Genomic DNA, 72,089 nt, shown 5'->3' with positions numbered 1-72,089 from the left:
GAAGAAGATGTGAGATTATATATAGTTACATAGATATATACATATATTTATATGTATATAAAGTGATATATCATATATACATACATCCACACATGCAATGGAATGTTACTCAGCCATTAAAAGAACAAATTCTTGCCGTTTGCAACAACATGGATGGATCAAGAGAGTATAATGCTAAGTAAAGTAAGCCCTCCAGAGAAAGACAAATACCATATGATTTCACTCATATGTGAATTTAAGAAACAAAACAAACAAAAAAGAAAAAAAAGAGAGAAACAACAAAACAGACTCTTAACTATAGAGAACAAACTGATGATTACCAGAGGGGAAGTGGGTGGGGGGAATGGATGTGAGAGGTGAAGGCCATTAAGAGTACACTAATCATGATGGGCACTGAGTAATCACTCAGTTGAATCACTGTATTGTACACCTGAGGCTAATATAACATTATGTTGACTACTCTGAATTTAAATTTTTTAAATGTTAATGGAGATAAAATATATAAAACAAAATAATCAGATGTCATTGGATCTATCAATTGTACATCTTACATTGCTTTTTGCCATGTTTGATATTGATTCTTATTTTGCAAGAACTCAACTTACAACCTAAATTCTAAAACTGAACCACCCTTCTAAGTCTCAATAAATGTAATAAGAAAATAATAACAAGGTTTAATTAAGCATTTACCGTGTGACAGAAATTTGCTGTGTTCCACATCCTTCTTTCATCAGAGTCAATAAATCTTTTTGAGATAGACATTATCACTAGTTCTTTTAGATCAGAAGACTCAGAGGAAGGTTAAAGAAATTTCGCAGTTCATATTGGAAAAAAATTGTTGGGCAAGATTTCATGCCAAGGAAGACCAGCAGAAGACCAACTTTCTTTCCTACTAATTTGCTTAAATATTATAATATGCTGCTTCTCAGCAAGGATTTTTAAAAAGAGAATCCCAAGTTTTATGTTTTTAGAAAATTCAAAAATTCAACATACTAATACTATCAAGAATATAATAATATTAATTCAGAACTTTTTTATTTTTTCCTCATCTACAGAATAGGTCAAGAAAAAAAACCCCACTGATAGCCATTAGATTATGTAAGGACAAATACTCCTTAGTTTAAAAAAATGGATTTTACTTTTTTATTTTCCTTTTTACCACTGATATTTACAATAAGAATAAAATTGATACAAACACTATGAAATCTAGGGAATAAACAATATATGACTCATTTTACATAATTTTGTATATGGAATTAAAGTAATGTACAAATAGCAGTATTTATTGTTAAAGAGTAGAAAGTGATGATTAAACTTTATCTGGATAAGCACAATGAGCCATACCACAGCAGAGCCGATGTGGTTATTTCTGCTTTCTCAACAGCTGAATCACTTTCAAGAAATGACCATTTTGATCAATTGCTAGACAATGGTATATAATGCAATCACAAATTTCCAATCAACTATAACAAAGTCAATCAATATGTCTTCCTTTTGGCAGCTTTCATTCCTCAGCGTTTTGACTGATTACATATGCACACTAAACTGAGATGTGAATTCTCATGTATTCACATAACAATTCCATCGTGTTGTTTATGGAGTTTTAAACTCTAATGCTTATACTTAAGCAAAGTCATTACAGATTCTTGCTCTCCTCCAAATTCAACAAATACTCTAAGTCCACAATGTTTATTTTAATTTTGTCAACTACATTGATCTCTATATCTCCCTGGCTTTATTCTTCCAAGGAGATCATACTTCTGGCACTGGTGAGGATATATATGATTCTCTGTTTATGCTATTGCTTTACTATAAATGTAATAATTAAACTCTAGGTGTGAAAATACATTTCAGTAAAAACATATTGATTCCAAGTAAAAGAATGGAAAGAAAATAAGAAGTGTTAATTAAAAAGAAATGTCTTGTTAAACAAATGGATTTCAGATTCTGTGTAAGAGAACAATATGAAACATAAAATTCTCCCTACATTCTTTTTTTCAGAGATCAAAGTTCCTAAGGTTGTTTTTTTTTTTCCTCCTTTACTAAACCATCTCAGTTTTACTATAGGGTGAATCAGCCCACTAATTTTTCTCACCTAACTCCAAGACTGTTATTGAAATAGGAGGGTGCAAATGGGAACTTTTTAGATTCACACCAGAATTGAGAGAAAGTCACAGACTTACCATATACCTGATGTCCCAACATATGCACAGAATCCTCCATTATCAACATCTCCCATAAGAGTGGAACATCTGTTTGAATTGATCCTACACTGACACTTCGTAATCACCCAAACTCCATAGTTTACATTAGGTTCATTTTTAGTGTTGAACATCCTATGGATTTGGACAAAGGAATAATGACATGTATCCATCATTATAGTAATTATATAGAGTATTGTCAGCAGCCTAAAAATCCTCTGTGCTCCCCCCCACACATCTCCTGGTCACCACTGATCTTTTTACTGTCTCCATAGTTTGGGCTTTTCCAGAATGTCATATAATTGGATTCACCCTTTTTCAGATTAATTTCTTTCACTTAGTAATATGCATTTAGATTTTGTATCTTTTCATGGCTGATAGCTCATTTCCTTTTAGTGATGAATAATATTCCACTCTCTGGATTTACCACAGTTATTTACCTATTCACCTACTGAAGGGCATCTTACTTGCTTCCAAGTTTTGGCAATCATGAATGAAGCTACTTTAAACATCTGTGTGCAGATTTATGTATGCACATAAATTTTCAACTTTTGGCAGGGGGTGGGGGTGGTAAATGCCAAGGAATGCAATTGCTAGATCATATGGTATGAGTTTGTTTAGTAAGTAACTGCCAAACTTTCTTCCAAAGTGACCATAGTATTTTGCATTCCCACCAGCAATGAATGTGAATTCCTGTTGTTCCACATCCTCATGTGCATATTTCACTGCTGTTTTATTTTGCATTTCCTTGATGACATATGATGTGGAGCATCTTTTTATGTTTTTATTTTCTATTTGTATATCTTCTTTGGTGAACTATGATGTGTTAAAGTCTTTGGCCCATTTTTTAATAAGGTTGTTCATTTTCTTATTGTTAAGTTTTACTAGTCCTTTGTATATTTTAGAGAACAGACCTTTATCAGATGTGTCTTTCTAAATATTTTCTTCCAGTCTGTCACTTATCTTCTCATTCTCTTGACATTGTCCCTCACAGAGCAAAAGTTTTTAATTTTAATGAAGTCCATCTTATCATTATTTCTTTCATGGGATACTGCCACTGATGTATCTAAAAGAAGGCATCACCATATTCCTGGTCATTATGTTTTCGCTTATGTTGTCTTCCAGGAGTGTTATAATTTTGCATTCTTCATTTAGGTTTATGATCCATTTTGAGTTAATTTTTGTGAAGGATGGGAGGACTGTGTCTAGATTCATTTCTTTGCACGTGAAAGTACAGTTGTTCCAGCACCACTTGTTGAAAAGACACTCTTTGCTCCATTTTATTGTCTTTGTTCCTTTGTCAATGATCACTTGACTATATTTACATGGGTCTATTTCTGTGCTATTATGTTCCATTGATCTATTTGTCTATTCTTTCACCAATATCACACTGTCCTGATTTCTATAGCTTTAAAGAAAGTCTTGAAGTTGGTATTGTCAGTCTTACAACTTTGTTCTTTTCCTTCAATAATCTGTTGGCTATTATGAATCTTTTGCCTCTTTATATAAAGTTTAGATTCATTTTGTCTATACCCAAAAATAATTTTCTGGGATTTTTATTGGGATTGCATTGAATCTATAGGTCAAGGTGAGAAGAATAAACATAACAATAATGAGTGTTTCTATCTATGATCATAGAATATTTCTCTAGATTTTTTTTGCTTCTTTCATCAGAATTTTATAGTTTTCCTCATATCGGTCTTGTAATATTTTGTTAGATTTACACCTAAGTATTTCACTTGGAGGGTACTAATATAAATGGTATTGTGCTTTTAATTTCATTGCTGGTACTTAGGAAAATGATTAACTATTGTATGTTAACCTTTTACCCTGAAATATTGCTATAAGCACTTACTAGTTCCAGAATATTTTTCTTTTATTCTTTCTGGTTTCTACATAGATTAATCATATCATGTGTGAACAAAGATAGTTTTATTTCTTCCTTCTCTATCTGTAGACATTTTATTTCCTTATCTTGTCTTATTGCATTACCTAGGACTTCCAGTAGGATCTTGAAAAGGAGGGGTAAGATGGAATATTCTTGCCTTGTTCCTGATCTTAGTGAGAAAGTTTTGAGTTTCACACCATTAAGTATGATGTTAGCTGTAGCTTTTTTATAGGTCTTCTTTCTCAAGTTGAGGAAATTTCCCACTATTCCTAGTTTAATGAGAGTTTCATCATAAATGAGTATATTACACTGTGTCAAATTCTTTTTCTGCATCTGTTGATATAATCATGTGATTTAAGGTTTTAGTCTGTTGATTTGATGGGTTACCTTAATTGATTTTTTATTATGAGCCAGGCTTTCATACTTAGGATAAATCACTCTTGGTTGTGGTATACAATTCTCTTTATCCATTGTTGAATTCAATTTGCTAATATTTTCTTGCATTTTTTACATTTCTGTTCATAAGAGATATTAGTTGGTGGTTTTCTTTTCTTGTAATGTCTTTGTACAGTTTTGGTGTTAGGGTAATGCTTGCCTCATGGAATGAGTTAGGAAATAGTCCCTCTGCTTCTTTCCTCTGGAAGAGATTATAGAGAATTGGCATAATTTCGTCCTTAAATATTTGGTAGAATTCACCAGTGAATCTGTCTGGTCCTGGTGTTTTCAGTTTTGGGAGGTTATTAGTTATAGATTCAATTACTTTAGTAGATATAGGTATATTCAGATTGTCTTATTTCCTCTTATGTTACTTTTAACATGTTTGATCTTTCAAAGAATTGCTCCACTTCATCTAAGTTATCGAATCTGTGGGCACAGAGTTGTTCATAGTATTGCTTTACTATCCTTTTAATGTCCATAAGATATGTGGAGATGTCCCCTTTTTTATTTCTGACTAGTAATTGTATTCTCTTTCTCTTTTTTCTTGGTTAGCCTGGCTAGAGGCTTGCCAATTTTATTGATCCTTTCAAAGAAAAGCTTTGTTTTCATTGATTCTTCTCTATTGTTTTCCTGTTTTCAATTTAATGATTTCTATGGTAATTTTTATTATTTCTCTTCTATTGCTTCTGGACTTAATTTACTCTTGTAGTTTCCTAATGTAAAAATTTAGATTATTGATTTGAGGTCTTTCTTCACTTCTAATACATGCATTCAATGCTATAAATTTCCTTCTAAGCATTTGTTTCACTTTATACCAGAATTTCTAATAAGGTGTGTAACCATTTTCATTTATTTCATTCAAAATACTTTAACTTTTTTATTAAGATTTCTTCTTTTATTTATGTATTATGTAAAAGTGTGCTGTTTAATCTCCATGTAGTTGAGATTTTTCCAGTTTTTTTCCTGTTATCTATTTCTAATTTAATCCCATTGTGATGTGAGCATATATCATATGATTTCTATTCTTTTATATTTATTAAGGTTTATTTTATGGCCCAGAATGGGGTCTATCTTGGTGAATAAAATTGACTTTTTATAGTTCACCAATTTTTAAAAATATTGTATTAAGAGTCAACGGCCGGGGCGCCTGGGTGGCGCAGTTGGTTAAGCGTCCGACTTCAGCCAGGTCACGATCTCGCGGTCCGTGAGTTCGAACCCCGCATCAGGCTCTGGGCTGATGGCTCAGAGCCTGGAGCCTGTTTCCGATTCTGTGTCTTCCTCTCTCTCTGCCCCTCCCCCATTCATGCTCTGTCTCTCTCTGTCCCAAAAATAAAAATAAACGTTGAAAAAAAAAAAGTCAATGGTAATCTTCTAATATAAAAATTTTTAAAGAAATTAAGTTCCCACAAATACTTTCTATAATCATAAATAAATATTAAAATATTTAGTAGAGTTTTTCAAACATGATTTTCAATCATTTTGTATATTCACATGAGAATTGTCTGATGGTGACTCTAGAAAATTATACTTTTAAATGTTCTTTCATTGACAAATAGGCTTTCTTTATCCTGTGTTCTTCCAGTAAGACCTTGGAAACCAAACATTAATACTGTATCTCTTTCTCTTGGCTGACTCCTAGCCTCAATTTAAGTTACCACTGTAAATCAAATTTAAAAATGCAATTTTATAGAGCCAATAAGAAAAAATAGAGTATGATAAAGCCACATGGTTCCACACATTTATGGTACCATGTGGATTAATCATGTTAAGATTTTTACTGAGATGTATAATTATAATAGTTAATATTGAGTAATAACTATATTACAGGCACTGTCCCAAGTATTTTACATTGAATCTTTTTTAACCTGCAATGCATATTGTGATTCCCTTTTTATAAGATGAAGAAACTGAGACTCAATCTGGTAAACTTGTCTAATCCCTATGACTAGAAACTAGCAAGCTTTTGTTCTAATCAGACTGTATGGTTGCAGCACCCACACTCTAGACACTAGGGTATACTATTTAAAATGGATAAACCAAAGAAGATTCCAATATAAAAATAAAATATAGGTATACTATTATTTCTTTTTGAAATTTTTATGCCACAATTTTATAACTCTGGATAAATCAACTCTAACACCATCCTTTCAAAATTAGCATAAACAGCCGTCCCCAAAAATGTGATAAATAGGTGAAAGACAGTGTAATTTCTTGAAAATGTCTCCTCTTTCAATCTCTGCCAGACGATTCCTTTCTAATGTTCTGTATATCTGTCTCAGTAGAGTCTCTTATTACATGCTCTTATTTTTGTGTTTGTTCTTCATGTTATTACTGTATTGGATTCTGCCTCTATCTATCTTGTCTTCTCTGAATACATCTCTGAGAGGTTTTATGCACACCCATAACTTCAACGTTGCTACTTTCTGAATCTATAGCTACAACTTGATTTATTATTTTTTTCTAAGCTCCTGACTTATACCATGATAACAAATGCCTACTAACTGCACATTAGCCCATACTCCTCTCAACTATTCCTAAACTGAAATTACCCCTCACTAAGCTACAGCCTCAACCTGAAAAACCTGTTAACTTCCTGTTTCCCCTGTCTCGGTTACCATGTCATACACCTAGTTGCTTAAGCCATAAGATGGATTCTGAGACTTCTGCCTTTCTTTTACCCCACATGCAAGTAGTTGCTAGATTAATTTCTCCTACTGACCTTTGAAGTCAAGGTTTCTCTCTTTTCTCTCTTCTTTAATATCACTCCAGGAGGCCCTCTGATATTTCTTACTTAGAACTGTGACAACAGTCAGCTGGTCCCTTTACTTTCAGCTTATTTATTCATTTGCATCCCCACCTTGTCCATCCATTCCTTGTGTTACTCTCGGATACATCATTCTAAAACTCATATCTCATCTTGTTTATTCTCTGGTTAAAATCCTTCAGTGACTCTTAAAAATGAAATCCAAAGAGCCCCTTCATTATCTGGCCCTTGCCTACCTCAGACTATTTTACTATGGATACCTACTTGTCTAGAGTTGCCCAGAGCAGTCTTGTCTTCTGTGTTCTCTTCTCCCTATGTGAATCAGTACTAGCCTTATCAGCCTATGGAATGATTAAGCATCCTTTAAGGCCCAATTAAAATGTCATCTCTTTCAGAAAGCTTTTTTTGAAAAGACCAAACAGGTTAAGCGTTTTCTCATTTTTCTTCCTGTGGCCCTGTAGCACATGTTTGGTTTTGGGGGGTTGGTTTTTTTTTGTTTTTGTTTTTTTTGTTTTTGTATTTCCACCACTGTGCTATAAACCTGCTTTATTGTTTTTGTTTGCAAAATACCCAGGGAATTGCCTATAATGGCCTTTGATATTTGCCAAATATACCGGTGAATGGATATAGGAGTAGAAATGGAAGGGAAAAAAACATTTAAACCTTTGTCTGTGGACTGAATTGCATCTTGTACTGGAAGTACAGTTTAGTAGTAAACACAATAACCTCTAAATCCAGATGCATTTGTTATCTATTGCTGCATCACAAAGTGCCACAAACTTAGTGGCTTTAAATAGTATACATTTATTGTTATCCATTTACTGTAGGTCAGGACTTCATCATGACTCAATTGTATCCTCTGCTTCAGATACTCTCAATAGGCTATAGTTAATGTGTTGCCCCGAGACGGAGCTGAAGGTTTATCTGGGGAAGGATCCATTTCCAAATTTATGATTTGTTGGCAAGACTTAATTCCATGTAGGATTTTGGACTAAGTGCATCAATTCTTTGTTGGCTAAAGACCACAGGCCACCTTTAGTTCCTTGACACTTTGTCCTCTTAAACATGGCAGCTGGATTCATCAAAGCCAGCCAAAGGCTGTTAATAAGACGAAAGTCACAATCTTATGTAATATTATCATGGAAGTGGCATCCTATAACATTTGCTGTATTGGTCACATGAGTCACTAGGCCACCCATCCTTAAAGAGAGGAGATTATACAAGGATTTGTATAGTCAACAAAATTTTAAAAATCTCCCCGTTTGATTCTCATGCTCTAATCATTCAGTCAAACACTAATCTAGGGTACAATAATGCTGATTCAAACAGGCACATGCACCCCAATGTTTATAGAAGCACTATCAACAAAAGCCAAATTATGGAAAGGGCCCAAATGTCCATTGACTGACAAATGGATTAAGAAGATATATATACACAACCCCATCTTCTATATGTATGTATATGCATATATAATGGAATTTTACTCAGCAATCAAAAAGACAGAATCTTGCCATTTGCAACAAGGTGGTTGAAAGTAGAATGTATTATGCTAAGTGAAATAAGTCAGTCAGTGAAAAATAAATATCCTATGATTCCAATCATATGTGGAATTTAAAAAGCAAACAGATGAACATAGGAGAAGAGAAGGAAAAATAAGATAAAAAGAGAAAGGGAAGCAAATCATAAGAGACTCTTAAATACAGAAAGCAAACTGAGGGTTGCTGGAGGGGTATTGGGTGGGGGGACAGGCTAAATGTGTGAGGGGCATTAAGGAGGGTACTTGTTGAGATTAGCACTGGGTGTTAAATGTAAGTGATGAATCACTAAATTCTACTCTTGAATTCATGTTACACTATATGTTAACAAACTTGGATTTAAATAAAATTTTAAAAATTAAAAAGAAATTAAAAAGAAAAAGGAAATTAAAAAAAAGTAAATGGAATGATAGTTGCTAATTAACTGACTTAATTAGAAAGATTACACATTGATTATCTAGATGGGCCTGAGCTAATTACATGAGCCCTTAAAAGACAAGAATTTTTTTTCTGGCTTTTAGCAGAGACATGAGGTGGAAGAGGAAAGCAGAAAAGAAGTGAGGCAGAAGACTAGATATTTAGGACTCTGCCTGCTCTTGTTGACTTTGATGATTGAGAAAGTGAGCCACATGCCAAGGGATGGCAGATAATTCAAAATGATCCCTGACTTACAGCCAACAAGAAAATGAGAATCTCAGTACTATAACCATAGGAAATAACTTTGCCCACGAACTTCATAGTCTAGAAATGTTCTCTCCTGGGGCCTCCAAAAGAATACAACCCTACAGATAATGACTTCAACCTTGTAAGGCTCACTGTGTCCAGACTTTTAATCCAAAGAAATTATAACACAATAAATTTGTACTTTTAAGCTGCTAAAATTGTGGTAATTTGTTAAGGCATCAATATAAAACGAATATACCTGTATACCAGGAAGTGGGGACCATTAAGAACCATCTTAGAATCTGCTGCCAGACCAAATTCCTTGGGTTTGAGACTTACTAGCTATGTGCTCAAGCAAGCTACTACTTTGTACCTCAGTTTTCTTGTCTGTAACATGAAGACAATAACTCTATTGTCTAACTCTTAGAGTTGATGTAAAGCATATGTAAATTTATATATGGAGAGAAGAGTGATAGGCAGATTTTAAGTGTTTATCTGTTGGGTATCAGTATGATTTCTAGACCTTAATTATTTCCATTTTTATTAAAACCTCAAGGTATAGTTATTTTAGAAATAAAAGAATTAAAGGTATTATCATAGTCCAATATTTCATTTTCTTTGCCCAAAATAGTACGGAAGCCACAGAAAGTTACAATATAGAAAACTTTCCTTATGTGAATAAGTCAGGCAATAGGCATGCCATTCTTACTAACAGCGATCAGCTGGTGACATTCATTAGGGCAAATCAGCATAAATGCAACCGGATATTTCATTCATTTCTACTAGAGTTGATTCAGTTCAACCAACAGATTCTTTTAGATGAAAAGCTAAATATTGAACTAATTGTGTATACTTTGCATATATTTAACTTTCAAATGGTTTTGATAATTATTCTACAGGAAAAGTATAATATGTCTCACCATCTCCAAGCATTCTCTGATTATACTGAGTTCCCTTAACCTACACCTGGCATTTGGTCTTTTATATTAGAGTTTTGAAATTTTTTTCATTAATTTATGCTATCGGCGTTTCATAAATTAATCATTTTCCTCTTTTTCTTCCTGAATCTAATTCTTTTTTGGATATTATATTTCATTTTTAAGGTACTTAAAATTAGAAAGCAATTTGTGTGTAATTTAAATGTATTCTTCTAGGTGAACTTGTTTTACCTCATTTGAAACTGATTCCCAGGGTTGTAAATTTCTGTAAGTTGTAAATTGAGTAAGTTACATATTATTTTAAGTTGTCTTATTATTTCAAGTCAGTAGAGCATGCCCTGAAGTCTGCACCTTGGGAGAAATTTTCTGTTTTTGTAATTTTCAGGTATTGACCATCCTCCCTTGAAAACTTTTCATTCACTGATTTTTCTGATTACAGAAATTATTTTTACACAACTTATAATCAAAATAAAGTTTCTGCCATTTTTCCTTTTGAGATACTTAGATCTAGTTTTATGGAAATATGACACATTCCTATGATTTCTAAATTTAAAGAATCCTTTTGCATTATCATCATTACATTATTATTTTACTGCTCCTCTCTCGGGGATACAAATAGTCATGGCTGATGATTTGATCATTTCACTAATTCTACATTAATCCCACCTATATGTTTACCTTTCCCAAATTCTAACTTCATTAAAAATAATAAACAAATAAGTCTTTAAACCACCTAGGCAGTTTGATATGAGATGGAAATCTATGAACAAATATATTCTTATTTTCTGAATATCTGTACTAAAATTGCCATTTGTGTGTGTGAAATTCCTCTACTTTCAGATCAGGCAAATCTAAATGAACACCTCACTTCTATTGAAAAAAAGGAAGGGATTACAATGCCAATTGGTGACTGGGAACATAGCAATGGAGTGTAGGTGGTTACACAATTTGAATTTCTTTTGGTACCAAAACATCATTGGTGGTCTTTTCCTGTTTCACACTTGCTTCTAATTCACCTCTATAGTCAGGAGTCTAAAGAGAACTCATGAAGCCCTACTATCCTGGGGAGCATAATTTTGTCATCAAGGTATAAGTCAGTACGAGCACATGAAATAATACCTCTATGAATTCTGTGATTACATTGAATATCTCTATGAATTCAAGTGAATACTTGATGTATCCAGTAGTAATCTCAAAGCAAATTGTCTAAATATCATTAGAAGAGAATTTAAAATTTGGTTCAATTATTCTAATAAACAAGTAAAATCACCATAAAGGTCATGAACTTCTCTAATGATGGGGCCATCCATCTCTTTATCGTCCTGTAATTTATTATTGCTTTATAAATACAGTATTTTTATAAGAAATATTTATTACTAGTGTTGTGCTTCAAACTTAATTTTGCTATCATACTGAAATGAAGAATAGAATTCAACATTAATCTTGAAATTTAAACTAGGTCTCAGAGGGGTGAAAACTATTCATTCTAGTATGTTTTCATTTATACAAATGACTGGAAAAATATAAACACATTAAAGAAATAAATTAACGTAAAGCAAGCAGTCAGAATAATCCAAAAGGGTTCTGAGAGGTTTTGTAAATACAGTTCTATGCTAATAAAGTATGGTCTTGACAGATGTGTAATACACTATTTGGCCTACAAAAGAGATCCGTGGTCATTAAAAAAAAATAGTATCAGAGAGAATTACAGTAATAAAAAAAAAGGAATGAATCCTAAAGTTGCTAATAGCTTTGCAGACTTTAGAATGTATTATAACACGTTTTGTTTAATGTATAACACATATACTTTTGTTCTAAGTATTCTCCTTTATTTTTACTTGTAATAATCAGCAGTGATCTTACAGTTAATAATGAGTATAACCCAGGCAGACACATAGGAAGAGTTTTACAGGCCCTTTTATGCTGGTAAATCCTTTAGTTCTTGAATTATGAAGTCCAGCAGGGTGGAGGGGAGGTTCTATGGCAGCCGGGATAAAGAAGGATTCTCAGAGAGACAGAGTGGAGTTTTGGTATCCAGCATGGAAGTAGTTAGGATAACTGTCAGTGTATACCAGCTAAATAACAGCCTGAGTGATAATAGTTAAAGACTACTTTGGGTACACGTGCATTTCTTCTAAAACTTCCAAAACACGATCTATTTATTGACAATGGTCACTAAATAGAATTGATTTTTAAACATAATGTTTTTTAGCACTTTGTAACTAAAAGAAAAAAACAAGGAGTTGGCATTAATTTCATTTAAATCCTTAAATTTAGGGGGTGGGTTAATCAAAATAATTGTTGAATGAAATCTTTATGTGTATGGCTACTAGACACATATATGCATGTGCATATATAGGCGTGTGTGTCACACACACACACACACACACACACACACATATATAGCTGCTTTAAATCAAAATTATAATCCCCACATTGCTTTCTGTCACAGCTACCTAACTTTAAAAAGAAAATATTCATATTTTCCTATTTTCATTTCTTTTTTTTTTTTTTTTTTTTTTTTTTTTTAATATGAAATTTATTGACAAATTAGTTTCCATACAACACCCAGTGCTCATCCCAAAAGGTGCCCTCCTCAATACCCATCACCCACCCTCTCCTCCCTCCCACCCCCCATCAACCCTCAGTTTGTTCTCAGTTTTTAAGAGTCTCTTATACTTTGGCTCTCTCCCACTCTAACCTGTTTTTTTTTTTTTTCCTTCCCCTCCCCCATGGGTTCCTGTTAAATTCTCAGGGTCCACATAAGAGTGAAACCATATGGTATCTGTCTTTCTCTGTATGGCTTATTTCACTTAGCATCACACTCTCCAGTTCCATCCACGTTGCTACAAAAGGCCATATTTCATTTTTTCTCATTGCCACGTAATATTCCATTGTGTATATAAACCACAATTTCTTTATCCATTCATCAGTTGATGGACATTTAGGCTCTTTCCATAATTTGGCTATTGTTGAGAGTGCTGCTATGAACATTGGGGTACAAGTGGCCCTATGCATCAGTACTCCTGTATCCCTTGGATAAATTCCTAGCAGTGCTATTGCTGGGTCATAGGGTAGGTCTATTTTTAATTTTCTGAGGAACCTCCACACTGCTTTCCAGAGCGGCTGCACCAATTTGCATTCCCACCAACAGTGCAAGAGGGTTCCCGTTTCTCCACATCCTCTCCAGCATCTAGAGTCTCCTGATTTGTTCATTTTGGCCACTCTGACTGGCGTGAGGTGATACCTGAGTGTGGTTTTGATTTGTATTTCCCTGATAGAGAGCGACGCTGAACATCTTTTCATGTGCCTGTTGGCCATCCGGATGTCTTCTTTAGAGAAGTGTCTATTCATGTTTTCTGCCCATTTCTTCACTGGGTTATTTGTTTTTCGGGTGTGGAGTTTGGTGAGCTCTTTATAGATTTTGGATACTAGCCCTTTGTCCGATATGTCATTTGCGAATATCTTTTCCCATTCCGTTGGTTGCCTTTTAGTTTTGTTGGTTGTTTCCTTTGCTGTGCAGAAGCTTTTTATCTTCATAAGGTCCCAGTAATTCACTTTTGCTTTTAATTCCCTTGCCTTTGGGGATGTGTTGAGTAAGAGATTGCTACGGCTGAGGTCAGAGAGGTCTTTTCCTGCTTTCTCCTCTAAGGTTTTGATGGTTTCCTGTCTCACATTTAGGTCCTTTATCCATTTTGAGTTTATTTTTGTGAATGGTGTGAGAAAGTGGTCTAGTTTCAACCTTCTGCATGTTGCTGTCCAGTTCTCCCAGCACCATTTGTTAAAGAGGCTGTCTTTTTTCCATTGGATGTTCTTTCCTGCTTTGTCAAAGATGAGTTGGCCATACGTTTGTGGGTCTAGTTCTGGGGTTTCTATTCTATTCCATTGGTCTATGTGTCTGTTTCTGTGCCAGTACCATGCTGTCTTGATGATGACAGCTTTGTAGTAGAGGCTAAAGTCTGGGATTGTGATGCCTCCTGCTTTGGTCTTCTTCTTCAAAATTCCTTTGGCTATTCGGGGCCTTTTGTGGTTCCATATGAATTTTAGGATTGCTTGTTCTAGTTTCGAGAAGAATGCTGGTGCAATTTTGATTGGGATTGCATTGAATGTGTAGATAGCTTTGGGTAGTATTGACATTTTGACAATATTTATTTTTCCAATCCATGAGCAGGGAATGTCTTTCCATTTCTTTAAATCTTCTTCAATTTCCTTCATAAGCTTTCTATAGTTTTCAGCATACAGATCCTTTACATCTTTGGTTAGATTTATTCCTAGGTATTTTATGCTTCTTGGTGCAATTGTGAATGGGATCAGTTTCTTTATTTGTCTTTCTGTTGCTTCATTGTTAGTGTATAAGAATGCAACTGATTTCTGTACATTGATTTTGTATCCTGCAACTTTGCTGAATTCCTGTATCAGTTCTAGTAGACTTTTGGTGGAGTCTATCGGATTTTCCATGTATAATATCATGTCATCTGCAAAAAGCGAAAGCTTGACTTCGTCTTTGCCAATTTTGATGCCTTTGATTTCCTTTTGTTGTCTGATTGCTGATGCTAGAACTTCCAGCACTATGTTAAACAGCAGCGGTGAGAGTGGGCATCCTTGTCGTGTTCCTGATCTCAGGGAAAAAGCTCTCAGTTTTTCCCCGTTGAGGATGATGTTAGCTGTGGGCTTTTCATAGATGGCTTTTATGATCTTTAAGTATGTTCCTTCTATCCCGACTTTCTCAAGGGTTTTTATTAAGAAAGGGTGCTGGATTTTGTCAAAGGCCTTTTCTGCATCGATTGACAGGATCATATGGTTCTTCTCTTTTTTTTTGTTAATGTGATGTATCACGTTGATTGATTTGCGAATGTTGAACCAGCCCTGCATCCCAGGAATGAATCCCACTTGATCATGGTGAATAATTCTTTTTATATGCCGTTGAATTCGATTTGCTAGTATCTTATTGAGAATTTTTGCATCCATATTCATCAGGGATATTGGCCTGTAGTTCTCTTTTTTTACTGGGTCTCTGTCAGGTTTAGGAATCAAAGTAATACTGGCTTCATAGAATGAGTCTGGAAGTTTTCCTTCCCTTTCTATTTCTTGGAATAGCTTGAGAAGGATAGGTATTATCTCTGCTTTAAACGTCTGGTAGAACTCCCCTGGGAAGCCATCTGGTCCTGGACTCTTATTTGTTGGGAGATTTTTGATAACCGATTCAATTTCTTCACTGGTTATGGGTCTGTTCAAGCTTTCTATTTCCTCCTGATTGAGTTTTGGAAGAGTGTGAGTGTTCAGGAATTTGTCCATTTCTTCCAGGTTGTCCAATTTGTTGGCATATAATTTTTCATAGTATTCCCTGATAATTGTTTGTATCTCTGAGGGATTGGTTGTAATCATTCCATTTTCATTCATGATTTTATCTATTTGGGTCATCTCCCTTTTCTTTTTGAGAAGCCTGGCTAGAGGTTTGTCAATTTTGTTTATTTTTTCAAAAAACCAACTCTTGGTTTCGTTGATCTGCTCTACAGTTTTTTTAGATTCTATATTGTTTATTTCTGCTCTGATCTTTATTATTTCTCTTCTTCTGCTGGGTTTAGGCTGCCTTTGCTGTTCTGCTTCTAGTTCCTTTAGGTGTGCTGTTAGATTTTGTATTTGGGATTTTTCTTGTTTCTTGAGATAGGCCTGGATTGCAATGTATTTTCCTCTCAGGACTGCCTTCGCTGCGTCCCAAAGCGTTTGGATTGTTGTATTTTCATTTTCGTTTGTTTCCATATATTTTTTAATTTCTTCTCTAATTGCCTGGTTGACCCACTCATTCGTTAGTAGGGTGTTCTTTAACCTCCATGCCTTTGGAGGTTTTCCAGACTTTTTCCTGCGGTTGATTTCAAGCTTCATAGCATTGTGGTCTGAAAGTATGCATGGTATAATTTCAATTCTTGTAAACTTATGAAGGGCTGTTTTGTGACCCAGTATGTGATCTATCTTGGAGAATGTTCCATGTGCACTCGAGAAGAAAGTATATTCTGTTGCTTTGGGATGCAGCGTTCTAAATATATCTGTCAAGTCCATCTGATCCAATGTCTCATTCAGGGCCCTTGTTTCTTTATTGACCGTGTGTCTAGATGATCTGTCCATTTCTGTAAGTGGGGTGTTAAAGTCCCCTGCAATTACCACATTCTTATCAATAAGATTGCTTATGTTTGTGAGTAATTGTTTTATATATTTGGGGGCTCCGGTATTCGGCGCATAGACATTTATAATTGTTAGCTCTTCCTGATGGATAGACCCTGTAACTATTATATAATGTCCTTCTTCATCTCTTGTTACAGCCTTTAATTTAAAGTCTAGTTTGTCTGATATAAGTATGGCTACTCCAGCTTTCTTTTGGCTTCCAGTCGCATGATAAATAGTTCTCCATCCCCTCACTCTCAATCTAAAGGTGTCCTCAGGTCTAAAATGAGTCTCTTGTAGACAGCAAATAGATGGGTCTTGTTTTTTTATCCATTCTGATACCCTATGTCTTTTGGTTGGTGCATTTAATCCATTTACATTCAGTGTTATTATAGAAAGATACGGGTTGAGAGTCATTGTGATGTCTGTATGTTTTATGCTTGTAGTGATGTCTCTGGGACTTTGTCTCACAGGGTCCCCCTTAGGATCTCTTGTAGGGCTGGTTTAGTGGTGACAAATTCCTTCAGTTTTTGTTTGTTTGGGAAAACCTTTATCTCTCCTTCTATTCTAAATGACAGACTTGCTGGGTAAAGGATTCTCGGCTGCATATTTTTTCTGTCTAGCACCCTGAAAATCTCGTGCCAATTCTTTCTGGCCTGCCAAGTTTCAAAAGAGAGATCAGTCACGAGTCTTATAGGTCTCCCTTTATATGTGAGGGCACGTTTACCCCTTGCTGCTTTCAGAATTTTCTCTTTATCCTTGTATTTTGCCAGTTTCACTATGATATGTCGTGCTGAAGATCGATTCAAGTTACGTCTGAAGGGAGTTCTCTGTGCCTCTTGGATTTCAATGCCTTTTTCCTTCCCCAGTTCAGGGAAGTTCTCAGCTATGATTTCTTCAAGTACCCCTTCAGCACCTTTCCCTCTCTCTTCCTCCTCTGGGATACCAATTATGCGTATATTATTTCTTTTTAGTGTATCACTTAGTTCTCTAATTTTCCCCTCATACTCCTGGATTTTTTTATCTCTCTTTTTCTCAGCTTCCTCTTTTTCCATAACTTTATCCTCTAGTTCACCTATTCTCTCCTCTGCCTCTTCAAGCCGAGCTGTGGTGGTTTCCATTTTGTTATGCATTTCGTTTAAAGCGTTTTTCAGCTCCTCGTGACTGTTCCTTAGTCCCTTGATCTCTGTAGCAAGAGATTCTCTGCTGTCCTGTATACTGTTTTCAAGCCCAGCGATTAATTTTATGACTATTATTCTAAATTCACTTTCTGTTAAATTATTTAAATCCTTTTTGATCAGTTCATTAGCTGTTGTTATTTCCTGGAGATTCTTCTGAGGGGAATTCTTCCGCTTGGTCATTTTGGATGGTCCCTGGCGTGGTGAGGACCTGCAGGGCACTTCCCCTGTGTTGTGGTGTATAACTGGAGTTGGTGGGCGGGGCCGCAGTCAGACCTGATGTCTGCCCCCAGCCCACCGCTGGGGCCACAGTCAGACTGGTGTGTGCCTTCTCTTCCCCTCTCCTAGGGGCGGGATTCACTGTGGGGTGGTGTGGCCCGTCTGGGCTACTTGCACACTGCCAGGCTTGTGATGCTGGGGATCTGGCGTATTAGCTGGGGTGGGTAGGCAATGTGCACGGGGGTAGGAGGGGCAGGCTTAGATCGCTTCTCCTTAGGTGATCCTCTTCAGGAGGGGCCCTGTGGCAGCGGGAGGGAGTCAGATCCGCTGCCGGAGGTTTGGCTCCGCAGAAGCACAGAGTTGGGTGTTTGCGCGGAGCGAGCAAGTTCCCTGGCAGGAACTGGTTCTCTTTGGGATTTTGGCTGGGGGATGGGCGGGGGAGATGGTGCTGGCGAGCGCCTTTGTTCCCCACCAAGCTGAGCTCTGTGGTCAGGGGGCTCAGCAGCTCTCCCTCCCTTTGTCCTCCAGCCTTCCCGCTTTCCGAGCAGAGCTGTTAACTTATGACCTCCCAGACGCTAAGTCACGCTTGTTGTGGGAACACAGTCCGTCAGGCCCCTCCGCTTTTGCCAGCCAGACTCGGGGGCTCTGCTTGGCCGGCGAGCCGCCCCTCCGCCCCGGCTCCCTCCCGCCAGTCCGTGGAGCGCGCACCGCCTCGCAGCCCTTCCTACCCTCTTCCGTGGGCCTCTCGTCTGCGTTTGGCTCCGGCGACTCCGTTCTGCTAATCCTCTGGCGGTTTTCTGGGTTATTTAGGCAGGTGTAGGTGGAATCTAAGTGATCAGCAGGACGCGCGGTGAGCCCAGCGTCCTCCTAAGCCGCCATCTTGCCGCTTCCCACCCTATTTTCATTTCTAATAATTTCTCATTTAAAACTAGTCAGAACCTGTTGGGAGAAAAAAATAAATCAGAATGCATTTATTAGCATGTTTTATAACAAAGATGTGTAGTGAACATGACTTTAAAATTTCTCAAATATAAAACATGTTGATGGAATTTTATCGCTGATAGAATAATACTGTGAAAACTTAAGAGGGGAAAAAAAACAAGATTTTGTCTAAGCAAGAAAAGGCAAGACATAGCAAAAATGATATTTGCTTAACAACATTCTTAGTAATCTGAGTACCAAAACAAGTGAAACATTCATGAGGATAGAAGTTTTTTTTCTAGATAAACAAAGTTCTATTTTATATTTTTAAATGTATAACATTATTTTTAAAGAATTACAAATGACTAGAAAATTCTGTGTCCTGTTATACAGTAGTAACATAGATCTTGGGTCACATAATGTATTTTGTCCCTGTGTCTCAAAGCCCCAGATAGCCTTGTTAAGTCCATCAAAATAACTAAAGTGAATTAGTCTATACTTAATCTGTGGAATTCAGGAAAATATTTCCCTGTTATTTCTTATTTTCCTTAATTTTCAATCAGTGCCTATCTTCTATGCTGGTCTAAGTTTTTCAAATATTGGAATAACTAGTGTTTTGAACATACAGCATATACAATGTGATTAGATGCACCTGCATTTTTACCTTCCACTCCCTCCTTTGGTCTGAAAGGAAACTAGGGTCAATGTCATGACTTTTATTCCTAGGTTTAGGATTGCAACTTTCTAGGCAATTTAATCCATTAATTCTAATATTAGCTGTTAATCTATGATTCCAGTTTCATTCAAAGGTAAGACTTTTCTTAACTCCATCCATTGTGTCTTATAGATGACTATCGCCTGCAGTGGGGGAAGAGATGTGGTGGGTTTCAGCTCTTACCCTGCTAACTCTTTTCCCCATTCACTTGGTGATATTTAGATCCCCTAACAGTCAAATCAGGGAGGAGTAAAAGTATGGATAGACTAACTTAGATGGGTGCTTTTGAACTTTCTGGGCCTGGAAGATAGTTAAAGCTGACTCTATCTGGGAAACTTTTGGGGATCATTTAGAGCCTTTCACTGAAGTCTTTCATTAGCTATCTCATGTAACAGGCCAAGTACTGAGTTACCAACCTGGCCATGCCTGCTTTGTTGCTCTGTCCCTGGTTCAATGGCTGTACCATCTAATAGTTAGACCATGAATTTTTATGTTAAACTTGGTCTTAAATATTGCTTCTATTACTTGCCAACTAGAACCGTTAGGCAGATTATTTAATTTACTAAACTTACATCTGTGTATGCGTGCGTGCATGTGTGTGTGTGTGTGTGTGTGTGTGTGCATGTGTAGTATTTTCCATCAAGACTGAACACTAATTTCTTTCCTCAGAGACTGGAAGCCTAAAAAATGCATTTTCTAGAACTACTTGTCATCTGAGGTAAGGTTCACATTCCAAACAATGAGAGAATTTGTACAAGAATTGGAAAAAAGAAGAGTAAGAGAGACCACTATTCTGTTATAATGGTGACAGTATGTGGAGGGGCAGAAGGTATCATGAAAATTTTAGTAGCTTCAGGAGAGCTCCTGAAAAATCACCTGCATTGGTGTTGTAGGCAATAGAGATTGGCAGCATTTCCCTGTCATTTTAGCAACTCCTAAATTCCTGACATCTGGTAGTGTTTTTCTAGAGATTTTAATCCCCAGCCCTACCAAAGTTTTGTAAGTATATGACCTATCAAATCCATTACTTCTAAAATACTAGTTTCCATTTTCTAACTTGACTAATATGTGTGTAATTGGTAAGGAAATTTTAAAAATAATATTATATATTTCATTGGATTGTAGTGGGAAATACATGAGACAAAGCACTTAGCATAGTGCCTGTGCTGTTTTTGTAACCACTGCTGTTTCACCATCAATTGAATGTCCCTCCTGACCCCAACCTGCTTGACTAGACACAGATCACAATCAGCCACTGTGCCTAAGAAAAAGAAGCTGCCTCTCAGACTCAAAATTTCCAAAATTGGTTTCATCATCTGCAACTGAAACCATCTTGACAGCACCATTAAGAACTTTGGACCTGAAGCTTCAGTATTACCCTTGACTGGAAAGTTTCTATGCCCTATCACAGTCAATTATGTTCATTCTCTCTCTGCAGCATCCTTCTCACATATTTGTCTCCATTTCTAAGGGTACGACCATAATACAGAAATAATGAAATGTAAATGATATGATGTATTTAATCATCCAGGATGCCCAGTAGAGTGCTGGTCCACAGTAGGCTTTCAATTTTTTTTTTTTTTAGCAGGCTTTCAATTCTAATTATGGTCTCTTTCCCATAGAGTTTTTAATGTTATTGTAAGTACTACATATCTCTAAGCAGTTTCCCTGTAAGAATGTCTACTTGGTAAATTTGCCTCTGGTATCTCCCAATTCTCATCTATATTGCATTCTATTGCCAAGTTAGTCTTCCTAAAGGAGCCTTCCAAGCATGGCATTCCAATTGTCAGAAAACTTTAAATACCAACAGAACAAATGTTTGCCTTTCTCCCCAGGAATTCAAGGTTCTCCACACTCTGTGTCTAACTGATGTTGCCTCTCACTACTTCTCTCTTTATAACTAATTTTCCTAGTAAAACTGGACTGGTTCATGTTCATTGGTAAATGCCATACTTTTAATTTCTTTTACTGCTTGCCCTTCTGTCTAAAATGCCTTTCTCTAAGCCATACAGACAAAGACAGATACCATATGTTTTCACTCATGTGGATCCTGAGAAACTTAACAGAAACCCATGGAGGAGGGGAAGGAAAAAAAAAAGAGGTTAGAGTGGGAGAGAGCCAAAGCATAAGAGACTCTTAAAAACTGAGAACAAACTGAGGGTTGATGGGGGGTGGGAGGGAGGGGAGGGTGGGTGATGGGTATTGAGGAGGGCACCTTTTGGGATGAGCACTGGGTGTTGTATGGAAACCAATTTGACAATAAATTTCATATATTGAAAAAAAAAAGGGAATCCAAGAAATGTTGAAAAAAAATAAAAATAAAAAATAAAATGCCTTTCTCCCATCTTTATTTATTATAATTTTGCCCATCTCCCAAGGTTGTTCAAATCTCATGTCAGTAATGAAGCCATAACCAAAGTGAAGCCTCTATCCTTCTAGCCTTTCTTATGGTTGAATTAACTAGAGTCTGCCTTATGTTATAGTAATTTGTACATTTTCATGTATTCTAGCTAATTAGCTTGCCTTTTCTACCATGAGGCAGAGGTGAGAACTACATGTAAATTCTGCTATGAGAAGATGAAGACAATGAAAAATGGTTAAAACCTTTACCTAAAAATTCAGATCTGGGTTTAAATTTTATCTCCTCTACTTTCTAGCAGCATAACTACATAGCATAGGTTTGTCTAAGCCTCCATTTTTATATTTAAAAAACAGATAACATAATAGTATACGCTTAAAGCCCCATATACTACTGATTGATCAATAAATGGTTCATTTTTCTTAGCTATTAGATTAAAAAAACCCTTGATATCAAAAAAATATATCTGTTTTCATTAGGAGTTCACTTTATAACCTACAAGATGCTTTGCTACTGTAGACTCTTAATGTTTGTTGCATGAATATATATAAATTGCAATCCCTATAATAAATTTACAATGAGTATCACAACAGCTTAACCACTTAGAGCAGAATGATTTCTTTCTTTAGTTTTTATAAAATTTGAGGATTTCCTCTGTCTCCAGATGGCTTTATTTATGTACTTATTTTTAACATTGGCATCTGGTTATTTCCATTTTCCAGTCAAAATCTTTCTTTTAGACATCATGGGTCAACAAACTCACTTCTCCCTCTTCATATTCCCTATGGCTTGGATTATCATGCTGTTCACCTTCCTACATACAAAGTAGTGATCTCAACAGTCTAGTTGATGAAAGGATCACCTTGGTACATGTTTACCAAACAGAACATTAAACATGGCTTCGAAAAGGAAAGTACATCATCCCCCTAAAGGGAAGAGATGCATTCAATCACACATGAGCAACCCGGATTTTGCTTGGTTAGGGATTTTCTGTCCATAGCAACCTGAAAGGGCAAAGTATTTCTCATGCCAAATTTTATAGGACACAACTGACCAATTAAAAGAACAAAGGAGTCAGCATTTGTGTGTCCCTTCAGGAGGCATCATGTCAGCAACTTATTCTTCACTGCAGAGTTTTAACACACCATTAGGCAGCATCCGTGGCCAAACTGATGTTGCTGTGACTTTTCTCTGCTGCTCCCAGCACCTCTGAACCCTAGATCAGCAAAAGAACACCCAATGCCCTTGTAATCATAGAAAGCAACAGAGTTCATTTGAACCTGGAATTCAATTAATTATTCAATTTTTCAACATTATTAATCAATTACTGTATGATAGCTGTTGGGAAAATTCCAGTTCAGGAATGTATAACAGATAGTAATAACTCAGAGGGAAGGAAGAAACAGACATGAAACAAGTAACAACAACTGAGTGCAGAAAGTGAGATATGACAAAATACTACAAATTGCCCAGATGTCAGAGTCATCTATTCTCTATTCTCTAGCTGACTTGTTTCTGAAGTTTTTCTACTCACTTAACCATTATGATTCTAGACCTTATCTGCTAGATGCCCACTAAATAGAGGTCCTTCTTTATGTCTGTTCATCTTATACAATACAAAACTAAAGTCTTTACCATTGCTTTGAAATTTTATCTTTATTTTATTACAATACTAGCATGATAAAGCTATTACAGTAGCTCTTTGGGAACAAATTTTAACTAACAGAATTATTATCTGGAGTTATGTTTTAAATAAGTCATGTGTGTGTGTGTGTGTGTGTGTGTGTATGAAATACAAAGTTTTACCATAAATCATAATTGGACCACATTTTATATCCACTTCAGACTCAAAGAACAAAATCTTCTTTAAAAATTCCATAATTGGTCCAAAAGAAGCAAGTTTTTATTATTCCTGGTAAAGATCACTACAGACTAATCACTACAAAAAAATAAACAGAATAGTAATATTCAAATAGAAGAACTGGCAAAATACATTAAATATAAATTCTCAAAATAAGTGAGAGGATAATAATTATATATTTCTTTAATCCTACTGGTGATCAAAATAAAGTAAATAAAAGGAAATGACAGTTTTGATTTGCAATGTTAGCAAAGATTCTTCAAGAATAACTTCCACTATTAGTGAAATTCTAGAAGCATTGCTATATTTCTAGGAGCATTGCTATATTTCTAGGGAAACTTCATGTACCGAAATTCCAATTTTAGAACTTTATCAAAAGCAAAAATCACAGATGCAGAATTTTATACAAGAATGTTCTTTTAAAATAATATTATAATAGTGACAGAAGACATCTATTGGAAACATCTGGGACTGTACTATGTACTTATTTATGTTATCTAATTATAACAACAACAACAAAAAAAAACCTGAAAACCAAGTGTAGGTAACAAAATGTAAGCATTAAAGGAGTGAACTACATGTGGAAAAGTTTAAAACAACTTAAAAACCTATTATTTTTTTTTTACCACAGCACTGTCAATTCTAAATGTCACTGATAAAATGCTTGTCCACAAAAGTGTTTTCTTAGTTTGTGTTCTAAACAATTGCTATGATTATGTTGAAATTTTATCTTTATTTTATGTTCTAAATAAATTCTGTGAAAATTTATATAGAAACTACTTAATAATTTCAAATCATTGAGCTCAATTCAGGTGTAGGTTATATCTCCAACTTTTATGATACTACCCATGTCTATGTCGTGAGCTGCATTTGAAATAAACAGTGACATCACAGTGGTTGTAAAGAGGAAAACACAGACATTAGTTACTTTGAGTCAGTCATTTTGTTTATTGAAAGGTTCTCATAAGGCAGGTTTCATTTTGAGGTCTTCCCCTGACTTATAGACAGCTACCATCTTGCTGTATGCTCATATAACTGAGATAGAATTAGTATCCCTCCCTCATGACTTCATCTAACCCTAATTATCTCCCAAATGACCTATCTTCAAATACTATTACATTGAGGGTCAGGGCTTCAATATATAAATGGGAGGGGTGGTGGACATAAACATTTAGTCAACACAAACCAATTCAGGAGAAACAGATTTATAATCTGCTTGTTTTGTAGTCAAAAATATATTTTCAGCTTCAGTGAAGGAAATTAATATCTAGTCCATTGTTTTTTGCATAGATCATTGCTGATTAAAAGAGTATGCGTATCTTTTTCTCAGACGAACAGTTTCCTAAAATCATAATGTCTGTACCACATTGCCTCTTTTCACTTTGTTGTCTGAGGATATTGATTACACATGACATGCTTAGTGATTATTGAGGTTGAATGAAACTGTGTTCAAAAACAACATAGCACATTACATACTCTTTTACATGTGGTCACGTATATTTGAGAATTCATTCGTCACAGGTAATGCCCAAAGACTTTGACAAAAGGGAATTGACTCACTGATGTTTTCCTCATTGTGGCTTGAATTGCAAATCAAGCCAGTGAAGAAGACCACATTAGTCATGAAGAGCTTCCTAGGTCAGACTATATCAAAAGAGATATGTGACATGTGTATATAACTAAAGATATTTAGAGTATCTATCACAGCATGAAATTTAAATGATAATATAGGAATCAGAGCTTTTAGCAAAGGAGATACTCTGTGACATCACTTTTGTGTGACTCATTTTGACAGTTCAAAACTTTCTGAAACCAAACACAGCTGATCATGGAAAAAGCCCAAAGGCTTTTGAATCAAATGAAATTAAGCCTCCACACTGCTGGGAAGTAGATGCATCTTAATCTTTTAGATTAGAAAAGAATAAAATGGAGGCTGAAACATGTTAAATGAATTGCTCAAGGCCACTCATTAAAAGCATCACTGGCCTTTCTGAAGTATTTTATCAGATGAAAGCCAGACAAATTCCATGATTTTATTATATCCATTGTGCTTAGCTAGTTAGTAGATACTTTCCTTTCTCAGGAAAAATTATAGATTTATTACTCTTTTTTGTTTGCAATCTCGAGGGGATGGAGAGTAATAAAGGGCACAAGTTTTTGTCTTGCAGTATATAAAATGTCTAGAAGCCACAGATCTTATCTGGCTTTTCCCCATACCAATAACATGTTTTCCAAGTTAATGTACTCATGATTATTGAAAATAAAATTCTACTACATCAACCAGAAAAATTTAGTGTGTCCTATTACTTTGTTGTTTTCCTTCATCCTTATACTTTGAAGAGAAGTTAGCTCTTTTCCCATAAGTCATGGAATCTTTTCATTACTTTAACGTATTACCAGGGACTCAGGCCTAGTTAAATCTCCATGTTTCTGTAAAAGAGTACATTTAAATATGCCTGTAGATAGCTTTAACGTGATTCCTATGAAGTATATTTTATAGCTTAACAGAGATGAAGTATTGGGGTTAATTCATTATGGCTTATTATAAAAGGGACTTCAGTGGCATACCCTACATAGGCATCCCAGAATAAACTGTCACTCACAACACTAGATCAAATGCTATGACATCCATTAGGAAACAATTTTCCATTAAGTTTTGAAAAATTTCTCTTATTTAAGTAAAAATAATAATCAGAGCTCTTACAACATTTTTTAAGACTTTGAAAGTCTTCCTAATAAGATGTTTCTAATAATTTGGATCATTATATTTTTATATTTATAGCACCTGAATATACTTTTCAGTTTTCCCAATCCCAAAGTTCAAACTTATTCAATCATCATTGCCTTACTATAAATAATCATATGTGTCTGAAATAAATCCTAAGTAAATTTTAGAAAATTCCAGTGAAACATCAAGTATTTAGACTGGTATACCATATTCATAGCAATATTATCATGAAATGGACAGAAAGTTATCTTTTTTGCAACAGCATAGTGGCAGTAAATCTCAATTCCCACCAAGCAAACCTACCATTTTAGCCTACGTCTCAGAGTAGAAATACACTAATCATTTCTCCCATACAGCAATGGAGGCTCAAAGGTATTTACAGAATCCCAATTAGAAATTTTGCCATGATTTACAACAGTCAATGAAATCTATGTATAACATTTTTTGATATCTTTGTCTCTGTAACATACTATTCATAGGGCGTATACTAGTCAAGTAGAACCATATACAACCCATTTGTAATTAGTTAAAGGTCACATAATTCTATCTGCATGCCCAAATTACCCTTGAAATCACCTTAGAAGCATAATTTGCATGTGAAAATGTAATATACCCATGTTTTTACTCATAATAAATCAGATTTAATACCTCATCAGATTCCACTTTCAGTTTGTATTATTGCAGGTATTATTCTACTTTAAGAAATAAACTGCATTTAAAATTCTGAAAGTCACATCAACTAGCCATCTCCATCTAGCAACAGTCTATTTACATCAAAGAAAATAGAAAGCCTTCTTCAAGCAACCCTTATAGGGAAAATAATAGTTTTTATGGAACTACAACAAATAGTTTGAATTAATAAAATATTTGAACTTAAAAAATTGTTAGTTGTATTTTCTGTGTTTTAGAATTATATGGTATTGAAATATCATGATATATATATTGAATATATCATGATGATAATAAAGTATTGCTTTATGCACAAAATGCGAAGCATTATGAGATGGATAGAAAATTATCTTCAAGTGTACATCATTTAAAAATTGGTAATCCAAGTGATATGTAAACCATATTATAACTTTAGCAAGATTAAGCAGAAGTAATCTCATCATTTGTCAGTATCCTGTGAACCATGTTTTGGTTATTTGTTCTAGTTATGTTCTATAAAGTCACCACAAACACTGAATCAACAAATACTAGAATCATTGCCCACAGAGGATACACAGAGTTAGGTTCCTTGTGAGCCTTTGGTGTCAACATTTTATCAACAGAGCAATACATAACCCTGTTTTATGTGTGTTTTTGTGTGATTACACCTTATTTAATATATATTGTTGATTAATTAACTTTGAATTCATGGCCAACAGCACTATAACTCATGCCTGAATAAAACTTACCCAACACAAGTATGTTTTCCACAAGACACATCACAGCCTTCTAATGCTTAGGAACACTAAAAGCACTGCAGAACTATGCTTGGGCACCATTTTAAAGTCACTAACAAAAAGCACAAGTCACTAACATAAAGCACAAAATGGGAAAAACATGGTGCTAAATAGACTGCAAATGGACAGTTGTTTACAGTATGATAGCTGAAACCAGAAGGCAGAGCATCACATCATTGAACCTTGGCTAGAATGTGTGCCATCAAATGACTGGATTTTTGTCACTCTGCATATGCACATGTCTACGACTGATGGGGAAAGCCCTACCCTTACAAGTATTGATTTTAGGGTTGCAAATAATGTAGCCAGCAGAAGAATTCTAAATATAGAATCACTGAATAAGAAGAATCAATAGTGTATACATTTGTGCAAGTGATTTTAGTGACTTTTGTGCTTTTTTTAACAGTCATTTATATGATAATTGAAAGTATTTTACATCCTATTATGATGTAATTCAAGCACTTATGAAATGCTCTTGCTAATGCTAAAAAAAAAAAAAAAAAAACCTACCCAAACTTTGGAGTAGATGTTAAATGTGACAAAACACAAGGTAAGAACAATCCTGCTGCTCACATAGGAGAAAGCACTTTATAAAATGCTAGAGATAATTATGAGAACATTTCAAAGGTATTTAAGTAAACTTGCTATCATAGTTGTATATTTACGTGTTTTGAGACTCTATCAACCCAGGTTTATATTAATCTCCACTTGAAAACTAATGTTGAATTATTCATTCTTCAAACTATGGAAGGTCTCTGGAAGTGCACACCTAACATATAATGTAATGGTCTTGTGTGTGTGTAAACAAATCATTTCTACACTATGGTGTATATATTTGGTCATTTCTCCATTTATTCATTCAATAAACTTTGATGATACCATGACACATAAGACACCTGTCTTTTTGAAGCACACAATCTAGTGACAAAGCCAAAAAGATAAAATATAATAAAAAGATAATATTGGCTTACATGCATAAGGATCAATAAAGAGATATCTATTTCAGACTTGGTAAGGGGGCAGGTAGAGTGGGAAGCACAGAGGCAGAAGTCATGTAAATGTTTCCAGAAGAACGGATATCTGAGCTGAGCTCTGAGAGAGAGTGATAGAGGCAATGATTAGATAGTAGAATATTAAGGGATCACAGATGTGGTAAGCCAGGCACCCTGTATTAACAAGAATGAAATAAAAGCACGAGTGGAAAACATGGAAGGAGAAAGAAATGAAGCTGCAGAAGTAAACTGTATAAAGAACATGACAAATTATGCTTCTGTGATTGGTCAAAATACTTAAAAGAAATAATATAGGGAGACATTGCCAAATCTGAAACAGAGAGGTGACGTGTTGATTGTGACTGTTTTAAAACGTGGCCACAAATTCTTTGACCCTAGTCGCATTGAGTGCAAACCCTGTGACTGTGACCATAAAATGCAACAGAAATGAGGATGTGCCAGTTGCCTTTGTAGCCAACACCTACTTCCTGTGTCTGGGGACAGATACTCTTAGAAACAAGCCAGGATCTTGAAGGAACTCCAAGCCGCCCAGAAAGGTGCATGAAGAGAACTAAAGTCCCTGGCCCTCAGCTGAGCTTCCAACCACAACCAACTGGGCCCACTGTGTGAATTAGCCATCTGCAAGTTCTTCTCCAGCTTTTAATTGAGTGCTCCTCCAGCACTGCTTGAAGCAGAGATGGGTCTTTTCCTCTCATCCCTGACCAAATTGCAGATTTATAAGCTACATAAATTATTATTGATTTTAAGCCCCTGAATTTTGAGATGGCTTGTGATATAGCAATGGATAAGTGGAACAATAAGACTTGCTTTTGCAAATGTGGTTCTGAAGTATTTGCAGTATGGAAATAAGACTGGGTAAGGCAAAACTAGAGACAGGAAAGTCACCTAAAAGACTACTCAAAGATCCAGATAAGGAATGATGATAACCAAACTAGGTAAAAGAGTGAGGGTGACTTACAATAGTGAAATGACATTTACCATGAGTGAATTTTATGCAGGAGACTAATAGAAGTTTTTGTTTTGTTTTGTTTTGTTTTTAACAATGAAATACAGTGCTCAGGTTGATTATTTAGGCACTTAGGTGGATAATGTTGATTTCCCTGTGGAAATTATATAAAGAAATGTCATCCTTTCCTGAACTTTTGTTTATTTCTGTGCCAATGGAAATGATTTTCTTGCAAGTAAAAATTTGGCCAGGCTCATTATTTTACAACCAATATGATATACACTATTCTGGCCCTCAAAATTAAAAGAATGTTTTATAAAAGCAATATATTATGTAAAGTGTAATTTGTATTGTGTTTGGGTAACAAACTGTTAATAAATGAAAATAAAAGAAACATTCAAAATGTGCAGCTTTTAATTTAAATAGAAAGTTTAATATTGTTGATACCTCCTGATACAGGTCTATATGACAAATGGGAATCATGCATTTTATTTGAATTCTTTTCTACTTGAAACTAAGTTTAAAGAAAGGATTCAGGAATCAACGATTCGTTCAGAACTATTGAAGGTCTACTTTGTACCAGATACTAAGCTAAGAGCAGTAGGATTACACATTATACATTTTGAAATAAGAAATAATCTTTTCAAGTAGAAAAACATATTAATAACCCATTTCTACAGATGAGAAAAAATTATGTTCAGAAAACTTGAGATTTGATTTTTTTTTCCCCAAAATCACACAACAGAGATGGATTTCCATCACCTTAATGAGTAGTTAGTTAGTTGATCCCACAGGGTTCCATGAACATTTAAAAGCTACATTTTAAAAAACCTTCTTGGTAATTAGAGCTTGATCAAAATTGTTAATATAAACTGTCTCCTTTTTATGAGAATGATATATGTATGAAGGCTGACCAACCATTTACTATTTCACTTAGGACAGGCTGGGTCAAAACTATGATGATTGATAGCTATAGGGTGAGGCTGCATACCTAATGGAAATGTTAAACACAAAGCAACTTCTGTCAACATAAATGATTGGCTCTTTAAATGGCAGAACAGTTTAAGAATGACATCCTGAATCAATCCTTAACTAATTGGAAAATTAATTAGTGCCTGTCATTTTAACCCTGAGTATTTTTAAGCCTGAAAATGATTACAGTTAACTAGCTGCCTGCAAGAAGCCAGTTTGTAAATTCGATGAAACTGTTCCCTGAATTTTTCACAAGATATCATCCTTTATAATCTTGGTATATATTAATGCTTAAAAATCCATCAACCCACTAATGTCCATCAATGATTGGCAAATTAGTAAATTGTGTCATGTTTAATATATCTCTTTCATTGTATGCCTTTTAAATTTGGCCATTGCTGCTCTCTTCATTAGGCTCTACTGACACATTAAAATGATGCTTATCCTAGAAAAGTAATAAAATGTGTTTATGTTTACTCTTTCCCCTAAGGCTAAATGTTGAGTGTTTTAATACTTTGAAGATATGTAAGGACCAAAAATCCATCACATAGGTAAATAAGCATAAGAATAGTGAATTTCTTAGTATTTACAGTCAAAACATCAGTTGGCTATTATTATAGCTCCTTTAGTACTCATGCAAGTAAAGGCCAAGAGCAATTTTATCAGAGAAAAGGAGTTAATATTTACTGCACATGTGCTAGTTGCTATGCTGGGCATTTAAATGTTATGTTCTTAACCCTCAGCATAGCCTTATAAAGTGTATATCATTACTTCCGTCCTTCTGATAAGGGATGGAGAATCAAAAAAGCTAAGTTATTTGTTAAAGACCACATACACGTAGTCAATGGTGTATTAAATTACACACAAGCTTTCTAAGCCTTCGTTCATTCCACAGCACTATATTCCATCCCATCTATGGATGGATTATGAAAATAGATAATTCACAAATATGGAAACTAGTATATGAACATAGGAGAAAACTTCTACTCATGAGAATAACTGAAATGTAAATCTAAATAATCATTATGCATTATGCTTATTTGAGAAAGAAGTGTTGACTTAAAATATTAATACCTTAATACCTAAAGTTGGTAAATATGGTAGTATGAGTCTACTTCTACTTTGCTTGAGAAACAGTAAGGTGGTACTATATTTTAGAAAAGTATTGGGAATGATATATCACAAGTCAAAACATGTTCATTTAATTTAATTCAATGATCTAATATAAAATAGGGCAATATATATTTTTTTATTTTTTTTAACGTTTATTTATTTTTGAGACAGAGAGAGACAGAGCATGAACAGGGGAGGGGCAGAGAGAGAGGGAGACACAGAATCACAAACAGGCTCCAGGCTCCGAGCCTCCAGCACAGAGCCCGATGCGGGGCTCGAACTCACAGACCGTGAGATCATGACCTGAGCCGAAGTCGGACGCTTAACTGACCAAGCCACCCAGGTGCCCCATAGGCAATATATTTTTATATAAAGATATTTATCATTACATGTAGAAACAGTTATATAAATAATTATACACCTATTAAATAGAATATTATGCAGATCTTATAGTTAGTATGAAAAGTATCTTGTTATGAAAAATATTTTAATACAAAGCAAAAGTAAACAGATGGTATTTATATAAACATTGTTATCACAATTTTATAAATACAGAGAAAGAGGAAAAAGACTGCATGAAAGTTCACAAAAGTTTTAGCAGGGTTGATGCTACCATGAGTTGTATGTTTCTTGTATCTACTGTATACTTTACAAAGCCAATACTAAAGGAAAGAATACCACAAGTCTATAACATCATCTGCAAATTGAGGCAAAGAATAATAACTGGGTATAACTGATTCCTTAAAAATCAACAATAAGAGAATATCAATTATTTTGGAGAATGTGTGTGTTTGACATGATAAGCAGCAATTACCCTTTCTTCTTATGATGAAGTTTGACATGATTAATCTAGAAGGAATATTTCCACCAATTAGTAGGTCATGTTTGTCAGTAATTGTCTATTAAATCCGATCATGTATAGGAAAGTGCTTGATAAGTATTGGCATGGTACATACGCTATTATTCCTATTATGTAGAGAAAATATATAGAATATATATAACTTTTACTTTCTACAATAAGATCAGTTTAGATACTCTTAATCTTTTAAAGGTAATTTCAGGATCCATACAACTTAAGCTTATAATCAACACTCCTATCTTTAGACTTTTTTTTAACTTTATTTTTTATTTTTTTAAATTTACATCCAAATTATGTTGCATATAGTGCAACAATGATTTCAGCAGTAGATTCCTTAGTGCCCCTTACCCATTTAGCCCACCCCCCCTCCACAACCCCTCTAGTAACCCTCAGTTTGTTCTCCATATTTATGAGTCTCTTTTGTTTTGTCCCCCTCCCTGCTTTTATATGATTTTTGTTACCCTTCCCTTATGTTCATCTGTCTTGTCTCTTAAGGTCCTCAAATGAGGGAAGTCATATGATTTGTGTCTTTCTCTGACTGACTAATTTCACTTAGCATAATACCCTCCAGTTCCATCCACGTAGTTGCACAAGATTTCATTCTTTTTGATTGCTGAGTAATACTCCATTATGTAAATATACCACATTTTCTTTATCCATTCATCCATCAAGGGACATTGGGCTCTTTCCATACTTTGACCATTGTTGACAGTGCTGCTATAAACATGGGGGTGCATGTGTCCCTTTGAAACAGCACACCTGTATCCCGTGGATAAATGCCTAGTAGTGCAATTACTGGGTAGTAGGGTAGTTCTATTTTTAGTTTTTTGAGGGACCTCCATACTGTTTTCCAGAATGGCTACACCAGCTTTCATTCCCACCAATAATGCAAAAGAGATCCTCTTTCTCCGCATCCTCGCCAACATCTGTTGCTGCCTGAGTTGTAAATGTTAGCCATTCTGACAGGTATAAGGTGGTATCTCATTGTGGTTTTGATTTGTATTTCCCTGATTATGAGTGATGTTGAGCATGTTTTCATGTGTCGGTTGGCCATCTGGATGTCTTCTTTCGAGAAGTGTCTATTCATGTCTTTTGTCCATTTCTTCACTGGATTATTTGTTTTTTCAGTGTTGAGTTTGAGAAGTTCTTTGTAGATTTTGGATACTAACCCTTTATCTGGTATGTCATTTGCAAACATCTTCTCCCATTCTGTCAGTTGCCTTTTAGTTTTGCTGATTGTTTCCTTTGCTGTGCGGAAGCTTTTTATTTTGAGGAGGTCCCAGTAGTTCATTTTTGCTTTTGTTTCCCTTGCCTCCAGAGACGTGTTGAGGAAGAAGTTGCTGTGGGCAAGATCAAAGAAGTTTTTGCTTACTTTCTCTTCGAGGATTTTGATGGCTTCCTTTCTTACATTGAGGTCTTTCATCCATTTTGAGTTTATTTTTGTGTATGGTGTAAGAAAGTGGTCCAGGTTCATTCCTCTGCATGTTGCTGTCCAGTTTTCCCAGCACCACTTGCTGAAGAGACTGTCTTTATTCCATTGGTTATTCTTTCCTAATTTGTCAAAAATTAGTTGGTCATACGTTTTGGGTCCATTTCTGGGTTCTGTATTCTGTTCCATTGATCTGAGTGTCTGTTCTTGTGCCAGTACCATACCGTCTTGATGATTACAGCTTTGTAGTATAGCTTGAAGTCTGGGATTGTGATGCTTCCTGCTTTGGTTTTCTTTTTCAAGATTGCTTTGGCTATTCGGGGTCTTCTCTGGTTCCATACAAATTTTAGGATTGTTTATTCTAGCTCTTTGAAGAATGCTGGTGTTACTTTGATAGGGATTGCACTGAATATGTAGATTGCTTGGGGTAGTATCGACATTTTAACAATATTTGTTCTTCCTATCCAGGAGCATGGGATCTTTTTCCATTTTTGTGTGTGTGTCTTCTTCAATTTCTTTCATAGGCTTTCTATAGTTTTCAGTGTATAGATTTTTCACCTCTTTGGTTAGATTTATTCCTAGGTATTTTATGTTTTTTTTGTGCAACTGTAAATGGGATCAATTCCTTGATTTCTCTTTCTGTTGCTTCATTGTTGGTGTATAAGAATGCAACTGATTTCTGTGCATTGATTTTATATCTGCAACTTTGCTGAATTCATGAATCAGTTCTAGCAGTTTTTTGGTGGAACCTTTTGGGTTTTCCATATTGAGTATCATGTCATCTGTGGAGTGAAAGTTTGACCTCTTCCTGGCCAATTTGGATGCCTTTTATTTCTTTGTGTTGTCTGATTGCAGAGGCTAAGACTTCCATTATTATGTTGAATAACAGTGGTGAAAGAGGGAAAGCTCTCAGTTTTTCCCCATTGAGGATGATATTAGTGTTGGGTCGTTCGTACATGGCTTTTATGATCTCGAGGTATGATCCTTCTATCCCTACATTCTTGAGGGTTTTTATCAAGAAAGGATGCTGTATTTTGTCAAATGCTTTCTCTGCATCTATTGAGAGGATCATATGGTTCTTGTCCTTTCTTTTATTGATGTGATGAATCACGGTAATTGTTTTGGGTATATTGAACCAAACTTGCATCCCAGGTATAAATCCCACTTGGTTGTGGTGAATAACTTTTTTTAACATATTGCTGGATCCGGCTGGCTAATATCTTGTTGAGGATTTTTGCATCCATATTCATCAGGGAAATTGGTCTATAGTTCTCCTTTTTAGTGGGGTCTCTGTCTGGTTTTGCATCCTTTAGACTTTTTCATTTCTAATTCCCTTCAGGGAATACATGCCCTTCTTAATGTTTATACCAAATATCTTTTCCTTCATTATACATTGTGCTTGAAATAATCAAACCAAGGAACAAGGAAATACATTACTGTGGAACTTCCAATATTATGGGTAGTGAGCATAGGCAAGAAATTGTACAAGATTAGATAGTAGATTAATAAAGATTAATAATATAAAGAATTAAGTACTAAACATTTTCATGGGACATTCATACAGAAATAAGTTCAAATCTGAAGTCATATCTGTACTTTAAATATTATGTTAAATTGAAATTAAGAAATTTTAAATCACTATACAAAATGTTTCTCATATCACTACTATTTACTTTTATATCTGTCCGTGGTTTCAGAATGGATATAAGTGAAACATTATCAATCTTTAAACATAAAAAATGATTTTTCAAATATCCTTTTAGATTCAGGAAACTGGCAAATTTTAATGAACAGAAAGCAGTAGAAAAAATAGCACATTACTCCAACAAAATACAAAATGGGAGATATTGTGCATCTTACAATGATTTCAACTTTTCCCAATTGTTTTCCAGTCAAATTTATTCAAACCTTTCACATGAGTTAATTTTCTCCTTCAAACTCAGAACCACTTCTAATATCTCTAGACAGCCTACTGTCTTTCCCCACACTAGCCACCCTTATATACAGGAATCAGTAGACATCTTGGAGACATTTTGTAGGTAAAATAGGTTTAACTGAAATTGCAGGGAGAGTGGGAAAAGATAGTTTTATTTGGTATATGTTGGTTTTGAAGTAATTTCAAGGCAGAAAACAGAAGGAAATCTAGCACTTTCAGAAAAGGCAAAGGAGAAAGATTTCTGTAAATATGTGTACCTCTTCATGTACTTCTGAGTTTTCCTATTTTGTATACTTTACAAGGCTCTTAAATTTATACATGATTTTCTTTTTATGACTTTTGTTGCAGCCCAAAATAGCATTCATTTTTAACTCAGTATATAACATCCTTGATAATTCTTTAGAGATGCATTGACTCAGTAGGAACCAGTTACCATTGGACGCTAATAAGCACGTAGCAGTCTTAAGCAAAGGAATATTAACACAGCAGCTTGGGAACTGTAAGGCAGCCGTGACTCATAATATATCTGATTCAAGCTATTGATGCATAATGGGCATGAAAATGAAATCTGTGCCCTTGACTATTAAGAACAGACCCTGGAAAACTGCTTTCAAACAGGCAATAGATACGGAACAAAGACGTGCTGTTGCTTTTTCTCCCACATATATGAAGAGTGGGAAGATAGTTAAGAGGCTAAAAAAGTAATGCTTGAAACTTATACATAGGACTATATGTCCTAACTGTCAATTTATTTGTGAAAGGTAAGAAAGGAGTTGTAGGTAAACGAAGCCCACATGTGGATAAACTAAGCAAGGATCCTGGAATATCATTGCCTCCTTTCCTATCATGTTCCTCCTCTGCTATGCATGTCAAGCATGCAGAACAATTCTTGGCACACAACAAGCATTTAATAGATATCTGTTACACTGCTGTTGTTGCTGCTGCAGCTGTTTCTCTTACTACCACTATTGCTATTACCACCGCTTCTAGCTAAGAACTTTGTAAACTTTTTGGAGGAGAATACAGAATTTTCTCCAACAGGACAAAAGAACAAAATAATCCACCTTTGAAACCAGGATATCTGAATTAGACTTCTACCTTACCATTTACTTGTGTGTTCCCGGGAGAGTCAAATAGCATCTGCCATCTGCAACCTTTCTTTCTTTGTCCTTAAAATAAAGGTATTGACAGTAATATTTCCCAGAATTATTATAAGGATGTTATGAAATTAAATGTAATGTATACATATTATCAGTTATTAACAGTCTTCCTAGAATGTTGCAGATGTAGAATAAAAATGGCTTTTCCTATCTTCTATTTGGGCTCATTTTGATGTGATAGTTTCTAAATGATTAATATAATGAACGTAAGTCACAGGGTACAATACAGTTACTCTCTCAAACATTTACGTGAGACAGAGGATGTATCAAAAAAAAGTCCTCTCCCACAAAAAAAAAATAAAAATAAATAAAAACAAACAAAAATCTGTGCTACTGTTCTCAAAATGTACTCATTGCTTTTTACACCTTGGTTCAGGACAAGGATGTGTTAGCAACATCATATTGGGTTAAAATCCTTTCCAGAGGATTCTCAGAGAATGTACTAATGAATCTTTATGGAAGTAGAATTGATACAGAAACATAATTAGCAACTATAACCTTTCCTTTATCCTCTCCTCGTAGATTCTGTTTGGACATCTTTGCCTTGTGCTCAGTAATTCCATCAGTCAATTCCTTAGGCAATATCCATTCACTGCACACCTCCTATATGTTCAAACAGTGTTTTAGAAACTGTGAATATGAAAGTAAAATGCCCCACTTTTGAGGATCTTACAACTCCATTAGTAAAGCAAAGTATACATTCACAAAACAACCCAAAACTTAAAATGAATGTTATTAATTGCATAGAGCACAGGATGCCGAGGTTGTCTAAACCAAAGGCAATTATACGAGGGGATGGAGGAATGCAGATGAAGCAGAATAAATCAGAAGTGTTGTGAAAGTGAGAAATATTCAAAGATCTAAGTCTAAATTTAAAGCCTAAAGCACTATTTTGAAAAGTCTATTTTCTTTTCCTCATGTCCTCTTGTTCTTCTTGACCACTTTACTTAAAGGACATCGCCACTAGACAACTGCTAGAATTGGATAAGTAAATATAGTTGTATTGACTATGTGGCCCTAAAATGCTTTTCCCTACTTCTTGGATAATGTAATTTATGTTGAGTGATCTTTCCATGATGCCTGGCATGTGATATCCATGTGGGACTCCCTCAGAGCTTACACTCTGAGAACCAACATTAATATTCTCATTCTAGAAAGTGTACAGATAAATGTATTCACCGAAATATAGATGATTCTATATAGACTCTTTATACGTGATCCTATAGCTAAACATCATGTTATTATTAATAGTTGGTTATCTTTCCTTATGACTTCCCCTCTTTGAGGATTTCCTTTTTTGTGTTTTTGTTTTTGTTTTTGTTTTTGTCTTTGTTTTTTTGTATCTCATAAGATTCCCTTAGGATTTGTTGTCAGTAAACCGTGATGTTCAAATACACTGAGTGGGAAATTATTTATTCATTGGAGATTATTTACTCTCTGGTGGCCAAGCAGCTCATAGATAGAATGCAAGGGAGACTCTTTCTTTTCCCTACTGTTCTTTCTATACCATTGTGATTTTGTACTTCTTCCAGAAATCATCTTTTAAGATGAGTGTCACCTTAGCTCGCCCTTTCTGCAATACTTGAAATTATCTACCAACTTTGAGATCACACTTCCATATTCAGTGAACAGTCACACTCTTTCACTACCACTCCTAATTTCAAAATCTAGCTCAATAGTTTCTTGTGTCCTTTTGCCTAAATTCTTAACCTCTACTCCTCTTCAGCACATTCTTCTACTGCCCTACAATATTGTCCTCATCCATAGCTACTTAACAGACTTCTAAAACTATCAAAATGAAAAAAAATTCATTTCATGTCATCTTGTTAACAACTCTCTCATAAACTTTCCTATTATTTTACCTCCCTAGAATATCCATTAGCCCTAAATCTCTTCTTTGACTAGTGAAGACCTCCAGTCCTTTGATCTAGTCCTTCATAAGACCCCTTGGGATTTAAGTAATGCCAACTTAAACTAGCTCAAGCATAAAAGGAAAATTTAATATAAAATGCAGGCATATCTCACAGAGTCAAATGACTAGTATGAATGAATAAAGCCAAACTTCAAAAGGTATTAGAATCAGAAACTGCAGAGACATCAGGGTCCCAACTAGTATTTTCTTTATTTGTTCATCTTTGCTCTCTCTGTGTGTTTCTTTCCTTATTGGACATCACTGCTCTCTGCTTTGCCATGTAGTAGTAGCAGAATCTGACTTTAAATCTCCTTTATTTGCATTACTTTACCTCAAGCCAGCCTAACCCAGATTTAATGACTGTTTCTGAATTTTAATTCATGGAAGAAAAAAACTTATTTCTCAACATCTGCTCTTGATTCCCAGGCCAATGAAAACCACCAAGTGTTGACCTCTGGGCTAATTAAGTGTGGCCAGATAAATAGGACTACAAAGTACCGGAGAAATAGGGTTTTGTTAGGAAGATGGGCACAATATAAAAGTACAGACCTCTCCTACTTTTCCTGTCTTAATAACATCCCTTGTAGATTCATTTTTCTCATTTTATACTCAACATCCTGATCTCTCTTTAATGATATTCTAGGTTGCTCTATTATATTCACATCCTCTATTCCCTGATAGTGTTTAACACTGGCTCATTCAAAGTAATGGCTTTATCTACTTGTGCTTACTGGCTATTGAGCACTATGGAAGAAAATGTACTCATATAAGTCTGCATTATTTAAAGGTATGTTTTTAATGACAGCCTGTTACTGATACATTCCAACAGTCCTTTCACTGATCCCCAGTAAAACTATTTCTAATTTCATGCTTTGGTTATTCCAAATTTATACCCACTGCTTAAACTATTCTAGCCCACCATTACCACCCATCACACCCTCTCCCCTTACACACACGGACAGTTTCAGTATCAGACAGTATCTCCAAATTTTCAGTAGAAACAGAGGTCATCGTGGAGAAACTCCTCTGGTCCATCAATTTCCAAACTCATCTATGACTTTATCTCTGCTCTAGTCTTAGGCTAGATTTTAATGATCATCTATACACTAATTATGCCTAACTCCATATTTTAGCCTCCTTTTTCTCCTGAATTCAATAATTCCTCTTCCCTATTCATCTATTCTAATCAACTCTAGAACTCTAAACTATCAATTATCACACCCACTTCCTGTATTTAATGTGCCCCTCCCCATAACATGTAAATATGATTAATTGTCTCCCATCTGCTGACTAAAAATCATTTCTTTAATCTCCCTCCAATACAGATTCCTTCCTTCTGTCCTCTTTACTAGAAGTTTTATTTTGTTTTGTTTTGGTTTGGTTTGGTTTGTTTTGGTTTGGTTTTAAGGAAAGCAGCTTCTATATCTATTTCCTCACCAGCCATCTGCTTATTAGCACACTGAGTTTTGGCTCCTAATAGTAAACTCTACCGAAATTTTCAGAGTAAAAGTCAGCAGTGACCTCCTATTTGTCAAATCCACCACTGGCATCTGGTTTTCTCCCTATTTGTGCTTCTACTTCAACATTACCTCCTCTTCCTCTCAGTCCTTAAATGTTAATTTTACCTAAGAAGAGTCAACCACCAATGGTTGCTAATTAAACATCCATTTTCTACCCTCTTTCCCTCACTGGCAAATTTCATAGCCTATAATAAAGGCTGAAAATAAATATTATTCCCTTTCCCTAACCTAGCAGGAAAACTTTGATATCAGTATAGTAAGTTGTCTCCAATGAAACAAATGAAACAGAGAAGACTCCTAGAAAGGAGTCTTCCCAGAAAGTTGTGTCTTACAAATAAAAGAATAAAACTCTCAGCCTTTCTCTTGTTCCTTGCTACATGTGGACTGGTTGTATAAGTGGATGATACTTGCAGCTCTAAGAGTCATTTTTTCACAATAAAAGCATAAGCTAAAGATAAAAGATGGGAAGATCTTTAGTCCTGACAACAGCGTAAAAGCTCCTAAATCGACCCTGGCATTGCTGATGTGTTGATTCATTGATCTGTGGGAATAACCTGTCTTGTGCTTAAGACTCTTTTAGTTTTCTATTACCAGTCATTTTCTCTTCTTCCTCATCTAACTGTCAAACCTGTTTAATTCTTTGGCTCCAACATTAATATACTACGTGGCACATAACAAGTACATGGTAGCCTGGAACACAGTAGATGAGCCATCAATATTCATTAAAATTTGATTAAACCATGTTGATTGTATCTATAAACTGGGATGTCTTCTTATTTTCTTTGGAAAAAATTCCAAACTCTTCGGCATCATAGAAAGACCTTTTCTCAAATTGACTCTGTAGTTATTCAAACTTTGTCTATCTTTGCTGATGATGCTAATGCGTTTAAGTTTTTTTTCCTGTCCCTTCTTTTTCACCTTTGTGAAGTCTTGTTACAAGGCATGTACCAGCTACTCTGATAACCCTTGCTTTCTGCTGGAGGCACTTAAATACGCCCTCCTCTATGTTCATGGCATCTGTTCATACATTTATTATAGCATTTATCAACTTATATGGCAATGATTTGTTTACCTGTCTCTCCCCACACTGTGAGTGCCATGAGAGAAAGAACTGTTTCTTATCTAAGTGAGCCCAGAGCCCAGCTCACTGTCTGGCACAGAGTGGAAACCCAATTAATTATTCTGTTATGAGTAATGACTCTTGCTCATTAGTGTCTCAGGAACAAAAGTCAGATAATAGCCTGATTTTTATTTCCTTTGTAAATTCTAAAAAGATGACTGTCCTAAAAAGTCATATGTTGTGAGATGAGATAACAACAACAATAACCCTGGCTGAAATTGGGCCACACATGTATTAGCAAACACTACATTTTGCCAATGTTTCAATACATCATCTTAATTAATTACAACACCCGCAGGTTTACAAGGCCAGTATGGGATATTGCTCACACTTTACTACCTCACTGCAAATATATAAGCAAGGCAGACATCTATCAAAGGATAATTTCAATTCTATCATTAACTTTCTGGATTAATATAGTTTTTCCTCTAGGAATTCATATTTTTGGCAGAATCCCTAACTTTTCTCTGACCAATCTAGCGAGCAATGCCTTCCCTGTGATATTACTTTGTTTGAGATCCCTTGTAATATGCCACCGGCAGGAAGAAGTGGTCATCATTTCTTTCTTTCCTGGCCAGCCATAAGGTATACCCATCATATGTGTGCCCCTCCCACTTTTCCCTTGGAATGTTTCCTCTAATTTGGAAAAGAAATCAGGATGAAAGGACAGATGCTCACTCAGCTCTAGCATCAGGTTTTGTGAGCAAAGCTAAGGTTAGAGCCAGGCATTACGGTTCACATGAGAGAGGCTTCTTATGCTTATCTTGCGGATCCCTAGCAAAACTTCACAGTTTTCATTTGCTTCTATGAACTAACCCCTGTTTTGAGGTAAATTTTTGTACATATCCAAAAAAGTCAGGTTGTTTCTCATAAATCCGACTAATGATCTTTCTCAACTTCATTGTCTAAAATAAAAAAGATACTGATCCTCATCATAATTGTCACTCCTCTGGGGCACCTAGGTGGCTCAGTTGGTTAAGCATCCAACTCTTGATTTCGGCACAGGTCATGATCTCCTGGTTGGTGAGTTCGAGCCCCACATTGGGCTCTGCACTGGCGGCATGGAGCCTCCTTGCGATTCTCTGTCTCCCTCTCTCTCTGCCCCTCCCCAGCTCATGCTCTGTCTCTGTCTCAGAATAAATAAACATGAAAAAAATAATAATAATTGTCACTCCTCAGCACCATCCACTGAGTAATGTGAAATGCTTCCTAAGCTCTGGCTAACCTGTATCTGCTCTAATCACATTTCCAGAAACAGCAGCTAGTAAGAGCAGTTTTTCCCCTTTTTCCATAAAGATGAAAATGGATTAAATAGCTGGTGATAGATCACACTGAAATTTCACTGCAGAATACAGATGTAGAACCAAGCACCATAACTATCAGCTCAAATAGTCACAAAAAAACAAAAACAAAACAAAACAAAACAAAAATACACTCTAGGTAAAAATAAATATCTCCATAAACAAAACTTGAAGAATTTTGTGACAAACCTAAAATATACACAATCAATAAGTGTTTCCTGAATGGGTGAATAAATGAATACATTGTGTTGGTTTTAACCTTTGGCAAATTCTTTGTTAAACCTATAGAGTAAATGGTTTCATCCCAGACCTGCTGAATCTTAAGGAATGTTCAATTTGAGTATCAAAAAAAAAAAATGCATCCAGGATTATACTAACAATCTGCATATCAGGTTAAATACCTGACACTATTATTTCCGTGAGTTTATTTTTCATTAATAACATCAGCCTGAGAAAAATCCAGGTGCACCACATCTCTTATTTCTCACGTAAAATTCTCAGTTACTTGTGCCTAATAGTACTACAAAATGAAAATCCCTCCCTGGCCCCCAAATGTCTGCATGGAATTGCAGAGAAAAATCAATAACAGGCTTTTTCTTATTTCTTGCATCCACATTTGCATAGGCATCTCAAAGAGTACTACGTAAATAAGTAACTACATCAATAAAATTCAAAGTCTGTTTTCCCTTTCCAATGGAGTCCAAATTCATTTAGAGAAGCAATGAATTAAGTACTCAGGATGAGGAGTACTTACTAGGTGGCACATAGAAGCATTTCTCTGTTCACTGTGCTTGTGTTAGCAAATAAAGACACATAGCAGACTGAGACAAAATTCCCATAAGCTTTTATAATTAATATAATGACGAATTTTTTTTCTATTGCTTATTATTTTAAAAAAAGAAAGAATTAGAAAGTCAGATTTACATTGGAAATCTGTCCATAGTATGCAAAACCTAGCCACCGAGGAGGGGGGAACAATCTCTTAAAGGAGCAGGAATTCACTTAAGCATTTCCTTTTAAGAAAAAATGCATATAGGTAGTTTATTAGAAAAGGCAGGAAAAAAGAAATATTCCAATTGCACGAACATTTAGAGTTCTTTTTTTTTTGTCATCTCACCATAGCAACTTGACAAAAAAAAAAAAAAAACACTACCTTGTTTGAATCATGATTCATTGCTCTGTGAAAGTGAGGTAAGAGGGCTTTAGCAAATCATGTGGAGATAGCTTTTTATCTGCAGGGATTGGGATGAAAGACCACCATAACAGCTCATTTTTATGAGTATACACGGTCTTTCAAGCAAGTACACGTTTTCATTTCCTTGCCTTCCAATTTGGATCATTTCACAGTGCTCTAGGAGTTATCTGTGAAAGCCTTCCCTTGTCTAGAAATGGCTGCCACTAATACCATGAATAGGCCAGTAGTCGCCTATAGCCTACAACAAACACCCTACCTCTAAGAATTGCCTCCAAGTAAGTGCAATGCTTTCCTTTTTATTCTTTTTCATATTTCCATCATCTGAGTAAAACTGTCCTTTAAAACACTTCAAACTTGATCCTTTGAAGGGAAACCTGAGCATTCAATCAGTCGAGATAAAGTTTTTTCCCCACAAAATTGTTTCTGCCAGGGAGTCTTATGACTCTGAAAGCTGTATCAGTATTAAAAAAAAAAAAGGAATTTGCTGCTTACTCTGAGGTAAAATTCATATCAAATTATTTCAAGATGAACCTGGGTCTCATAGAACAATACTACCTATAAAAGACCATGAACAGTTTCAGGTTAAGGGACGGTAATTTTTGGCTTTAATATATTAACATATATGTATATATTATGTAACTCTATAAATATAAAAAATAATTTACTGAGGATAGTCAATAGTTGCCATGCAATTAAAGGCACATATTGAAAATCTACATAGGAGGGAGGATTCTGGGAAAATGGCAGAAGTGGCTATGTAGTCTTTTAATCCCACCAAATCCCCATATAAAAACAGAGTACTTTGATAGCAAAACTGGTAAATCAGGGCAGCATTTAAAATAAAACCAGGCTAATAGTTATCCCCATAAGCTCCAAAACACATGGGGTAGAGGGAAACCACCTAAACCCTTAAAACTTCATGATACCTGCATCTCTGAAGAAGGAAGAGGAAGAAAGCAACAGAGCAGTATCTTTGGAGTCTGGGAACCGGATGCTAAGATTGCCCACAGATATTCACTGGGAAGCAGGGACCAATGTGGGAACAGCTGCTGAAACTACATGGAGTTTGTGAATGTAAGCCCTCCCCTTTCAGGAAAGACTGAACAATGCGGATCAGAGAACACTCATTAACTCTCAGAACTGGCCCACCAGAATTGTCTTTTCCATGACAGGAACCCACACTGAAAACAAATTGCTGGAAGGGGAATCAAAACTGAACAGAATGAAAACAACAAAGAAAAGGGAGGGAGGGGAGTCCAGATCAAATCATAGAAAGCACATTACCATATTTTTAAAGAACGTAAAAACAACAGAAGAGGGATCTCTGTAAAGTTATATAAACTTTCCTAAACACTGCCTTAGAAAAAATTATTTCATATAAACATGAGCAATGTAAGTATCAAGGTCATATCTCACAGAAATTTATCATAAGAAAAAGAGTAAAAAAGCAAAATCGTGTACTAGTAGCAGACAATAAAAGCCTGCTAAAAACATGCCCACAAAACAGAACAAAACTGTAACCTACTATTTCAAAACTAGCTAAGAAACATTAAGAAAATGCTACAAAACATGAACGAAAACAACATAAATCAGAACTAGAAAAGCTCAGAAACAATGTTCCATAACTTTGGATATAATTAGAAATAAGAAAAGAAAGGATTCCAAAAATGCAGGAAAAAAAGAGAAGTCACATAATAGGAAAAAAAAATGCAACAGATGATAGCCTAAGCAAAATAAAAAGTGAGAGAGAAAAACTTTAGAACTCAGCAAGTAATGAAGGAAAAGAAAAGAAAGAATCAAAAGAAAGTTAAAAATATTGAAGACAGGCAAAAAATTTTGAGCATATGGATAGTAGGAGAAGAAAGGAGATGAAACCAAAAGTAAGAAAACAGAACAAATACTAAATCCAGTAATTGCAGAGCAGTTTCCTAAAATAAAACATGTAAAACTGCATAATGAAAGTGTACATAGCATCACTGAGAAAATGAGCCATAACAACAAAGACATATTCCTGTAAAATTAAGTGACTTTAAAAAGAAAGGAAGGAAAGGAGGGAGGGGAAAAAACTCTTTTAGGTACCTACAAAATTAAGGGAAAAGAGTACATGACTTATTTGGAAAAGAAAATGCAGTAACATATTTAAGATATTCAAGAAAAAGAGAAGTGGTAGCCAAGAGTTATTTTTATCCAACAGAACAGATTTTGAAGTTCAAAGGGTTTAGGTAAATTCTTACCAATGTGCAATAATTCCAGGAATATTGTTCCCTTGAGTCCTTACTATGGAATCTACTGGAGAACAACCTTCAGACAAGCAAAATGACTAGAGGCATACTAATGTAAGGACTAGTAGGGGACAAATGCATTGTCACCTGTGGCCTAAGACTAAATGAGGGACAGGGGCAGAGAATATGGTATGGAATAGCTATATTCTCAGGCAATATAGGTATTGAACAACTATAAAAAATGGGAAATGACAGAAAAGAAAAGCAAAACAATGCTAGTAGTTCAGCCATCGTTGATGGTAGTATTAGTTTTGTTACTCTAAGACTATTGTATGTGCAGCATTAGATAGAAAAAAAAAAATGAACCATTATGAGATTCCCTATTATCCCTCATGCCCTTAAAGACCACTGTTCTCAGTGATAAAGATACAGACACATTTTTAAAAGAAGTTAAGCAAAAGCCCTGAAGTCTAGAATTTGAGTTGGAAGTATCACTCTGAACTTAAGTTAGGTGGTCATTAGTACAAGAGAGACAAATAAAACAAATTCAAGGCGGAGAATAGAGGAATCCTACTATGAATAGGAAGGTACAAGAGGGTGACTTTTGAAAAGATGTGGAATGATGTAAGTGTATGAGCCTTGTCACATCTGGGGACAGAGCAATCTCAGGCAGAGAGAGCCCTGGGTAAAACCATCCAGAAGCTCAACGTTGGGTACATTTCCTTCTCTATCATTCCCATTCTCCATCAGCATACTAGAAAATTGTTTCAGAAGTTTTAAAAACTGGGCTGTATTCATAAATCAAGACCTCAAATGTGAAAATATGAAAGTTTAGAAATCGATATCGTTATATAAAACAGATTCACCATTAGAATGTGGTTTGTGAGATATGTAGAAAATCCTGTCCAGAGAGTCATGGAAATTCTCCCTTACCATTCTTTCTTTCTACTTCATAAGGCAAGTACTAACAAGGGGCCCCAGTCTTTGTCTCCTCTCTGGATAGTCAGTGGATATTAAGGGAGACCATGTTAGGTAAGTATAGTTTACTCTAGGCCCCAAGTAGCTAAATTAGGGCCCCAACTGTGTCTCCCATTATTTTTTTATAACCCTGGACTCTATGTCTAAGGTAACTCTATCTCAACTGCCTCGTCTATGCACTAGATAATAGCATTTACTTTATAGAGCTCTCATAAGGACTATATGAAATGCCACATGCAGAGAACTTAGAACCTATTATCAGAGTTGATGGATCACCACCAGATAGAGAATCTTCCATCCCAATGTGATGTGAGATCACATCCCAGCTCCAAAATGTACCAGTCCTTTCCCTCAGTTGAGTTTCTTAACCTTGAGGAAGTGTCTTCTTTTACTTATAAAATATGGATTATAACTACATACTAAAACTAATTTGAAGATTCAGTACACTTTAGTCGGATCTCATTATCTATCGATATATTTTCTTAAATGCTTCCCAAACAAATATTAAAGATACATGCAGAGTCCATCATAAAATAAATACTAACATTTTCGTCCCCTGTGTTCTGAAGAACATTAGATGGCAATTTTCTGCCAAAAATTAAAATTCTGAGAGTTCTTGACTTGGCAGAATACCTTGGAACAAAAATTGGAACAACTCAGTGAAGATTAGCATGGCTTTGCACAAGAATGACATGCAAATTCATCAAGTGTTCCTAGTTTTTAAAACTCATTGAACTGTATACTTACAATGGGGAAATTTTATGTTGTGCAAATTATATCTCAGCAAACCTGTTTTAAAAAAATGTTTTAAGTTACTAGAACCTGAGGGAAACTTTCCTTTTTGTTGATTTGCCAGATGAAGGATTTTTCCCTCGGCCTGTTACCTACATTCCCAAATTTCCCCAATTTCTCAAGGATGCTGTGCATGTAATTATGGGCATATTTTCTTCTTTAAGAGTCCACTCTGGGCAGGTTCACATAGTGAAAGTCTGTGTTTTGTCCAACATGCGGTCCTCTGTTATATATACTAGTACACTATAGCTGTGATCTTTAGTGACTGTTTGGCTGACCATACACAGGGGGAAATGGAAATAAATCTTCCTTCCTGAGCCGCACATAAAGAAGGAAGGCAGATTCTATCTACTATTCTTCTTACTAGTGCAAGGAAGTTAAAATAATATATACTTTAAGATTTACCAAATTAAAATTATTTCCTACATTTTAAAGCTTTACTGTCACCAATTGAAAAAAAACGAACAGCTGAATGCATTTTTATGAAGAAATAATTTCAGCACAGAATCCTCAGATACATTTGTTAAAGCTTAGTAAAAGTAGGCCTCATTTTGCACAGTATTTCAGTTATTCTGGTTTAATTAAATAACACCAGTTCCCAGAAAACACTGTTCAAATTTCAGCTACCAGCCTATATTCACTGAGAGTGACTGCATAAAAAAACAGTCCGCTGCTATCTCTTCAATGCACAAGTCAGGACATAAATAACAAATGCAAAACACAGCCAGTGACAAATCATGTCATTTCTTTCAACGTCTGGTACTGATTGGTCCCTGTATACCTGCTACTCAGGCACAGACAACAAAACATGTACTTGTGTCGACTCCTTATCTTCCAGGGGTAGAGAGATGCAAAAGACAAAATACCCTGTAACATTTAAAGCGCTAATACCAATACCGGTGGACAACACTGCAGTTCACTCTAATTTTCTAGGCTACTTGCATGAAAATGGGAAAATTGCCTTTATACACGACTTGATTAACCCAGCTTCTGGTCCAAGGAGGTATTTCGACTTTTAAAGGTTTTTTTTTTTTTTTTTTTTTTTTTTTTATCTTAGATGGACTTTTGGACAGACCACTGAAGCTACAATTGGAGATCGTGTCATTTCTTTAGCTGAGTTCGGGAAGCTACATGACCTACAGCAGGGCAGCTGAGAGTACTCAAGCATCATGGCAGGAAGTAAAATGCGTGCAAAATGGTACAAACTTCTACCTCGCTGTGAAAATAACTTTGCTAGATTTGAATTCTGTGTAAATGAAGTTTTAGATGAAAGAGCTGACCGTGGAAATGTTGACAGTGCCGCTAACATACATAACTATGCATATCCAACCAGAGGAACTCAGCAAAGCTTATGACTCTTGATTTCTGCTCAAGTCATGATCCCAGGGTCATGGGATGGAGTCCTGCATCAGGCTCCATGCTGAGTATGGAGCCTGCTTAAGATTCTTCCTCTCTCCCTCTGTCCCCTCCCCTGCTCATGTGCTCTCTCTCTAAAACAACAACAATAATAATAATAAATATACTTCACACTAAAGAAACTCTCAAAGATGTTTCACAACATAGAAAATTCAAACAATATTGTGTTGAAAGCTGATCCAAACTTAGAAAAGAATCTAATAATTGTCAAGCCATTAAAAAAGAATCAATATAACTTATACAACAAAAAGAAGGCAAGTGCTGTTCAGACTGTTCCTGATAAGGTTTTTACAAAAAGAAACCTTTTTGTTTCTAATTTTTAAATAACAGTATACTAAATAAACACTAGTTTTAATATTTTATTTATTTCTCTATAGATTTATAACCTTAAATAAGAGAGTTTTTAATACCTTTGCACCAAAAAATTTTAAAGATCATGAAACAATCGTAATTTTCTCCATTGTTTTAGAATCACTTTCCCATTTCCAGCTTGTACAGTCATTTTTTAATGTTTATTTATTTATTTTGAGAGAAAGAGAAAGAATGGGGGAGGGACAGAGACAAGAAGTGAGAGACTCCCAAGTAGGCTCCTCTCTGTGCAGTAGGATTGAACCCCAACCTGAGGTTCGATCCCACAAACTGTGAGACCATGACCTGAGCCAAAATCAAGAGTCAGATGCTGAACCCACTGAGCCGCCCAGGTGAGCCTGCATAATCATTTTTTGTGGTTAGGCACTGCTGTGCAACGTGTGGACCACCCGCATATGTTTCACATACACAACAGTCAGAAGCAGGTATTTGTATTCAAAATTAATATAATCTACGCAAAGCTAACTGATGTGCCTTCAAGATGTTGGAGCATCTTGCTCAATTTGGGATGCCTGAAAAGTAATTATTGTTACAAAAAGTTGTTATTATTATTAAAACTGTTATTAACTCACATGGAAATAGGTTTCTCTGCTGAAGGAACCATGGTCTTTGCTCTAAATTTTACCAAAGACAGTTAATTAAATAAGCTTGCCCAGATCTCACCTTTGATATGAACTTTGTGCTTACTGCCACACAGTTAACTTGATAAGGCCTCACATTTTTTCCTTCTCACCCAGAGGTTCTAAATTACCTACCAAATGGGTTAGTGCAAAGTAATCCTGTTCCTAAAGACTATTTACCAGGCAAGTTTATTCCTGTTCTGTTTATTGAGATCAACCTTCTCCAGGATCATTCCATATTTTCTATGATATTTAAATTCTAAAATGTCCTTCTGATAAAAGTGGTGACTAGATACACTCCTACTACACAGGAACATAAAAAAGTTGAGGTTAGCAGTCTTTAAACTAAATCAGGAGGCTTTTTAAATAGACTCCAGGAAGCATTTGAAAACAGTAGCATTCTAAACACTGGAGAAATTTACGAAAGATCTCAGGAAATATGTAAAGAAATATTTCCCAAATATTTTTTAATTTGTTGATCAACGGGTTTGTAAGTAGCAACTCAGCATCAAAAGTCATGCCTAGAAATTTCTAATATGAAGGTCTGTGAAAAGGTAAACTGGGGTACCTTAAAATTTTTCCAGTGTTTATTTGATGATGCACAGATCACAACTAGGCGGCACCAAACCAAAAGTGGTTAGGGACACTCCCAGACAGGAGCTGGGGGACAGGTTTTTATAGAAAAGATGCAGAAGCAGAGCAAGGAAACCGACTGGCTATGGCTTCAGCAGCTGCCATCCTGTGGGAAAGTCTACTTGTCTGTGATTGGTTGTTCTTAAATTTGATACTCTCATAAGGAAGAGCATTGATTCCAGCTGAGGTTTTGGTTGACTCAGGTAGGCTGCCACAGAGGCCTCAGCGCTACCTTGGTATTCAGGGCCTCTTGTTTGGTTACTTCAACAGCACTTACTCCTAAAAACTAATAAATCAATAGTTCAAATGCAATGCATTTAAGGTAGCACTAGCAATAAGATTTTAAATTTTTAATCACTGTTTACAATGCAAGCATTCTGGGTTTATTTCCTTACATTAACTAAAAATAGTTTGCTCATCTCCATAGCTAAAGGTGGACAGCACCAAAATTAGCAAGAATATATTCCCATGGGATCAAAGTGGGCCCAGGGAGATCACTTCTTAAGCCACTTAAAATTGTGTCAAGGGGCACCTGGGTGGCTCAGTCCGTTGAGCATCCTACTTGGGCTCAGGTCATGACCTCATGGTTTGTGAGTTTGCCCTGCTTCGGGCTCTGTGCTGCCTGCTGGGAGCCTGGAAACTGCTTGGGATTCTGTGTCTCCCTCTCTCTGCCCATCTCTCACTAGTACTCCGTCTCTGTCTCTCTCTCTCTCTCAAAAATAAATAAAAACATTAAAAAATAAATAAAAATAAAAAAACTGTCAAAAGAGCAATGTCTTTTAAGCTTGACTTAGAAGAGGGGCTTGACTGTTCAGAAACCATAAGTGGACAACTGTTACTAACACAAATCAGAATAATAATCAAAAGTGAAAAATATTTCTTACCAGTGAGTGTGTGTTGTTTGGGGAGTATGGTTCAAACAGTTAATTATATAACCGAATTACTCAGTGTTTGTGCCATTGTGTTGATCCTTGTTGTTGCTCTATTTAATGAAGTGTCAGAGAATAGGTTGAAAATTATTTTCTTAGTGATGTTGGAAGAAGTGGATGAAAAGTAAAAACCCAGAAATATGTGGCCTGGCTCCACAACAGAAAATGAAAATAACGCATATGTTCTGAAACAAATGACATGTGACCTGACTTAATTTATTGGTTCTTTTATCTCCCAACTAGTGTTTACATAGTGATTCTTCACATGGAATCTACAGGTAGAGAAAAATTATTTTTATTGTGTGTCTATTTGTACCCTGCCAGTATCCAAAAGGAATTGAGACAACTGTTTTTCAAATTAATCTCTATACCAAGGTATTACTACATTGTAAACCAATGTCCAAATGAACCTATCTGAACCAACTCAAATTAAGTTGTAATAAATACTTGCATTAACGAGGTAGTAAGTAATAACATATCTTTCACTATCAATTAAATTTAAAAAGCAAACTCCTGACTCAGATTTTGTTCACATCAGAATCACTAGTGACACAACAGGCATATGAAATGAGGATCTCTAGAAATAGGGCTGGGCATATGTATCTCACCAAAACTTCACAGAGCTAACTGAGCCATATGCATTCCGAAAGAACCACACAAGATAAAAATGAAGTAAACAACATAGGCTCAACCTCAAGAAGTCTAGAATTTTTTTGGAGAAAGAGATTTAAAAATATATATTTTTTATGTTTATTCATTTTGGAGAGAAGGGGGAGGGTGAGAGAGAGGAGGACAGAGGATTGGAAGCAAGCTCTGTGCTGACAGCAGCGAGCCCGACACAGGACTTGAACTCACGAAACAGGAGATCGCGACCTGAGCCAAAGTCAGATGCTTAACCGACTGAGCCACCCAGGTGCCCAAAAAATATTTTTAAAAATTAAATAGGACCATATAAATATACCATATAAATATACTCACTCACTAGAGGTAAATTTTAAAGCTATTTAAAAATACAATTTTTTGTTATGCTTGTTCATTTATGATAGCTCTTTCCTAATTATTAAAAAAAAGTGCTCTTATTGAGATGTGTAAATAAAATAAAATAAATCAATGAACAGGTAAAAATAGCACTGGAGATAAGGACTGCTAATGCACTGTCCTTCAGTTCAGTATTTCTATAAACACATATGCAATGGGTTGGTTTGCTTGGAAGATTTTTCTCCCTTATGTTACCATATCAAGAAAATTTCCTTTGGTATAAAACATTAATTTATACTCCTATCTTTGTTGTAGCATTATTTACAATAGCTAAAATATGGAAGCAATCTAAGTGCCCATCAATAAATGAATGGATAAAGAAGATGTAGTGTGTGTGTGTGTGTGTGTGTGTGTGTATACACACAATGAAATATTACTAAGCCATAAAAAAGAATGAGATCTTGCCATTTATAATAACATAGTTGGACCTAGCGTGTATCATGCTGAGTAAAATAAGTCAGGCAGAGAAAGACAAATGCCATGTGATGGTACTTATATATGAAATTTTAAAAAACAAAATGAGTACCTAAATAAAAAGAGACTCATAAATACAGAGAATGAACTGATAGTTACAGGACAGGGAAATAGGTAAAATTGGTGAAGAAGATTCAGAGGCAAAAACTTTCAGGTATAAAAATAAGTAAGTCATGGGGATGAAAAGCACAACATAAGGAATATAGTTAATAATACTGTAATAATTTAGTATGGAGACAGACAGTAACATCACTCACCAGGGTAAACATTTTGCAATGTGTACAACTGTTAAATTGCCATGCTGTACACCTGAAACTAATGTTACATGTCAACTCTACTTCAGATAAAAATTTTAAACTTAAAAATAAATAAAATGTAAAAAAAAAAGAAAATTTCCTTTGGCATCAGTCTTCAAAACCATTGTAAACAAAGCATTTGTCTCTCACATGGAAGAACTGATATATTGAACGGTTTTCGCATTATGACTCATTTAAATTTCTAAGTTCTGCTGTTTTAAATAACACTATGATAAAAAAAACAACACGATGATAAATATTTTTAATGACTATTTGTACATATCTGGTTATTGCCTGTTACACTTTTTGAATGAAACTGAAACAACAAAATGAAAATATCAAGGCACTCACTATATGCTGCCAAATTATGTTTTAAATATTTTGCCAATTTGCACTCACATTAGTGGTGTTTGAGAATGCCAACACTGATTATTATCTTTTCATATCAGTGACAATTTGAAAAAAGGGAATGGTATTTGATTGATGTTTTAGTTTGCATTTCTTTCCTTACCAATGAGTATTTTTCCTTTTCTCAAGGATTCTTTGGCTAAAAATATTCTGATATTCATGAGCAAGAGTACATTTAAAGGAAAACGTTAAGGGAAATCTATCAGGGTTATAAAGAGTATTCCAGTTTGGCCAAGTTTAGAACGCAGCTGATAGGCATAGATTTGTTGTTGTTCTGAAGCAAAACCAGACAGAACATAAAATTTTAGGTCATATGTTTGGCATTTGGCAGGTTAAAAGAAATGTATACATTAATTCTCATAAAACATTAGAAGTCTCCTCAATTGGTTAAAGAGACATTTCAGACTTTTAAAATTTATGCGGCACCTACGACAGAATATTTTAATTAGTCAAGCCTAAGTGACACAGAAACATATGGAACTGGCAGTAATCCGGTTGCAGAATGATTGAGCAGTTGTGGGTGAAACAAGTTAAAGAGGGATAATCAACATTAATGTTAATTTTTTTTTAGCATTAATGGCTCCTTAGTTCAAAGCTTCACAGCTTCCAGGTGTCCATCCAGATGCCACACATTAAAATGGTCCTTAGGTGCACACTGAGTCACTCATGCAGGGCACAGAATAGCAACCAGCATGGAAAATTATTCTCAGAATGAAGGCACTGATGGGACTTGCTTCAATTTCCACATCTTTGACACTCATAAGGATTAGCCCCTGTTCTAACTTCAGAATTTTAAAAAATTTCAAAACCCATTACATATGACAAAATCTTTTGTTTGAGGAAAAACACTTTTGTACTTGTATTCCACCATTTTTGTGGCATGTTATCACACACATGTGTGCACAGGCGCACACACACACACACACACACCATAAAGCAAATCATACCTCCTCATCACTGAAAACTATAAACATAAAGCACCTTACACCAAGTTGATTGGGTTTTAGTACTGCCCTAAAAAGACCATTATGGAAAGTAGAATTCAGATGCAGGTCAGAATGGAAGAATTTGAGCAGACTGGCCTGAACAGCTTCACTGTACAAACAGTAGGGTCCTTCCATTATCATCAAACACAGTGACTATTCCAATGCATGTTCAACATTATGTGAAATAACTGTAAACGTAAGAAGGAATTTTCAAAATCAGCAGCTACGGTAAGCAGAATTGAGCCAATGCTTTGGGGCTTGAAGATGTCAACTAATAGAGTATAATATTGTCTACATTTTTTAGAAGTGGCCATTTCTGACCAACTTGTAAAGTGAGTGATGACTAACAAATGGGAACTACAGGAGAAAAACTTTAAAAAAAATGCCATACAAGAGAAATTGAGACTAAAAATATAAGTGCATTAAGAAGCTTTTCAGACAAGAAAGAAATCTTGGCCAGGATGTGGAGTAAAGGGAACCCTGTGCACTGTTGCTGAGAATGTAAGTTGGCACAGCCACTAGAGAAAATAGTATGGAAGTTTCTCAAAAAATTAAAAATAGAACTACCATATGATCCAACAATTCCACTTTCGGGTATTTATTCAAAGGAAACAAAAATACTAACTTAAAACATCTGCACCTCCATGTTCATTGCAGCATTATTTACAATACCCAAGACAAGGAAACAACCTAAGTGTCTACCGATGAATAAATAAAGAAAATGTGGTACACATACACAATGGAATATTATTCATCCACAAAAAGAATGAAATCTTGCCATTTTCAACAACATGGGTGAATTTTGAGAGCATTATGCTGAGTGAAGTAAGTCAGACAGAAAGACAAACATTGTATGATCTCATTTATATGTAGAATCTAAAAAAAAAAAAAAAAGCTCAGAGATATTGATTGGTGGGTTGTCAGAAGTGAAGGATTGTGGGGGATAGCAGGTGGGAGAAATGGGTGAAAAGGTCCAAATATACAAACTTTCAGTTATAAAATAAACAAGTGTTGGAGATACAATATAGCATGGTGAAGAGTTAATAACACTACATTCATATACGAAAGCTGCAAACTTGGAAGTTCTCATCACAAGGAAAGAATTTTGTAATTATGCATGGCATAACAATGTTAACTAGACTTACTGCGATGATTGTTTTGCAATATATGCAAATATCAAATCATTGTGTTGTACACCTGAAACTAACATAATATTGTATATTAATTATACCTCAATCATAATAAAAATAGAAGAATTCATGGAAGAGAAGAAAAAGGGTTAAATGCTTGTGCAGGGAAAACTGGAACCTGATACTGTCTCCCAGGTATAGAGCTTGAGGAGAAAGAAGGGTAAGAGAAAACTGCAGTGTTCCGGATGTACCACATCAACCTAGCACTCCAGTATCAGGACTGGAATATTTAGGAGCACAGTGTCCATGTTATAGGATAGTTCTTCTTATATTATTGAACCACATATCTATTATTCTTTTTTTTTAATGTTTATTTATTTCTGAGACAGAGAGAGACAGAGCATGAGTGGGGGTGGGGCAGAGAGAGGTAGACACAGAATCCAAAGCAGGCTCCAGGCTCTGAGCTGTCAGCACAGAGCCCGACGCGGGGCTCAAACTCACAAATCGTGAGATCATGACCTGAGCCGGAGTCGGTCGCTCAACTGACTGAGCCACCCAGGTGCCCCTCTATTATTCTAAATCATAAAAAGAATCAAAATAACTTTGAAGCCAATATTGAGTTTACTTTTTTTGAGTGAATTTATTTTCTTTTTAGATTACTCCCTATTATTGTGTAAAGAATTTCTTAGATTAGTTATCTATGCCATAATATTTTTACCTAAAGGTTATATAGGACAAAATAAGTGCATTCAAATATGAGTGCATGCATTTTTATCTCAAAGACAGCAGCTATTCACACCCAGGTTAAGTCTCTTGGGTTAAATTAGCCAAACTTGCAGCGACTAGAACTTTAGACAGAGTTGTAGTAGAAAATAGCTAGCATCCAATAAGTTCTTTTGTTAATTCACCTTACTTAAAAGGATGGCCAAAGGCTCATCTGTTATTGCATTTGTCCTCATAGTAATATATATCTCTGCTGCCCCTATTAAACCTCGAGGGACACTGATAATAGAGAGTTAAATGGCCCTCCTCGGATTACACTGTTATTGGAGTGACTAGTCACCAGTGATGGTGAACTAGAAGCTGGCGCCCTGCCTCTTAAACTGATGGTTTTTGGACATGCCTATGCTTTGTGGATTGATTATCAGTACGCTTCATTTACTGCTGCAAATGCATTGTTTTTGTTAAAATTACATTTCATCGTAGGGAAAAAATACATTTAAAGGAAATTTTTACAAGATCTTTCTGCTTATGATTTACTTGTTCTCGTGAGAAAAAAAATGTGTTTTTTTTTAATTTAATGTGCATTTATTTTTGACAGAGAGTGAGACAGAGTGTGAGTGGGGGATGGGCAGAGAGAGAGGGAGACACAGAATCCAAAACAGGGTCCAGGCTCTAAGCTGTCAGCACAGACCCTGATGAGGGGCTCTAACTCATAGACCATGAAATTATGACCTGAGCTGAAGTCGGACGCTTAACTGACTGAGCCATCCAGGGGCCCTGGAAAATGTGCTTCTTAAAACCAAAACGTTAAAAACATTAAAGTTGAGATTGGCATTGGTCACAATGTATATAATCCTAAATAATTTTCCATCTCTTACATTTGACCATCAGAGCAAAATGTACTTTAAATTCAAACTCTATTTCTTTTTTTAAAGGCATATATAGATACAATTAATATAGGGTAACTGTATACAACATTTTTAGTTTGATTCGATTTAACATTTGTATACACCTGTGAATGCATCACCATAATCACAGAAATGAATGCATCCACCACCTCCAAAAGTTTCCTGAACTTTTTTTAATGCCCCCATTCCTGATCCTATCCCCGTTTCCAGCCAACCACTGACCTACTTTATGCTATTACAGATTAGTTTGTATTTTATAGAATTTTATATAAATGAAATAATATGGCATGTACTCTTTTGCCTGGCTTTATTTTGCATAATTATGTTGAGACTTATCCATATACTTATATGTATCATAATTTATATATATTTTTTAGTATTGAGTGTATTCCATTGTACAGAAATACCACAACTTATTCAAGCATTCATTTGTTGATAAACATTTGAGTTGTTTCCAGATTTTTGGCTATTACCAGTACAGTTTCTGTAAACATTCTTGTATATGTCTTTGAACGGATGGATATATGCCTTCATTTATTCTGAGTAAATATCTAGGAATGACATGACTGGATCACGTTTAAGCTTTTAGAAAAAGTGCCAACTTATATTTCAGAGTGTCTGTACCATTTTATATTCCCACCAGCAGTGTTATGAGAGTTATTAATCCTCCACATCCTTTCCAATATTTGATATATCTTTTTAATTTTAGCCATTCTAGTAATTTTTGAGCAGTATCTTATTGTGATTTTAATTTGCATTTCTCTATTAACTAATTATATTAAACATCTTTTTATGTGATTGTTCACTATCTATATACATTTTTTTAAAGTGTGTGTTCACACCTTTAGCCCATTTTTTATTGGGTTGCTGTTATCTTATTGAGTTTGGGAACTCCTTACACAGTCTGGACACAGGCCTTTGTCAGATGCATAAATTGCCAATATCTTCTCTGAGTCTATGGATTGCCTTTTCATTCTCCTAGCAGTGCCTTTCAAAGAACAGACATTTTCAGTTTGGGTGAAGTTCAATTTATCAATTTTGGATGCTATATATTATATATGATATCTAAGAAATCTTAGATTAAACAAAGGTCATAAAGATTTTTCTCCTAGAACTTTTTAGTTTTAGGATCTACATTAAGGTGTATAATCCAATTCTGGTCAATTTTTATCCATAGTGTGAGATATAAAGTGTGTTTCTTTGTTTTGCCTATAGATAGGCAAGCATTTCAGCATCACTTGTTGGAAACAACATCACATCCACAGAATTGCTTTTTTATATTTGTCAATAATTAGTTGTCTGTAGACATAAAAGTATATTTCTGGAATCTCTTCTTTGTTCTATTGATCTATTTGCCTGTCTTCATGCCAATCTCACACTGTCTTGATTAATGTAGCTTTATAATGAGTCTTGAAATCGAAGAGTGTTATTCCTTGAGCTTCAAGATCTGTTTTCAAAGTTGTTTTGGCATGCCACACGCTTTGCATTCTGATACGATTTTAAAATCAACTTCTCAATTTTTACCCCCAAAATAATGACTTCTGGGATTTTTATTGAGATTGATTTAAACCTAAAGATCAATTTAACCTATGAACAGGGTATGTGTCTCTTTTTATACAGGTCTTTATTGATTTTTCTCAGCAATAGCTTCTAGTTTTCAATGCACATGTATTCTACATCTTTTGTTGGATTGATCAATAAATACTTCTTATTTTTGATGCTATGATAAATGGCATTATTTTATAATTTAAATTCTAATTTTTAATTGCTAGAGTAAAATTTAACTTAGAGTAAAAGTTATATATATCTATATAGATAGATATAGATATAGATATAGATATAGATATAGATATAGATATAGATATATACAGTTGATTTTTGTATATTGATCTCATATCCTGCAACCTTGCTAAACTCAATTATCAGTTCTAGCCTCCTTGTATATCCCATTTTTTTATATACACAATCAAGTCATCTGCAGATAAAACAGTTTTTATTTATTTCTTTCCAATCTAGGTGTTTTTTTTATTCTTTTACTTGAATAACTATACAATGTTGAATAGAAGTGGTGAGATCAGAAATACCTGTCTTTCTTAATTTTAGGGGGAAAACACTCAGTCTTTTACCATTAAGTATGATTTTAGCTGTAGGTTTTTCATTGCTGCCTTTTATTACATATAAGAGGTTTCCTTCTATTCCTGGTTGACTAAGTGTTTTTGTCAAGAATGGATGATTTTATATATATCTGTATATACATATATACACGTGTGTACATGTATATATGTATATATAGATATATTATTTTGAGAGAGAGAGAGAGAGGGAGAGAGGGAGGGAGAGAGAGAGAGAGAGAGAGAGAGAGAGAGAGAGAGAGAGAGAGAGAAAGCAGGAGCGGGGAGGAGGGTGGTAGAGAGAGAGGGAAAGAGAGAACCCCAAGCAGGCTCCATACTACTGACATGGGACTCAATCCCACGAGATGTGAGATCATGACCTGAGCTGAAATCAAGACTTGGGCACTTAACTAATTGTACCACCCAGGTGCCCCAGGAATAGATGTTGTATGTTGTCAAATATTATTCTGTATCTACTGAGGTGATAATATGCTTTTATTCTTTATTGATCTGTTAAGTTATATTGATTGGTTATTTTAAATATTAAAATGGCCTTATATTCCAGGGATAAACTTTATTTGGTCATCAGTTAATACTTTTCACATATTATTGGATGTTATTTCCTAAAATTTTGTTTAGAATATTTGCATATGTGTGTTGAGGTACACTGGTCCATAATTACCTTTTTTTGTAATGTCTTATTATGATTTAGGTATCAGAACTTCAAGAACACCACTGGAGCTGAGCTCACATACTTAGTGGTGGCCTCATAATTAGATCTAGGTCCTGAACTCCAGATTGTTATAACTGTGTCCTCAGCATCTCCAGTTGATATTGAAAAGGATTCTCAATCATAACAGTGTAAGCCATTATAAAAATGTTAACTTTTACTCTAAGAAAGATGAGAGGAAAAGCACATGATCTGTCATAGGTTTTAAAATATTCATTCTATAGCTCTTGGGAGGATATACTATCCAGGAGGTGATATATATGAACAGATAAGTAGAGAGGTTGTTATAATAATCTAGGTGAGAGATTATGGTGCTTGGACTCAGATGGTAACAATGGATGAGTGAGACATAGATTCTGGTTACGTGTTCAAAGGAGAACTGACAATATTGTTTTGTGGAGAGGATGTAGGGTGTAAGAAAAATAGAGACAAATGGGGCACTCATTATTTGTAACCTGAGTGGTTTAAATAGAGTAGCTACCATTAAGTGTCTGGGAAAGTATGCAGAAGGAGCAGATTGTGACATTATGATTGAGATCCCTTTTTAATATCAATTGGAGATGCTGAGTACACAGTTATAAAAACCTGCAGTTTGGGCACCTGGGTGGCTCAGTCAGTTAAGCATCCAACTCTTGATGTTGGCTCAGGTTGTGATCTCATGGTTCAAGATGTGTTGGTGCAGAGCCTGCTTGGTATTCTCTCTCTTTCCCTCTCTCTCTGCCTCTACCTTGCTCACTCTCAGTCTCTCGCTCTCAAAAATAAATAAATAAAATTAAAAATATAAAAGAATCTGGAGTTCAGGTCCTAGATCTAATCCAAGCCATATATTTGAGTTTAACCTGAACATGGTATTTAAAACAATAACACAGTATGAGATCACTCCGGGTGTGAGTATAGATAGAGCAAAGAGGAGTTCTGAAAATCTGTCCCTGATGTTTACAAGAGTCCAACCACGCTGTGAGAGTTTTGCATATGTTATATTGTAACCATAACAGTATTTTAATATATTTTAATATAGCTTGAGATTGCATTAACACCACATAAAAGCTGACTCAGAAGATACCAAAGAAACAAATTGACAGTAACATTTTAGATATCTATTTTTTCATCAGGAATTATTCTTATTTGCAGCTTCACTGTGTGTGTGTCATGAACTACATTTAGGTTTTGGACACTTGGCAGTGTTGTTGGCTGAATACACAGAGTGGAAAGTTTTGTTAACTTGTGAGTCACCAAGATATTCCTGATTAAATGTGATCGTTTAAAGAGGAGCTCTTTCCTTTCTGCTAGTCATGATGGTGATTGTGAAATCCACGTTCTTATTACCAGTAACATGACAGGTCACTGAACAAGATAAATCAATCTGTCAGATAAAATGAAAATGGAAGTAACATTCAATTCAAATAAATATTCTCTAAATTATATACAAGTACAATAACAATACCTACTGTGGTGAGCAAGTCTCCTTACATTGTAATGATATCTAGATAACAGATTGTTCAAGTTTCAGGCAGTCTTCTTGTTGCTCAGTCAATTGCTCAGACAAGTAAAGTCCACCACTGTTGTTTTGTCTTAAACATGCCCAACTGAGGAAAGTCTTCCTTTTTTTTTTTTTTTTTTTTTTTCGCATTCACTTGACCTGAATTCTACCATTCACCAAACATTGCATAATTTCAAAAGAGCGACACTTACACTATTGTCTGAATAAATGGGGACGCTGGGAGAGTTATTTAGAAATAGGTAAGTTAATATATTTTTTTAGTGTTTACTTTTGTTTTTGAGAGAGATAGAGACAGCCCCAGCACGGGAGAGGCAGAGAGAGAGAATGACAGAGAATCTGAAGTAGGCTTGCTGCTCTCAGCATGAAGCATGTGGGTCTCGAACTCATGAACCTGACCCGAGCTAAAGTCAGACACTCAACTAACTGAGCCACCCAGGTGCCCTGACAAGTTAATAGTTTATAGTACATGGTACTAATTTTCAAAATATAAAGTGACAATATTTATTAGTCAAAGATAACTATAGAAAAAAATATTGACAGCCACAAAGCTCTACTTCACAATAGTTGCATTATCTTTCTAGGTCAGTGGCTTTCAAAGTGTTATCTCTTCACTTGACAAGACTGGCGACTTCTCAGAAGTAGACAGTCTCAATCCTACCTCACAACTACTGAATCAGTAACTCTGGGGCAGGGCCCAGCAATCTGTTTTCATAAGCCCTTTAAGTGATTTAGATTTACATTAAAGTTTGAGAACCATTGATCTAGATCAAGCACGTAAGAAGAAGATTGAGAAGGAGAAAAAGAATGTCACCCAGTGTTAATGAAGACCGAGGGGTACTAGATAGTGCATTACACACTTCACACATATTTCTGATTTTACAATCACTTCCCGAGGTAGTGATCATTAGTCCGATTTTACAACGAGGAAATTAAGTCTCACAGAGGTTAAAATAAAAAGTTTTTAAGTGTTTCACTATTCAAAACATGGTGATTGTTTTCTAAAAAACTTTTTTCTAAAAAAGAAAATGGCGATTTTTTTTTCTAAAGTTCTTTAACTCTCAGGGGGAGAAATGGATAGATGAGCTTTAAATCTCCAAAAGATAGTAAAACACAGCATTTTCTGATGCTAATAAGTTCTCAGAAGAACTTTTCTGGGCTGTTAAATTTTTGTAATCCAGTGTCAACTCAATGATATACCATTGTGAAGGATTGTACAGAAATTAAGAACCAAACTTATACATTTGAATTTTTTTTTTTTGCTTAACATTATCATCTTCATTCTTAGTGAAAGGTTAAAAAAAAAAAAAAAAGAAGTGAGACTACACAACAAATCTGTTAGATAAAAGAAAAAAATCAAAGACTTTTTAAGCATTTTTTTTTAATCAGACATGGTAGGTGCAGATTAACTCTTCCTTTAAAACAGTGTATAAAGAAAACACACAATAAGACTACACACTATGAAGAACACTCACTTGAAATAGAAACAAGGAAATGGGGGTACAGAATATTCGTTGCATCTAAAAATGCCATGAACATTAAAAAATCATTTTGCTCCAATCTATCATGTCACTTTTTTTTGACCCTCAGTAAAAATTAGGATGTAATCCCTTTCAAAAACATAATCCTTTAATAATTTTCTGCCCATGTTTCCTGATATTCCACAGCCAATTCACCCATGGGTGAAGCAGATTTCCAAGTGTGCTAATAATGAAACTACAATGCCAGGATGGTCTTTGAAAACAAGAATTTATTTGAGTCATGTCTTATAGCAGTACATATTTTTCTTTTCTGAATGATTTTCAAATAATAATAATAATAATAACAGAAAACATCATGAGGGGCTTCCTTGTTCACCAACTGCTACTAAGCAAATCACAGGAAGACCTTACACATAATATAGTTCATGACTTGAAGTGGAATGCAGAAATAAAAATCAGACGGAATGATGCAAAGGGTGTATATCTAAGGAAAAGGAACATTTTGGCAGAAAAGCCATAATCGATTGTGCCAGAAATATTTGGAAACATTCTCTGCAGTTTTCTGACTTACATATGTTGGCTTGGAGAAATAACTTGAATCAAATATTATCAAAAACATAAAAATGAACTGAGGAAACCAACACTTCATTACAGGTTAAACATACGTTTTCCCTCTTATGTCTTTGTTTTTGTGCTCTCAACTTGGAAGAAATCCGCAAGACCATGAAATAAATCTATGGAAGGGGAATAGGTGAATAAACCTCTGTAAGCGTCTCTTCATCAGTTTCTGTCTTCTGAAAAGTAACTGAAGGGGGCAGGGAGGGATGAAGAGAGCACAGGGAACTGTAACTACTCAGTGCATTACTAAAAGGACGGTATGTCATTATACATTTGTCTAAACCCAAGTACAACTCCAAGAGTGAACCGCATGTAAACTATGGAATTTACATAATAATAATGATGTGCCAATAAAGATACATCAATTGTTGCAAATATACCACCGTGGTGTAGGATGGCCATAGCAGCAGGGGTTGTGTTGTGTGGAGAGAGGGGGTATATGAGAATCCTCTGTACTTTCTAATCAATTTTTCTGTGACCCTCAAACTGCTCTAAAAAGTAAAGTTCATTAATTTAAAAGAAAAAATAAGAGTAAAAGGTACGTATTTGAAAACAAAAAATGGAGATAAAATATTCTTATTAAATATTTGTTTTGAAAATATCAACATTTCCTAAACTGCATTTTCTAATTTTATTTAAAAATGTATACGCATGTAAATTCAGAAATCCTAAATAACTTGTTTAAAAGAAAAAAATATTTGGGCGGGGCACCTGGGTGGCTCAGTCTGTTAAGCATCTGACTTCAGCTCAGGTCATGATCTCACAGTCCGTGAGTTCGAGCCCCACGTCAGGTTCTGTGCTGACAGCTCAGAGCCTGGAGCCTGCTTTGGATTCTGTGTCTCCCTCTCTCTCTGTCCCTCCCCTGCTCATGCTCTCTCTCTCTCTGTCTCAAAAATAAATAACATTAAAACAATTTTTTAAAGAAAGAAATATTTGATATATAGTCTACACCAAATACTAAGTAAGGAAACACACAAGGTATTAAAGATGTATTGGTGAATTAGGTGTGGCCATAGCTACTATGAAGCAAATATATTTGTAAGTACATCAACCAGAGAAATAATAAGTGGATAAACAGTGACTGCACTAGCTTTTGGGTTGCTTCTCTAGTTTTGTTTTAAACATATTTAAGGCAAGCTTCTTGGACATATTAGCCACGTAAAGATAAGAGACATTCTCTTTCACAGATTTATCTTTCCCTATGTTGTCCCTTCAATTTTAGTGTTTGACAGGTTTTCATCCTAGACATTCTTCTCTGAATGAGCTCACTATACTGCATTAGCTCTAATTATCTTTTACATGTGATGGCTTTCAGAACCACCTCTCCAGACCAGATCTACCTTACATTGAGGAGAACCTGTGGGTGCCTCCAACAAGCTGAATACCCTTAGAATTGCTTTTACTACCAGGATCTGTGACTCCATCCAAGGGCATACTTGCAGGAGTGTGCTAGAGTCCTGCCAGCTGGAGAGGCCACAAGTGTGGTGAGCTAGCTCTCAGGAAGCAGCCTCTAGCAGAGACAGACCAGAATTAATGAATGAGTAATCCAGCAGCCTCACCTTTCAGGTGGAACTACTCTGGGGTATATTCTACACAGTCCGTCACAGGACACCAGTGGGACAAAATCTCAGTTGTGCCACGCAGGTAACTTGCTAATAGCGCAGTCTGTATTAACTTACTTCCCTTTCATTTTTTTATTTTTTTAAATTTTTTAACATTTATTCATTTTTGAGAGACAGAGCATGAGTGGAGAAGGGGCAGAGAGAGTAGAGAGAGAGAGAGAGAGACAGAATCTGAAACAGGCTCCAGGCTCTGAGCTGTCAGCACAGAGCCCAACGCGGGGCTCGAACTCACAGACCGCGAGATCGTGACCTGAGCCGAAGTCAGACGCTTAACCAACCGAGCCACCCAGGCACCCCCTCCCACCTTTCATTTCTTACTTCTCCACCTCTCTACCAGTGCTTCCTGAGATTAATTCCCAAATAAACTATTTGAACTCAAATCCACGTCTCAATTTAATATCTATCTATTGGACCTCTATATCTGGATGTTCCATAGGCAACTAAAAATCAAAATGTACCAAAACCCAAACTCACTTTCTCTAGATATCTAGCTTTAATATTCCTGATATCAAAAAGCAGTGCTAGCATTCACACTGGGAAACAAAATCTCAAATATCATTTTAGATTTTACTCTTTCCCTTACCCTCCGTATCCTGTCACTAAAATCTCTCAATTCTCTGTTTAACATCTTCCAAATCTTCTCATTTTCTGCATTACCATGACCTATGCCTTATTTTGGGTTCTAATTCTTATTGTATGAATTACAGAAATTGATCTTCTGTAAAGATTTACCTCCTTCAATCTTATACAGCCCTAATATACACACCCTAGCATGGCACTGATCATAAAAAGAAAGAGACAGACATACAGATGGTGGAAGCAAGGAAGAAAGGAAGGAACGAAGGAACGAAGGAACGAAGGAAAGAAGGGAGGGAGGGAGGGAGATGGACTGATCATCATCAATCTGCTTAAAACCAAACAATGATTGTACATTGCTTTCAAGATAAAATTCAAGTTCTATTAGCATGGCATACAAGCTGTCTGCAATCTTTCTTCAACAAATATTTCAAGTTTCATCTATTCATTTGACACCACAGTCATATTGGATGCTATGCAATTCACAGAATACGTCAATGCTGTCCTTTACAACAATGGTTTCAAATAGTTTGTCCTAAATACATAAAATATCCTCCCACACTCTTTCTTTGAATTAACTCATTAAGAGTCAGTTCTAGAGTGGCCTACTCCAGGACATCTTTTCTGATCCATTTAAAATCCGAAGTCTGGCTTAGATATACTTTTTTTTAGTTTTTTAATTTTTTTTATTTGAGTATAGTTGACACAATTCCACTACTTAGATGCACTTCCTATCTTTCCCCATATTGTGCCATGTGGAGACACTGAGCAAAATGCTGGGGAATTTATGAAGAACAAAATATAGTTCCTGATTCCACAGAACTCACAGTCTAACATACAGTCTAGAATACTAGTTTAAGAAATTTGTTTGAAATGAGTACAGATAAAAAGAAAAGTATAAGACGCCATGATTTCCCACAACAGAAATCCAGAGATTTCAAAGCCGGCCAAAGAAGAAAAACTGATTTTGAAATGATAAGTTCATATTTAAGCACCCTCAGTAATTACTCATGTAAAATATAACTCATTATTTTCTATCATCTCTCTAGAAATAAAGAAAGAGAGGGACATTTAGGAAATTAAATAATGTCAACTGAACAATATTATTGTAAGTTCTAAATTATTGAATATTGAGGAATGCTGGCAATATAGATAGGAACAACTATATGAATTACTTTAGGGAGAGGAATTTACTTCCTGTTTTACATTTATTTAATATTTTAAAAGAGAAAATAATAGACCATTAAGCATACATATTACTGGGTTAAATTAATTTAGAGAATGTAAAAAAAAAACAATCTTTCAAACTTTAGTAGAAGGAATGGTTAGTAAAGGAAAATTTGTAGATGTGAGGTACTCTGGAGAAATCAATTGACAGAAGTAAAATCATAATTTCTCATGTTTCCAAATATCAAATAGGAGTTGACCTTGGTCCCCTTAATCATGTCTGTCCCTATCTTTCCATTTGAGTTAATGAAAATCTGTGTAAATTTGCCAACATGAGCTGTAGCCCGAAGCCCTGGTGTAATGAGTTGATGTGTTAATTTGCCAACTAGATGTGAATGGAGCCTTACTACCATGGATTATCATGCCAAACCCTAGCAGTAAAAGCCCTAAAGGAGATAAAGAATATAGGCCAGTTCCAGTCTCAAACTGCTCACTGAAATGTTAACACTCAAACAATTTTGTATGAGGAGAGCAAGCCACTGTTCTCTGCAGAAAAGCAAGTATCCAGCAGCATAAACAAATATTCTTGAAGGTTTAGAAGTCTGCAACACCATTACTATCACAGAAACAAAAGAAAAAAATGCTAATAATAAAACTATCCCACAATAATTTAACTCAAATATTCAATGTGGTACCAACTGATGTATTATTAAAATTCCATTTAGCTAAATGTTAAATCTACAAAGGGAGAATATGTGAACTGCTCCATTTGATTCATGTATTTTCTTAATGTTTGTATCTTCCTATAATGAAATTACGATTTTATGTAGATCAGAAAAAACAAATATTGTCATTAATATTAAAAACCATACTTGTTAGAAAATGCAAATCATCAATAACCTCACTGTAAATAAAAAATTGAATTAACAATCACAAACACAATTTGGAAATACCTTTAGGAGTCAACTTTGTGGGAAAACAGATGAGAAATTCATTAATCTGTTCTTTTTTCTTCTTTCTCTTTCACTGACGTGTCTTTGGTACTTCACTTTAATTTTTTTTGTTATGATAAAGGCATGAATATGGCACACACAGCCATGGCAATATGGCACTGAACAGACCATGGTGCCTCAGACATAGTAGGAACTTGATAAATATTTATGGAAAGAATATTTAGATGAATGAACACAAAGCTCCAGAACTGCCCATAAGAAGGTAATGCAATGATACAATTCTATAATAAATACAGATATGTGATCCCATGAATAGGTTGTTTGGTGTGACTGCCAAGAAAAGAATTAATACTTTATTTCCAGCCATGTAATTAATATACATATTTCGGAAGCACAAAGTAAAATTTGCAAGACTGGCTTCCCTCTTCACTCCAAACCGCCAACCCAATATGAAAAAACAAAGCAGTTATGAAAAGAAACAACTGAATATTTTTCTAGTCAAAGTTTAACCAATGATTTGAGAATCTACTGATATAGACACACAAAATATCCGTAATAATCAGCTTCACCAAACTTGTTGACTTTTTTTTTTTTTTTTTTTTTTTGCGTTGGATTAAATTGTTTCTGATTGAGAATACTTCATGGGACCCAATATAATTCCCTAATTCCCAATGGATTCTAATCTCTTTATTTAAGATAAACAAACAATTTTTAAAATTTTTTTTAGTGTTTTATTTACTTTTAAGACAGAGAGAAACAGAGCAATGAGTGGGGGAGGGGCAGCGAGAGAGGGAGACACAGAATCTGAAGCAGGCTCCAGGCTCTGAGCTGTGAGTGAGCACAGAGCCCAACGTGGGGCTTTTAATCAGGAACTGTGAGATTATGACCTGAGTTGGAGGCTTAACCAACTGAGCCACACAGGCGCCCTGATAAACAAACAATTTGGTTTGCAAATGCTGACTTAATTTACAAAGAAATAGGGTATCTAGAAAAGGTGTAACACTTAAATAACCTGGAACCATGTTAGGTAAATGAAATTCTAAACTGCAATTTGCCAAGTGAAGGATTCCAAACCAACCCATGATTTTGGTTCATTCCTTACACCTAACTTTCTTATGGTTCCATTTCTCTTAAAGTCTGCATCTCCAAATTGTTTACCTAGTGCTAACCTAGGTGCAAGCCTTAATCTTGTCATATACAGACACGACCCCTTAACATCAAAATTTTCAGGAATTTCATGTTTTATTAATGATTTAAGGGTATATGGCAAAAGGTGACATAGGACATCGCACAGGTCTTCCCTATCACATTACCTTTATTCCCCTTTCTCTTTCCTTCCATTTTTCTACTATCACCAAGTGTAGCAAATAATTCTCTACCTTATCTCATACATAAATTGTATTGATTTTCTTTTATTGTTTTCCCAAGCCACAAGCAGTCAAAGGCAGAACTATCCCCTTTCTCTTACCAAAAAAATATGAGTAAAATAGGAGTAAACCAGTGTTCCAGTTATTCTCAATTTGCTGTCCCCCAACCCCAAATTCTTTTTCAAAAGTTTCTTCTTTTCCTTTCTCTGTTTTTCTTTGCCTTCTCATACTCCCATTGTGTGTATGTTACACCTTTCAGAGTTGTCTTATAGTTCTTAGATATTCCACTTTACTTTTTTTTTTCGATCTTTTTTCCTTTACTGTTCAGTTTTGGTAGTTTCTATTGACATATCCTCAAGTTCAGAGATCCTTTCCTCAGTCATCTCCAGTGTACTCATTAGTCCATCAAAGGCATCCTTCATTTCTGTTACAGTATTTTTTTAATCTTTCTTTTTAGTTCTTTCTTAGAATTTCCATCTCTCTCTTTACATTACCCATCTGTTTTTGCATGCTGCCTACTTTTTCCATTAGAGCTGTTAGCATATAAATCATAGTTGTTTTAAATCCCTGGTCTAGTCATTCTAACATTCCTTTCATATTGGAGTCTGGTTCAGATGCTTCCTCTGCCTCTTCAAAGTATGGTTTTTGCCTTATAATATGCCTTGTAATTTATTTTTGAAAACTGGACATGATGTACTGAGTGAAAGGCATTGTGGTAAACAGGACTTTAGCAATGTGGGGGTGAGCTGTGGGGTGGGGAAGGATTCTAGTCTTTGATTAGGACTTTTAATGAGTCTGTATCTTTGGACTAGACTTCATAATTTCTTCTCAGTTTTTACCCACTCCTTAACATGGAATAGGATGGCCAGAGGAGGTTAGAGTTGAATATTCCCCTTCCCTTAGATGAGTTAGGCTCTGATTAAATCCCAATAGGTTAGGCTCTGGTAAAATTGTTGAATGCAGGCTTTAAGAAAAGATGCCTCTGACATATTTTAGATGTTCATTCTTCCCTACCCTCTGCTGGAAGCCCAAGAAGATTTTTCACCAATCTTCATGGTTATAACCTGACAGACATCCTGGAAGTAAAACTCACAAAAGTGTAGGGGTTCCCTCCTAAGACTTCCCTTCCTGGAAGTTTTAATTCTCCCATTTGTCCACTCTGAGCTTCCAGCAATTTGTCAGTTACAATTTAGGCTTTCCCATCCCAGCAGAGGCTCCCACAGAGGTTTCTCCTCATGGGACTCTGTTCTTGTAACATTATTCTCCATATCTGTCAGTCTGTCTTTCCAGATTTTGGAGCAATGATTTGCCCTGTAACCTCAATTCTCTGATGGATCTAAGAAGAGTTGTTAACTTTCATTTTGTTCTGGTTTTTACTTATTGTTAGGATGAGGTGATGACTTCCACAGAATTTACATGCTGACCAGAAACTGGAAAACATCCACATTCTTTTCTATTTTTTTCTCTTTTGAGATGAATTCTTCACAGACCATATCACCATGGTACTTTGTCTCTGCTTAGTTTTGGTCAATGAGAGGACACAGGTGGGAGATCAG

At 35.4% G+C, this 72,089-nt stretch overlaps 1 non-coding gene across 1 annotated transcript; it reads left to right on the top strand.

Moving 5' to 3' along the window:
- The first annotated feature begins 48,300 nt into the window (after positions 1–48,300).
- Positions 48,301–48,410, top strand: LOC111560324. The gene has a single exon (XR_002742076.1). It is a non-coding gene; the product is annotated as a U6 spliceosomal RNA (small nuclear RNA).
- The last annotated feature ends 23,679 nt before the right edge of the window (positions 48,411–72,089 follow it).

This window comes from Felis catus, chromosome B1, assembly GCF_018350175.1.
Source record: "Felis catus isolate Fca126 chromosome B1, F.catus_Fca126_mat1.0, whole genome shotgun sequence".
NCBI lineage: Eukaryota > Metazoa > Chordata > Mammalia > Carnivora > Felidae > Felis > Felis catus.
This window is presented reverse-complemented; position numbering and strand designations above follow the sequence as displayed.